The sequence below is a fragment of the Coptis chinensis genome, chromosome 2 (genome assembly GCF_015680905.1).
Source record: "Coptis chinensis isolate HL-2020 chromosome 2, ASM1568090v1, whole genome shotgun sequence".
Lineage (NCBI taxonomy): Eukaryota > Viridiplantae > Streptophyta > Magnoliopsida > Ranunculales > Ranunculaceae > Coptis > Coptis chinensis.
The window spans coordinates 54,048,651-54,119,035 of record NC_141457.1 but is presented as its reverse complement, the minus strand read 5'-3'; the positions used below and the strand labels follow the sequence as shown (position 1 = coordinate 54,119,035).

At 37.9% G+C, this 70,385-nt stretch overlaps 3 protein-coding genes, 1 long non-coding RNA gene, 3 other non-coding genes and 2 pseudogenes across 14 annotated transcripts; all 9 read left to right on the top strand.

Moving 5' to 3' along the window:
• The first annotated feature begins 280 nt into the window (after positions 1-280).
• LOC147516639 (uncharacterized) lies at positions 281-4,046 on the top strand (annotated as a pseudogene).
• A 1,676-nt stretch (positions 4,047-5,722) lies between these two features.
• LOC147516636 (subtilisin-like protease SBT1.5 pseudogene) lies at positions 5,723-10,212 on the top strand (annotated as a pseudogene). The gene has a single exon (XR_015211105.1). The product of XR_015211105.1 is annotated as a subtilisin-like protease SBT1.5 pseudogene (transcript).
• LOC147516638 (small nucleolar RNA snoR69Y) lies at positions 5,926-6,022 on the top strand. The gene has a single exon (XR_015214496.1). It is a non-coding gene; the product is annotated as a small nucleolar RNA snoR69Y (small nucleolar RNA).
• Positions 6,091-6,169, top strand: LOC147516637 (small nucleolar RNA snoR53Y). The gene has a single exon (XR_015214681.1). It is a non-coding gene; the product is annotated as a small nucleolar RNA snoR53Y (small nucleolar RNA).
• Positions 10,213-34,790: 24,578 nt separating the features above from the next.
• LOC147516634 (large ribosomal subunit protein eL19y-like) lies at positions 34,791-37,051 on the top strand. The gene is made up of 5 exons (XM_086589156.1): positions 34,791-34,975; positions 35,044-35,166; positions 36,191-36,504; positions 36,711-36,772; positions 36,864-37,051. The coding sequence occupies exons 1-5, from the start codon at positions 34,864-34,866 to the stop codon at positions 36,886-36,888; spliced, it is 636 nt and encodes a 211-aa protein (XP_086445282.1). The 5' UTR covers positions 34,791-34,863; the 3' UTR covers positions 36,889-37,051.
• Positions 35,433-35,520, top strand: LOC147516635 (small nucleolar RNA Z101). Its single transcript, XR_015214657.1, has one exon. It is a non-coding gene; the product is annotated as a small nucleolar RNA Z101 (small nucleolar RNA).
• A 630-nt stretch (positions 37,052-37,681) lies between the features above and the next one.
• On the top strand, positions 37,682-48,647 carry LOC147516633 (Tetratricopeptide repeat (TPR)-like superfamily protein). 4 transcript variants are annotated; one of them, XM_086589154.1, is made up of 8 exons: positions 37,682-38,119; positions 38,654-38,720; positions 38,807-38,846; positions 38,932-39,064; positions 39,545-39,616; positions 41,854-41,934; positions 48,166-48,227; positions 48,347-48,647. In XM_086589154.1, the coding sequence occupies exons 1-8, from the start codon at positions 37,829-37,831 to the stop codon at positions 48,411-48,413; spliced, it is 813 nt and encodes a 270-aa protein (XP_086445280.1). In that variant the 5' UTR covers positions 37,682-37,828; the 3' UTR covers positions 48,414-48,647. The 4 variants fall into 4 exon arrangements, with proteins under 4 accessions (XP_086445280.1, XP_086445278.1, XP_086445279.1 ...); XM_086589152.1 differs by having other exon boundaries at positions 48,106-48,227; XM_086589153.1 differs by lacking the exons at positions 48,166-48,227; positions 48,347-48,647 and adding an exon at positions 46,959-47,691.
• A 7,480-nt stretch (positions 48,648-56,127) lies between these two features.
• LOC147516632 (uncharacterized) lies at positions 56,128-56,953 on the top strand. Its single transcript, XR_015213707.1, has 3 exons — positions 56,128-56,437; positions 56,529-56,711; positions 56,825-56,953. It is a non-coding gene; the product is annotated as an uncharacterized LOC147516632 (long non-coding RNA).
• Positions 56,954-63,169: 6,216 nt separating this feature from the next.
• On the top strand, positions 63,170-67,849 carry LOC147516631 (ubiquitin-conjugating enzyme E2 19). Of its 4 annotated transcripts, XM_086589151.1 has the most exons (10): positions 63,170-64,152; positions 64,323-64,472; positions 65,048-65,284; positions 65,419-65,500; positions 65,997-66,215; positions 66,508-66,796; positions 66,931-67,158; positions 67,244-67,307; positions 67,401-67,460; positions 67,550-67,849. In XM_086589151.1, exons 7-10 carry the CDS (start codon positions 66,931-66,933, stop codon positions 67,591-67,593), a joined length of 396 nt encoding a protein of 131 aa, XP_086445277.1. In that variant the 5' UTR covers positions 63,170-64,152; positions 64,323-64,472; positions 65,048-65,284; positions 65,419-65,500; positions 65,997-66,215; positions 66,508-66,796; the 3' UTR covers positions 67,594-67,849. The 4 variants fall into 4 exon arrangements, with proteins under 4 accessions (XP_086445277.1, XP_086445274.1, XP_086445275.1 ...); XM_086589148.1 differs by having other exon boundaries at positions 65,997-67,158; XM_086589149.1 differs by lacking the exon at positions 65,419-65,500 and having other exon boundaries at positions 65,997-67,158.
• Positions 67,850-70,385: the final 2,536 nt, after the last annotated feature.

Below are 70,385 nucleotides of genomic sequence, written 5' to 3'. Positions count from 1 at the left end.
TGAGTGGAGGAAGGTAAACCACTTTCCTAGAGAAGGGATGTAGTAGCTGAACTTCGGAATTGGAATGAACAGTAATTAGCCATCCAAAAGAACTACCACAGATTCTACGTCCATATAACTCTGGTATCTCCAATAAATAAGTTGTTTCATCCAAAATACTGAAAAAACCAAGAAGGCCATCACAACAATAGTTGTATTCTGGTCGCCAAGATGCGGGTTTGGGTTTGGGTTTGGGATCATAATCATAGGGAAGTATTAACCACGGTAGATTACCTTCACTATGTCGAAGAAGCGCCATCGGAGAAAGCGATCTCCAAGATTTGCAGACACAGCTAAAGATTACATGTTGTAATAAGATGCCATCAGGAAGTTCTCTCCAGTCAATGTGTTTCTTATCATTATTCCACCTTGCCAATATATTCATCCATTCCTCCGAAGATGGACAGCTGCTAGTATTCCTACTTGCCAAGCTCTCCTTCATGCGTTTGTTTGGGGGTATATAGATATGATCATCGTGAACGCTGTCATCTTCTTCATCTGCTAGTTTGTAGGGATATCATTAGCGCTGAATGAAGAGTTGTTCTCCATGTTTATCGAAAAAAAAGAAGAAGAGTTGTTCTCCATTGATGATACCAAATTACCAATACCATCTCGTTAAACTCATTAGAGAGAAGTACCAAAGCGTTTGTGGCATCAACTGCATAGTTGGGCTAAGTTGGGCTGGGCCGTCCAATTAAATTGGTAAGTAATAAATTGTAAGTAATTAATAGCCCGTTAAAAATGCTGACATTACTGCTTTATTGTAGGGGTGGAACTTGGGTAGGGTTAGCACAAGATTGACTAAAATCCGACTTTTATTGGTCTTGGGCTAACTTGTCAAATCCGTGGTCTGGGCTTGGTTTACTAAAATCATAACCTGACTCGGTTTTGGGTTGGATTCGGGTTAGAATATAAAAAAACCAAAAAACTCGAGCCTGTGTGCATATCTATATCTTAATATTAAAGCTCTCACAAGGGGTATTTTTCGAGTTCTATTAAAATTTCACGTCATCTCCTATTAAAACGAGAATTTCTCTCCTATTTGAAAAATGGAAATTTCTCTTCTATTATAACGAGAATTTTTCTCTTATTAAAACAAATTCTAACACTTTTAATTAAAGTGAGAATCCTTCTCCTATTAAAATGAGAATTCCTCCCCTATTGAAAATTAAGCGAAAATCTAGCATACCCTAATTAAAACAAAAATCATTCTCCTATTAAAATAGAATCTCTCTCCCAATTGAAAAAACGGGTTTTTAAAACTTAATTTAAAACAATTTGTTAGAAAATTAAAATGGATTAGCGACTAAAACGGTAGTCCCAATTTTCTAAAAAAAATATAAATGTTTTCAAAAGAGCATGTGCGTATGCACGGGCCTACAAGCTAGTATGTACGTATATCTTTCAATTATTTTATTCTTATAAAAAATAAGATTGAGAATCTCTATTTTAGATTAGGGGTGTTCATGGGTCGGTTCTTACCGGTTTCAGTTCTAGGTCTATTTTTAGCGGTTCCTATCGGGTTCGGTTCTTTCGGGTTTTTTCCTATATTTTGAAAACCCGGACCCATACCCATTAAATAAATTGGTTCCGGTTCCGGTTTCGGTTCCTTATCGGGTTATACATTTTTATTGCTAAAATTATTTTTTTTAGTTATATAACCGATATAAAAGTTGGTTTACGGGGACTATAACACTTGTCATCGATATTTTTGTCCTCTCATAAGAAGTAATGGTCCTAAATTCAATAATAATATTTGAAAGTTATCTAAAAATTTTAAATACATTCTCATACATTATATGTATGTGTATATTTTAAATCGAACATATATATATTATACTATACATAATGCGTCATCTATAGAATAAATACCACATGTATCACAATTGTTAGTTAGCATTGCACGTATTCGTTATCTAATATATATACATGTAATATATCAAGCACGTACACAATCATGTATTAGTTAATATAGACAGTGCATAAGTTAATTCATAATATACGACTATACGTATAGACGTAGACACGTAAATATTATTATTAATATTTATAATACACATATATAATGTAATATTATAAAATATGCATTTAATAACACACATTCACTATTATGCTAAATGTTATATATATTTAGTATAATTTTACACCTAACAAATATAGACTATATATAATACTATATATAATAATAATGTTTGGGTTTGTTTTTATTTAGTGTAATATAATACTAAATTCTATATATCAAAATCAAACTAATCGGTTCCGGTTTCGGTTCGGGTACCCATCGGTTTTTTACTATTCGGTTCTAATGGGTTCGGTTCTTTATCGGATCGGTTCTTGAAGACCCACTTTAAATGGGTATAACATTTTAGGACCCAGACCCGCTATAAATGGTTCCTGTTCCGGTTCGGGTTTGGGTAATTGGGTACCCATGCACACCCCTATTTTAGATAGAATAATGTAATCAATCATTTTAAAACAATCAAATCTCTTTGATTTCATTAGAAGATTTCAATTTCGGTATTTTTTACCTCCTAATTTAAAAAAAAAAAAAAAAAAAAAAACCCCCGAGAAATTTGACCAACCCGACATAACCCAAATTGGTCGGGCTAGGGCTGAAAATTCAAGGACCGACTAGGGCTCGGGTTGAAACATTTGAAACTCGGGTTGTGCTCGGGTTATGCCTCAACCGGACCCAACACGCCCGAGTTCTACCCCTACTTTATTGCCATGTTTTTTCTTTTGAAATATTTAGAGGGTTAAGGCAAATCCACACCGGTTACATTGAAGGACCCTAGCCCGGAGACTTACATTGCCCGAAAGGCTCATCAACCTCGAAGAGCTTAAATTGCCCGAAGGGCTCATCAACCACGAAGGGAACCTAGCCCGAAGGCTTTTGCCGATGCGCCACTTTAAGTAGACCCAACCGCCTCCACCTTACATTGCCCGAAGGGCTCATCAACCCCAAAGGGAACCTAGCCCAAAGGCTCTCGCCGATGCGCCACTTTGAGTAGACCCAACCGCCTCCACCTTGTCATGAAGACTTGCTTTGAGTAGACCCAGCCAACCGCCTCCACCTTGTCATGAAGACTAGCTTGCTTTCGCTTCTCGACCCACCTATCGTAGCAGCACCAGGTCTTTAACCCAAAGGCTCATCTGACCCAAAGACCCATCACATAATTACACAAGAAAGAAATTCCAACCAACACTTGGTGGATTCGAACTTGCAACCTCTCCCATGAGAAGAGGGGTACACAACCAATTGAGCTAGAAGCTCTTGTGTTTTATTGCCATGTTATTTGGCGCCAAACTATCAACACTTGCCTCTCCCTCCTTCCAGTTTTCAGTTTTGCTCTGAAAAATGGCAACAGGAACAGAAGAAGTATTAGAATTTGAAAGTGAAGAAATAGACCCATCATCTTAATTATACTCAACTGCAAAGAGAATATGAACAAAGGTAACACATATGGCTAAAACATATACGAATTTCTCAAATTTGTCGGAGATATTTGATGATCCAGAAGGACCTAATCCTCCATACCATTACGTTGTGAAGGCTAGCGATGACTCATATTTTTAACTAGATAACTTAATTGCAACCTTAAGGGCATTGGCAAGGGAAGACCTGTACTATGGTTATGTTATTACATGTCCTAGTATGAACCCTTTTGTTATCTACATGTCTGGGATGGGCTATTTTATTTCTTGGGATCTAGTAGAAATAATTTGAACATCAGAAATTCCGAGGAACCATACCGAGGGTCCAGAGGACAAAGTTGTGGGCAAGTGGATTCGTCAAGGTCAACGTGCCAAGAATAGGCATAACGCTAAGTGGAGCATGTATAATTACCCAATTTCTCATACAGGGTGCACACATGAGCTTTCGCCTTTGGCCAGACACTTTTTATGTTCATCTTTGAAAAGTCCAGGAGAAATGGATCAATACTTCGAAGTACTTCAATATAACTAACAATCTTCAACCATCTACACTATATCATATTCCTTGGTAATATAAGCTACGCAGATTTTGTTCACTCTTTTGATTTGAGTTTTTATTCAGTCAATAACAGTGATGTACTTTTACTTTCCTTCATACCCACTTCTTTACATTTTTGTAAGGGGTAATACTGAATCATACTGTAAAATCTCCTTCCTGATGAAGGCATTTGAATTCTTTGTTCCTTCCACACAATTCAATTAGTAGAGTGTTGTGTGATCTAAACTGCAATCTATAATTTCACCAACAATGTCGACAATCTTTGATTCCGAAGACTCCTAAGAGCATGTAAACTGCTATCTATATTTATTAGAGTTTTATTTATTTATTCTCTCTCTCATTCACAAGCTCTGCTCCTCTCACACAGTTAACTTAGAACAATTGCCAATTGGACTTAGTGAGATATATTCCGACTTAGTGAGATGTGTTTCCGACTGGCAATGTGGGAAATTCCGAGTATGTACGTTAAGGCTTTCTTGATGCCTAACAGTGGCTATGTGTTGTTTATTCCTAGTCATTGCATTTTTCAACTTAGCACTCACTTGACGTTGTCGTAGTCTATGGAGACTATGATTTGGAGGCGTCATCCACTTTTTGAGGTTCTACGAGCACTTGCTCACTAGAGGTCCTAAGTCCTAACCTAAAATGTGAATTTTGGATGAGCTCATATTGTCCCTAATCTTTCGGATGCTACCTACAACGCCCATATTAGCTGCCAGCAGATTCTACACGGTCACTAAGCCAATTACTTAACTAGGATCTTAACAATATGCAAATGGCAATTGAGGATATTGCATTCTAGGCATGGTTTGAGCTGTCAGAATTCCTAGATTCTTAACAATTCCAACCTAATTTCAAAAGCAATGCAATTCCGATTGTATACTTATATTTTGATGCAGTTTCGTTTTTCTCAACAAATAAGATGTTTGCCGGAATTTGTACATTCTATTCAAAATTACGAACACTGGTTCTAGCCTTCTAGGGGACCATTGGCCTTGATTTGACTATACAATTTTGCGTCTATAGTGACCAACCAAGTCAGGGAAGCATTGGAGCTGGCCTAACTAACCCACTTAGAACAAGTCCAATGGGGGGCTATATGGGGTGTTAAAGGCAAATATAGCACCCCAATTACAAAAATGTCATTCCAATGGAACTGCTAAAAGGGTCTTAAATTTGGAAGGAGTAAAAAACTCAGCCAAAGTAAGACATTCGCTAGCAGCTGCTATAATAAGTTCGGGAGATGGACGACATAGTTTTCTACCGTCCGTGTGTTAAATTTCAACAGACAGCAGAAACTGTGCCGTTCGTCCAAAAAAAAATTCAACTTAAGTTACAAAATAATAGATGGACGGCAGAAACTATGTCGTTCGTATCATTTAGCACTTCAATATAAAACGCGATTGGATTGGTTTTTTGATTTTGGGGTGCCAAATTTGATTGGGCAAGCTAAAAAGCCTATGTGGCACCTTTTAACAGCCCAATTTAGCAGCTCTCCATGGGACATGCTCTTATGGAATGGGCCAGTGGGTACTGGATTGTATGCAACAACAAAAGAGTGCTTTTGTCTGCAAATAGTAAAAGAAAAAACTTAAAGTGGGTGCAGTAACAAATGTAGTTGGTGCTAATATCATAATTGGAAAACCCTAACCCTAATTCATCAACTTATTAAAACCCATTTTACTCCCCATTTCTGTCTCTCACGCTCTCTCTTCTTCGACTAGGAGTCTCTTGTTTTTGAAAGAATCAATTTTATTTTATTCAAACCTTTGATAACTAGTCCTTCTTCCTCTGCCTCTTGTTTGTCTCTTTTTTTTATTTTTTTTTCAATTTTGATTTACTTATTTTCTTTCTTGTAATTGTGATGTTTGTTGTATTTTAATGGGGGGATGAGATGATGCAATGATGATATTGTTAATACCCAGCTCATTATGAGACCTTAGTGGTTTAAGATAAGACTTTCCTTTAACAAATTATCTGAGCACATCCTTGCTTCTCTAATTAGTTTTTGGTGTCAATTTACTTTTTGCAAAAATTAGTTTGAGTTCAATTATATAGTTCCCGGTGATGTTATAATAAACCATGCTAATACAGAGACTTGGGTCTTTGATGAACGTTTTATTTGCTGAGGGAACGGTTCAATTTTATGTCTAAAAAGTTCTATGGTGCACTATTTGGATAAGCAGGCGAGTGAAGTGAGATGATTCATGCTCATCTTTATTTTTGGCTCATAGTTGATTCTACTAAATTTCCCCATTCGCCTAATTGGAACTTCTGCACAACATCACAACTGTTTTAGTAAATAAAATTTGCATAGTGAAAAACTGAAAATCAGAATCTTGTATTCAAAATACACATTAAGAAAAAAGGAAGGATTGAAGTAGTTTAACTATGCTGTGCTGATACTATTTGGTCTAAAGCCTGATTAAAACAGGGCTTTCTTTTTCAGTAATTAAATATTTGTGCTGATCAAATATTTGTTGTTGGCTAATGCCGACGAACTGTAAATTAAAGCCGATCGTACCAATATAAAGAACCTACACACAAATTAGAACAGTTCAATATATGGTCTCCAATGTACAATTTAACACTGAAAGTGAAGTGAACAGTGCATTATTGTTACAATTGTTAGCTACATTTATTAGGTGCAGCCGTGCAGCTATAACTTATTGTTCTCAAGCTAAAACACCGCTAAAAGGTAAGGAAATGCAGTTGGAACTTGTGGGTGTCGCATTCGGTCTGGTTCTAAGAACACTGCAGGAAAATTAAGATCAATGTTATTTACCCAAGAATTTGTGTTGATAAAATAGTGTTGTCGATTGGAAGGCGTTTATTAGGATTGGCATTTCTTTTGTTAAATGCTACAGGAGAAAATTGATTCTTACACCTGGCATAATATTATACAATGATGGGCTAATGTTTGTGGCCGACCACACCTTAATCTCACCGCTTCCTTTTGTTATTCTGTTTTGAGAGGTGGTAGTGATGAATGATGTAAACATTGGACCAACTGTGTGCCTATGCTAGAAGTAGAATGTTCTGTTTCATCTTAACATGCTAAATAAATAAGAATATTACTAGCTCTACGTGATGCTAAGATAATATTCACCAAAAGAAACGTTATACAGTAACAAAGTATCATTTTTCTTTGTCAAGACAAAGTGAAAGATCACAGTGGCGTGTTCATTGAACAAAAGTCTGTCTGTGTTGTAATGGCTTTCAGTTTGACTCATATACATCATAATAACTGGCATTACCACTAGTGTCCTTTTTTCTTCAACCAATCCCAAAGTTGCAGCCAAATGAACTCATAAAAGACCTCAATTTGGAATGAAATTATATCATTGATTCCATGAACCACTCACTCCTACAAACACAAACCAATTCTTATACAGTAAACGTGCTCATAGACTCATAGATAACATTGAGTGCATGTGTACTACATGTCACGTACTTAGGTAATACGTAGCTCTAACTTAGTACTCATTACTCAAAGTTAAACTACAAACTGAATCTGGAGTTACCAACCAACTATTACCTAACATCTCAGTGACTGTCACTTGTTCGAATTCTACAAATTTTTGCAGCCTTATTATTATTAATGTTTCTGTCACAACAGGAGATTCCACATTTCCACTCAATCCTCTTTTTCTCTATTATTTCAACCCTTTCAGTTTCATAAGTACGGCTTCTGTATAAATACAGACCCGTTGAGACAATATCATACACCATTCACCTTTTACTCACTCATTCTTGTTTCTCTCCAATGTGGTTTATCTGGGTTTTTGTTTTCTGTTCTTTGATTACTTCTTCTTACTCAACTCAGCTAGAAGACAATGCCTCGCAACAGTACATTGTTCGAGTGAGAAATGAGTTTAAGCCTTCCATGTTCTCTGATGTTGAGCATTGGTATCGATCAACTTTACAAAGTATCACCTCGAATCAACTGGACTCTCAAAGCTCGAAAGGAAGTGATCTTCTTCACGTCTATAGAACCGTGTTTCATGGTTTTGCTGCGGAGTTAACACCACAGCAAGCCGAACTGGTTAAATCTCGACCAGAAGTTCTTGCTGTCTTCCCAAACGAAATTCTGCATATTCAAACCACTCGCTCGCCTCAATTCCTTGGCTTGCTCACTAGTAATAATGTCCCAACTCCGCTTGGCTTATTCAAAGATTCAGATTATGGTTCTGAAGTCGTAATAGGAGTTCTAGACACAGGTGTTTGGCCTGAAAGAGAGAGCTTTAGCGACACCGGTCTTGATCCCATACCCTCACACTGGAAAGGTGAGTGCGTTGAAAGCTCAGATTTCAAGAAAAGCAATTGCAACAAAAAACTAGTTGGAGCTAGATTCTTTGCCAGCGGATTTGGAGCTTACAATACACCGCGAGACACTCAAGGACATGGGACACACACTTCTTCCACAGCTGCTGGAAGCAAACTTTTGAACACATCCTTCTTAGGCTTTGCTCCTGGAGATGCCACTGGAATCGCGTCTAAAGCCAGAATTGCTGTTTACAAGGTATGTGGGCATACTGGTTGTACCTCGGTTGATATTGTTGCTGCTTACGATAAGGCCGTTGAAGATGGTGTTGACATAATTTCCTTCTCGATTGGTGGTAATGTACATCCTTATGAACTTGATCCCATTGCTATTGCTCAATTCGGGGCGATGGAGCATAATGTTCTTGTTTCGGCAGCTGCTGGAAACGATGGTCCCACCTTGGGTACTGTAACTAATATACCTCCCTGGATTACAACAGTTGGAGCTGGAACAATTGATAGAAAATTTCCTGCAGATCTTGTCTTAGAAGACGGTAGTGTTTTCACTGGAGTTTCTCTTTACAGTGGTCCAGCATTGCCTAAGAAAAAGTTTTTCCCACTTGTCTATGCTGGAAACTTGTCCAAGAGTGGTAGTGGAATTAATTTTGGTGCACTTTGTTTGCCTGGACATTTAGACCCAAAGCTTGTCAGTGGAAAAATTGTAGTATGTGAAAGAGGGAGTATTCCCCGTGCACTAAAAGGTGAAGTGGTCAAGAATGCAAGTGGGGTCGGCATGGTACTTGCTAATGTTGGTGATTTAGGAGAGAGTTTGATTGCTGATGCTCATGTAATCCCAACTACAGCCATCACTGTATCAGCCGCAAAGAAAATTTATTTATATTTAGCTGAGTCCAAAGATCCACGTGCCACGATCGTCTTTCGTGGGACAGAGCTAAATGTGAATCCTGCTCCAGTTGTTGCTGGATTTTCATCAAGAGGGCCGAATCAGATTTCAGATCATATAATCAAGCCTGATTTGATTGGTCCAGGCGTTCACATTTTAGCCGCTTGGCCAAGTGGAGTCGGTCCTACAACCCTCCCTTCAGACAAGAGGGAGACCAGCGTCAATATACTTTCAGGGACATCGATGTCGACTCCCCATATCTCAGGCGTAGCGGCATTGCTAAAAGCCGCACACCAAGATTGGTCACCAGCGAGAATCAAATCAGCAATGATGACTACCTCTTATGTAGTAGACCACAATGGGAAACAGTTAGTTGATGACAGTACTGGCGACTTAGCTACAATGTGGCATTATGGATCAGGGCACGTCGATCCTGAAAAGGCCGTTGATCCAGGTTTGGTTTATGATCTTGGGGTTGATGACTACATTGATTTTCTTTGTGCATCTGGCTATAGTAAAGATGGCATTGCTACTATAACTAAAAGATCGGTAACCTGTAAGAAGGGATTGAATCCTTCTGATCTAAATTATCCGTCAATTGCTGTTTCATTTAACCAAACTGACGCACCAAGTTATGCAGTCTCGGTTACCAGAACAGCTACACTTGTTAGTGATAGTGCATGCCTCTACACAGTGAAAGTAGAGAATCCAGCTGATGTAATGGTAACAGTGGATCCTCCAAAGATGCAGTTCACTGAGATAGACCAAAAGTTGAGCTACGTGGTTAAGATTTCAGCAAAGAAGTTTGATTTGTCTGGAGTTGAACGGAAGACTGCGTTTGGTAGGCTGACATGGGAATATGAAAAACATGTGGTGAGCATGCCAATTGCTGTTACACAGCGTATTGCTTGATTTTCTCTTATAAGATCAAAGGAAAATGTAATTACATACTAAATAAAATGATGATTGTGATGAACAAGTATGTTCAGAAATGAAATATTGATGTTATATTGTAACTGCTAGTTCTACCAAAAATACAAGTACGTATGTCCAAAGTAGTTGTTCTCTGTGGATGCCTGGATGGAATTGCTATTAGCCCGTATTACGAAAATCTGAAGGCTGAAGCTATCATCAGCTTATCACTGGTACATTATGGATCCCACCCTGTCTTTTTTTACATCAAAATTAAATGGTTTTGGAGATGGTCATTGGTCATATTATTGTTCATTGTATGATGTACATAAACTCAAGCACTTTAGTGATTTTTAAATAATATATTCAATATGGCCATATATTTGATCTTGCCAACTCCTTATTAGGCCTTACACCTGACACACAATTTAACATCTTAAACTCAAAATCACCTCCAATGCTCTATAATTAAGAAACCCGCACAACTAAGCCTGACCCGATGAAGAAAGAAAACTCCAATACTCCATGCCTACACAATAAAATAAACAAGTTTTTTTTTTTTTTTGTTAATCATTCTTATTTATTTATGTCAACAGATCCTTACATTGTCCTGCTCCAGGTTTTGTTTCAGTCATATTGGAGCTATGCTAAACCATACATTAGGTAATAAAGTTAAAGCAAAAGTTGCAATTTTTTGCGCTGCATTGTTTGCACTTCTTGGTGTATGTACAATTAATAGTAGTAGTAGAGAATTCCTTCAATGCTTCAGACGTGTCTTTGAGAATAGCTTTGGATCGGACTAGTGACCACATCCTGGGCATCCATTTCAATCAGTAGTTTAGATGACTGGTGCTGCTTGCACCATAAGATTGCCTTGAGTAAGCCTCTGCATTGTGCTAGCTGATTCAGCATCTGTTGCCCTTCCTCTTTCAATTCCTTCACCAATAAGTTTCCCATCAGTATTTCTTAAAAGAAAAGCATGACCTGCCTTACTAATTTTCTTCTTCCAAATAGTATGCACATTCATTTTGAAGAATCTTGTTTCTGGTTGTTGGCACCTTGCTGTTGGTCGTTCATTGAGAATGTGAAGTGGTACGGTACCTGCAATGAAGTGTTATTTATTCCAAAATGATTTAAAACTAGTAATTGAAGTTTTACTAGTGATGATTTTGTTATGTTATAAAGGATGTTGCATCTTTCGATCCAAAGAGTATAATATATGAATAGGCATGTGTTTGTCCAGATGTTCTTCTCTACTAGCCATTCATCAGGTGGGAAGTACTATTTGTGAATCCATTCCTTTGTGGTGAGGTTACTATAAGTGAGGAGTTTGAAATTCCAATGGCTGTTATACCAGACAGCCCTTGTGAAGCAACAATCAAGAAGAATATGGTGGAGACTCTCTGTTGAGTTTTTACATAGTAAACATGACTTGTCTGAGATATAAAAGAGTGTAGAGAGGTGTTCTCTTGTGGGCATGATATTGTGGTAGCATTTCCAAGCAAGGAGGTTGTGTCTTGGTGGATTGGTGTTACGCCAGGAGGCCAAATTGATATCAGTTTTGAGTTGATGATTTGTGGGTGGGTTGAGGCTACAGTACATAGATTTTACCGTGTGATTATCCTTTTTTGTAAGGTTCCAGTAGATTTTGTCATGTAGTCCTTGGTAAATAAATTGCCTCAATGTGGGTAACAGTGTGGGGATCAAAAATTATGTGAAGAATTTGTGTGTTCCGGCCCAGCTTCTTGTAGCTTGATTGACAAGTTGTGACACAGATAGGAACATGTAATAGTTTGGTATTTTCCCTTCAGGAAGGCTGGGTATCCATGAGTCTTTCCAGATGTTGATATCTATTCCTAGTCCTACTTGCCATGTAGTGTGTGCAATGATGTGTCGTAGAATTTCCATCATACCTTGCCAGAATCATGATGTTCCCGTTTTTTTTTTTCAATTGTGTGAAGAGTGTTGTGTGGAAAATACTTACCTTTGAGTTGAGCTGAGAATAGGGACTCTGGTTGAATCCATATGCTCTAGAAAATTCTTGTCAGGTGAGCCAAGTTGTTTGGGGGTATATTTCTGATGCACAAACCCCCATTTTTCTTTTCTTTACATATGAAGGACCAGTTTTTCAAGTATAGGGGTTTCTTTTTATCATTTTCCTTTCCCCACCAAAAGTCCCTTTGCAAGGCATCAATATTTTATGTTATACTTAGGGGTAGAAGGAAGGTACTCATCTGGTATACAGGTATTGCCGAAGTGACAGACTGAATAAGAGTTGTTCTTGCTGCCTGTGATAAAATTTCACTTTTCCAACTAGTTAACTTCTTGTTGATAGTTTCAGTTAATGTGCTGAAAATCTCAGTTTTGGATTGCCCAAGAAAAAGAGTTGAACCTAAGTATTTTTCTCTAGGGTACTCTTCATCTGAAGAGTTTGCTTCAAAGGATCACACTAATTAAAAGTCATGTGTTTTGCTAAAGTGTACACCTGATTTTGTGTAATTTATTTTTTGTCCAATTATATCACAAAATTCTATAAGAATGTCCAAAACAGTTTCAACTTCATCCATATTTGCCCTACAGAAAATGAAAGCGTCATCTGCAAACAGGAGATGGGTGATATGTTCACTGTCTCTAGATATTTTTATACCATTTATACAATATTTATTAGGGTGAACTAGTATTACACCCCCCCCCCTAGATGAGCCAATTAGGATTCCCCAACTAGATGGGAAATTAGGGTCTCCCCTAAATACACACAAAAATTTCACCAACCCATTTTGACTTTTTTTTTTTTTGTGTATTTAGGGGAGACCCTAATTTCCCATCTAGCTGGGAAATCTAGTTGGCTCATCTAGTGGGGGTAATGCTAGTTAACCCTATTTATTATTGTTAATATTTTTTTCTGTACACTTTTTCTTTATGATTCTTGACAAGACCTCCATACAACATATAAACAAGAGAGGAGACAGAGGGTCTCCTTGTCAAAGTCCTCTAGAAGATTTGAAGACCCATGTGGTGCACCATTTAATTACAAGAATAGAAAAATGGGAGGAGGATAGATATACAAAATTTTACAAGATTGACAAAATGTGTATCAACACCAATGGATGTAAGAATAGTTAGTAAGGACTCCCAATTGACTCTGTCAAAAGCTTTTGACATGTCAATTTTTATTGCCATAAGACCAAATTTTTTTTTTTTTTTTTTTTTTTTTTTTTTCATAGTGTGAAATATTTCATGTGCTAAGATGACATTGTCAGAAATTTGTTTACCAGCATTAACATAAGCACTTTGATAAGGAGAGATGGAAGGAAAGATTTTTTTATTTTAGTCTATTTGAGAGGGTTTTTTTTATAGTATTTTATATACAATATTGCATAAACTAATTGGTATAAAGTCTGTACAGTGTTCAGGGTTAGTTACTTTAGGGATTAAAGCTATGTGTGTGTGATTGATGCTGTCAAGGTTGAAACCGAGAGAGAAGAATGATGTAACCAGCTTAACAACATCAGTGTGAAGTTCCAATAAAAAAAAACATCAGTGTGAAGAATATCCCATGATACTTGATAGAACAGAGCAGGGTAGCCATCAGGTCCTGGTGCTTTTAGAGCACTTATACTGAAAACTACTTCTTTTATTTCTTCCAAAGTAATAGGTCTAAGCATGTTAAGGTTATCTTCATCTAAGATGGTTGGAGGAAAGAGAGAATGAATGGTTGATATATTTAATTGATTTTGTTCATTTAGGAAGGATTTGAAGTGATTGACAAACTCTACTCCAATTAGATTAGGTGATTGTGTCCAAGTACCATCTATTTTTTTTTATCCACTCAATTCTATTAAATTTTCTATGGTTAAGAGTTTTGATATGGAAGTATTTTGTATTTTTATCACCTTCTTTTATGTCTTGAACTCTGGATTTTTTTTTTCCAAAAGGTTTCTTCACTATCTAAAAGATTGTCAAGTCTAAAAATCTAAGAAAAACTTCTTTTTCAAGTGAGAGATTTAACTGTGTTGCAGTCATATTTTGGAGATGTTGAATTGTTATTTGAGGTCATGGATTTGTTCAAAAATATTCCCAAAGGTTGATTTATCCCAGTATTTTAGAGCCTTCTTGGTGGAAATGAGTTGCTTTGAGATTGGTAGAGGATGGTGTGGTTGATGGAGGTATTGATTGGATTGTGGCCATGTAGATTGAATCAGTTGTTGGTAGTCTTTATGTTTTATCCACATTGATTGGAATTTGAATGGCTTGGGGTTTGAGTTTGATGAAGGGTTTGTGTTAAGGAGGATTATTGGACTGTGATCAGAAGAGATACTTGGGCTATGTTTGATAGGAGTTGTGGCAAATGCAAATTTTGTCACCATTTGCCACTAGCAAATTTGCTATGTGACAATTGCAAATAATTTGTGGCAAATTTAAATTTTCCACTGTTCGATGATACTATGGTAAATATCATTTGCCTTAATTTGCAGGCATTTGCTGCTGTTTGATTGTCCAAATTTGCCACGGCAAATATTTCATTTTTTTCATTTTTTGTGCTTTTAAAATATTTAAGATTTAAAAATTATAGCCACTCTCCTAACTTCACCAAATTCAAATCTCATGTGTTGTCAATGAGTTGAACTTTTGAGCTGAGGGTGCTATGGTTACAAGGATGCACGAGAAGAAGTTTTCCTGTTTGAGAAATTATTAATTGAGAGTTTAGAGGAATTTCTGCGTCTTGAAGCAAAACATTTTTTCCTTGAGAACCTTAAGCTTCTTGAAATACAACTGGAGACTGGAGCATCAGGTTTAAAAGATGAGGTACCTTCAATAGTAAAAGAAGAGGAACAACCTGGATAGGTTAAATTAGTGATGGACAATTCCAGAGAACTCCAAATACCTTTAATTTCCAGAAGGAACCTTGTTGGAACAATTATTGAGCAAAGATTGCAAGATCTACCAGCTAGTCCTTTGTATATGGATGAAGATCATGGGCTTGAGTATGAGCTTTCTGCCCTCCGTGAAGCTAATGATGCTGGAGTAGTTACACATTTTTTTCACTCACTCAAATGTGAGGGCTAGAAAAAAATCTTTGTTTTTATGAAGCTGGTCATAAATTACTTTTATGCATTCATGAGAAGGAATTGCAAAGCTGGAGCTGCAAGTCTAAGCAACCCAAATGCCAACATTTTACAGGCTAGCATGACTTATATGGTTTAGAAATGAAGACTTTTCCTTGTACAGAAGGCAACAACCAAAACCTTGAGCAGAGAAATATAGCCTAAAATGAAATATAACCAAAAACTTTTCCTTGTTTCATCTAGTTTTATTCTAGGTCTTCTTTGTGGAGTCATTTAGGATTGAAGGGCACCATGGTTGTGGGGTTTGTATATGTTGATATATATTTCTATAAGATGTATTTGGCAGATTGAACATACGGGATAGCCACATGCACGATATGAGTCATTTTTTTTCTATTTCCTACAGAAAACAATCATGTGTCACTAACTAAAGACCATTGATGTCGTGTGTTGTCAAGGTCTCTGAGGCAGGAGAGAATTTCAATGTTGGGCAACGATAGTTATTAAGTATTTTTCATGCATTGCTTCAGAGATAAAAAATTCTTGTTCTTGATGCAATACTCATAATACCTCCTTATATTTGTTAGCTGAGTTGGGGATCCCATTCCCATCCCACCACTTGCAGGGCAAAATTTGAGAACGTTCATCTTCACTCCAGTGTGTTGCAACAGTTCCAATAATAAGCTTGTCCAAGTCAGAAGTTTTACCAGCTTGAGATCCCCCACTAGATGTGCATCAACAATTATGATCTCCAACATTCCTTGACGATGACAATGGCTTTAGCCAGTGAGACAAGCTCACATCAATAACCTCTTTGCCAAATGTATTTTCTTTGCCTGTGTTGGAGACATATGAACGCGCAGAAGTGGCAGAACTACCATGTTCATTCTGCTCAAGAGATTCACTTTGACTATCAATTACTTCATGTTCATCTTCTTTCAGTGCCATCAACGTAGAGAAATTGTGAACAATATTCAAAGTAGGGTTAACATACTGTGACCTAATCCTACCCTTGTCCCTGTGCCAAAGATTCTCTGCACTTGAGCAAAGAAATATATCCTGAAAGAAGATGAAATGAAGGTACCTTCTTGAAAAAATTCATCCAAGCAATAGGCGCTTGTCCTGATCCATAACATTGAACAACATACAAAATGAGTTAAGAATTCCAAGAGCACTAAAAATACACGAAACAAAGACTCCAAATGATGAACACAGAGTGAGTCTAAAGTACAATATTTTACCATGCACTAGTTTTTTTCTAGCCCATATATGACTAAACAGTTTCAATATGAAAATCATGGAAAAAAAACATGCAACAGTACTAGTACCTCCACTTGTTTGACAACTCCACTATTCAAGTGGCATTGCATTATCTCCATCAGAAAGAAGACTAGAAGAAACACATTGTTTCACTAACTTATCATCCTTATAGAACGCAACAGAACTAAGGATTGATCATTAGGGAACTGGTGTTGTTAGACATTTATAACAAAAGCAAAATATACAATTTATACAGGCATGTCAGACTTTTATAAATCAACCGTAAGTACAAGAACTAGTGCTTTACAAAAAAATCCAAAAGAAATGCCTTAAACCAGTTCTAAGAGCATTCAACAAGCAACATGCAGCCCCCTTCCTGAGTTTGAGAAACTTCTCCAATCCGCTACTCCTATAATTGCTGCTCCTTCATCGATCTGTTTTGCCTGAAGCGTAGTTTTCTATTGAAAATGAACATACAAATCTATTGTAAGGAAGCTAATTAGTGACAAAGTCACATAGAAATAATATTTTGTAGTCCCCTCACACAACCTTTAAGAATATAAACCAAAAAAGACAAATTGAATTTTTTTTTGTAAAGTAACACATTAAAATGGATTGATAAGCTTGGGTGCCTGATTAGCCATAGTAGCAAAAATCCAAAAGAAATGCCTTAAGCCACTGGAAGGTTGTCCAAAAGCCACTCCCTCCTAAGATCTTCATCATCAAAACTCAAAAAGATTTCACCCATGTTTGGGTTATTTCCAAGGAAGGTCATTCCAAGCTTAAAATTTTATTTAGACAACTCAAGACCTTTCAAGGCATCATGAACTTTCTACATCATGCTAGGAGGTTGCTTCAAATTGTCCGCCATTGCCTTAGCAGCTTCTGCAAGATTTTTGAATGTCTTAGCTATCTTCTCGTCGTTCACATCTATATATGCATGGTTTTTTTTTGCTTTTGCCCATTCAAATTTTGACGTAGTGATTCTTCTTCCATATTCACTCCTGAGCCTTGGGTAACATCTCCAGTATTGTCAACATATTCATTTACATTAATTGGGTCATTATCATCAGTTTCATCTATTAAATTAAACACACAACATAGTTATTAGCTTAGTAGTATCTTATCGCATAAAGGAAAATCACAAATAAAAAAAAACATTTCGCTTAACTTACCATCCAATATAGGTATAACATCAGTATCAGGCGCATTAAAGTTTCCACCTCCATTTGTAGAATCTTTTCCATATATGAAGTCAAGCATCTCATAGTGTTGAAGCCACTTGGTTTTATAACTTGTTGCGGCTGGGTGGGCCTACAATGATAATGTGACTCACTGTAAGTCCTCTAGGAAGCTAGCTTCCCTTTAATGACAAATACATTAAATATATTAAAGCAAAATATATACAAAATGGCTAAATCAAGATCATTTACCTTAATATACCTCTCCTATACATCGGCATCAGCCTGAATGTACTTAGTTTGATGGTTAAAGGAGAAGCCACTATGGGCTAGCAACTCTGCAGCAACTGTGTACGCACCCTTTAATGTCCTTAGCCTAGAGTGCACATTCATCCATTCCATATTTTGAGAACCAGAATTGGTTACCACACTTGGAACTTGAACTAGAATATCTTTCTTGAAAATACTATAATTCTGATAACCCTTCCCTAGAACAGTAATGATGTCAACCAAAGTTACGACAAGGACCTTGTCAATTCCATCGTTCCAACATATTTGATGCTTCCCCTGAGGAGCTTCTAGAATTGGCGGACGTGGGGAGGACGTGGTGCTTGGCTTCTAGCATTATTATGTGACATTGTTTTGAATATAATAAACCAAAAGAGATTAATATAATAATCAATGTTTTATATCGACATGAAACCAAAATATAACAGTGAACTTCGTAGTGTAGGACCTGAAACCAAAACAAAGTTAATATATTCATACACAAATCTAATCAAAGAATTACTAATATAAGGAAGGATATAAGGAACCATATTGTCATATAGAATAACAAAAGTCATAAGCCAGAATAATACAAGCATCCCAGAGGTAAAACACATCATTCAACATTGCCAAAACAACAACAACAAAAAACATAAAGTTAAACCACTATTGCTAACAACACACTAGCTATTCTTCTCTATTTCGTTCATCTCGACGCTCCCACATGTTCGCAATCAACCCATCTTTCCATGTTGTCCAACCATCACTCGGAGTCATAGTTATCCCCGCATCATCGCCTACTTCTCCATTTTCTTCCCCTTCAATAGTCGCTCTTTCTTCTTCCCATATATCATCATTATTATCAAGCAAAAAGTTATGCAACCCATAGCATGCACAAATTATCTTTTCTTGTGTCTCAACGTCATGGTGGGGAGCATGCTTAAGATACACAAATCTTTTCTTCAACACACCAATTATCCTTTCAACAACATTCCGCAAAGATGAATGACGGAAGGTATACATTTCTTTTGCATTTCGGGCACCGTTGTATCTAGAGTTATGTTGTTGGTCACTAAGATGATATCTTACAGCACAATATGGTGTAAGGAAGTGTGGAACTAGCGGGAATCCAACATCGGCGAGATAATACTTACCTATATGAAAAAAATTAATTAGAATGATTGCTGATTTTAATAATACTAAAAAACAGTTGGGATTTGAAATGTTTTAAGGATACGTACCATGTGGTACAGTTAGTTTGTGCCCTGGGAGACTCATTGCACATCTCAACAAATGACCATCATGGGCGGAACCCTCCCAACCAGTAAGTACATAGGTGAATTTCATACCAAATATATATGCCACTAAGACATTCTGAGTAACCTGACCCTTTTGATTACGATACCTAACTTGATCTTGAGGTGGTACGTAAGCTTCAAAGTGGGTGCCATCAATTGCACCCATAACATCCTAATTAATATACCATCATCAGTAAAAGAATTACTAATTAATATTATGTGCATTAGATATATAGCTAACAAACCTGGAAAAAATGGTGCCAAGGTTTAGTTGTTCCACCACAGTCGGCTGGAGAGTTTTCCATGGTAGTAGGTCGTACATCATCTCTATGTAGCCTAAGCAGTGCATTTAAGACTCGGTGGAAGTATCAGTTAATTGTTTCAGTTGATTTAAAAAACTGAACTTCCAAATTCCAATTCCTTAAATCGTGCCCAACCGTGTGTAAGAAAATGGCTACTTGTTCTTCAACCTTAACAGACCGACTATCAACTAACCCATATGCCCGCAATCAAGTGCATAGACGTTCAAATGTAAATATTCTCATTCTCAACTGTTCATAGCATATATGGTCACTACACCTGAACGTTCGCGTGAAAACAATGTTTCTCTGAGCATCCCAATTTCTAATGAGGGCCTTAGGAACTATAACCCTTCGTTTATTTCTCTTATACCATTGGTACCATATCATAGTTTGCATGATTGTTAGCATCATAGTAACCGCAGCAAACCTATGCTCTTCGTCAGTCGGCATTCTACCTAATTAAATGGACAATCATGCATGAGACCAAATAAGACAAAGCAAAAACATGGAAAGACCCGATTGATAAAAATTTTAAACCCATCAAGTGTGATTTAATAATATATGCAATGGTTGTTAATCTCAAGAAAGTATAAAATAAACTATATGTTGTGAAGTACTTAATTAAAATCAAGTAGCTTTGTCATGGTACTAAAATAAAATTTAGAGGTTCGTTAGAAGAATATATTAATGAAAAATGGGTGGTTATCTAGCTTCTGGTTATAAAAGGAGCAACTTTGTTTGCGGGTTATGAGATGATTTCATATCAAAGAGATTTGGTACTATTATATTTAATAGGTGTTGTACTATGTTGTGTATTCTTCCTGGCAAAAATTGAGAGAAAGGAAGCTACACAATGTGTGATTCGAATGGTGTGCATAGTAACTACTTTTAAATCATCTACTTTATCTTAGACAATTGTATTCTTAATTTATTGTGTAAAGGAGGCAAATACAACAACTGCAAAAGTAGGACAATCCCAAAAGGTATCCTACATAAAGCTAGAAAGAAAGAGGATACAGTAGAACAAATTTATAAGAATGCAACACAATCATTCTATACAAACTACTTTCTCGATCAGGATTAAGCAAGTCCTTGGAATGAACAAATACTCAACAATCATGCAAATTAACAATCTAATTAAACAAAAAAATAAAATTGAAATCTTTGTATATACTTGAACCCTAGCTAACATAAAAGAAAACGAATGTAAGAGAAAAAGAGGTTAATGGAAAATCATGAGAGATGAAAGAAATTAATGAGAGTAGAAGGAAGGAATGAGAGAAAAGAGAAGAACTCCAACCTGGTTGAGGTGCCTCCAGAAAAGGGTATTCAAGAAGAGAATGAAGGAGGGTGGTTTTTGTTCAGAGAAATGATATCGCGCTTTTTATTTTTTGTGGCAAATCCACTTTCTTTTTGTGCAAAATTTGTGTACAATTTGTCATGACAAAATTTATATACCTCCCCCCAGAGTAAAAATTTCCATCAAAATCATGGCAAATCACAACTTGTGGCAAATCCAAAAAATATTTGCCATGGGTCAAAAAACGCATCAAACAATGGCAAACAAATTAATAGTATCATTTATTTGCATTTGCCACGGCAAATTAGGCTATCAAACACAGCCCTGGTTTGTGGTGGACAATAGAGTCATGGAAAAGAAGTGTCCAATCTATAGTTACAAGAACCCTATCTAGTCTTTTTTGAATATTGTTTGGGAATGCTCTTTTATTGGACCAAGTGAAGGGGTTTCCATTGTATCCTAAGTCTTACAATCCAATGTCATTGGTTATGGTGTGAACTGGTTCCCCATCATTAAAATCATATGGTCTCCCTCCTAGTTGTTCATCAGAAGAAAGAGTTACATTAAGGTCTCCTATGATGATGATTGGATAATTTAAATTTTCTAGAGCCTTCACAGGATTCTAGCTAATATCTCTAGTGGGTCTATATGGGCTTCCATAAAAGTAGCATCCTATCCAAGCATTTGGATGTCCCCTATTTACAAGAGTGGTGATGGAGTTATATGTTGAGTTGGCGATGGATATATTTATACCTGATTTCCATAGTATGCAAAGACCAGCCTCCAGCAAGATTAATGGGTGGGACTATATGATAATTGATGTATTGAAGTTGATGTATAAGTGATGAAATGGTGTGTTGAGAGGCTTTAGTTTCAGATAAGAAGAAAATGTCAGGATTGAAGCTGGTAATCAAATCTTTCAGATGCCAAACTGTAGAGGGATTACTACAACCTCTACAATTCCAAAAGATTGTTCTCATAATAAAACAACTGATGACTGGTCTGGTTTAGTCACTAACCTATATTCAGAGATGTCCGTAGTGCTACTTAATCTAGTTACAGAGGAAAACAAGCACCAAAAATTCATAGTATATACATTGTAAACAATATGCATGTTACAACAATAATCATTCAAATTAAGTAGGAGAAAATGGGTGATGAAAGCAAGCATAATATTTTTGGCAGTGGTAAGTGGGATAGACGAGACAGAGTTGTAGGTTAGATATACATTGTTATAGAAAGATAATAATATAAAAAATGGAGGGTTATGTACCTGAGTGAAATTTGTTATGGTTGAACCATTATCCATCTGAAGTTGACCAAGAGACTCCATGCTAGGCAATATTTGGTTTGCAATCTGGAAATCATTTCGGGTAGCATCGGCTTGAGGAGGTTCACTGTAGGCAGCAAAATTTTGTGTAAATGGGGAATTTTGCTATGGTGGTGTAAGCTGGATTGGAGGTAGTGAAAAGAATCCTATATCCGGTGGAAGCATATTATTTTGGTATCCTGACTCCCAGTTTTGATTGTTCCATATGGGTTGGAGCATGTATCCTTGAGAGTGGAGAAGTCGATTAAAAGATGGGTTGTTAAGCAGATCCCTACCAATTTCTACAGTGAAATCTCAAACTGTGGGGATGTTTTGGATGTTAAAGATTGGTTCGATGTTTGGAATTAATTCATTCTGAAGATAGTCAATGGTACCTTGATTTGTGGTGAGAGCTTGATTTGGTGGTGGCAGTGGTGTGTAGAAGGTTTGTTCTTCAGTATCATTGATTTGGAAGGGATTGGGTTAGGTTGTTGTGAACTTGTGTTGGTAGTGAGATGAGATGATTTTTGTTTTTTTTTGGTAGACACTGATTGGTAACGATGTTTTTGCCTTTGGTTTTTTCTGCTCGTACTTTTGTTTTGTGAAATTGGTTTTGACTCGGCGGTTTCTTTGCTTGGCCCTTTTTGACATTTATATTTGGTTTTGGGCCCCTTAAGACATTGGTTTTGAAATATTTCATTTTTGTTTTCACCATGGGTTTTGTTGTTGGGTCCAAGGGAATCAAGCCCACATTTTTGTCCATTGTAGGATCTTTTGCTGGTTCTGATGAGTTTTGTGAAGTATTTGGATGTTGACAAGTGAATTAGTAACAACCACTGGATTATTTGTGACTTCTTCTCGTATCTGGAATAGGCTATCCCGATTTTCGTTTGCCTCAAACTCCTGATTTTGTGGTGGTGGTGGTTGATGTGGGGCATCAAGGAGCATGAGAGTGGCTATGGTTTGAAGTTGCCTAGGTTGTGGTTGTGGCGCAGTGCATTTGTAGGTGTTGTGACCAAACTGATAACAAGTGTGACAGTAGTTGTAGGGGATTCTTGCGTATTCAAATCCTATCCATATTGGATCAGCGTAGAGATTTTCCACCATTTTTCCCTGTCAGAGCGGTTCAGTGATGTTTACTTCCACCAATGCTCGATATCCAATTGCACTTCTTGGTGAGTTATCAGGTAGATCTATTTCATGAACCTTACCAACTATCGAAGCTATAAGCCTAATAACTTTTGGTAGTTGATGTTCCAGTTTGACACTATTGAAATTTATCCAGAGTGGTGTGGTGGTGATTTGAACTTCTTGAGGTATGAGTTATGGAGAGAAAGGTTGTAAAGCGAAAAGATGGCCCAGGATTTGCCATGGTTGTTTTTTCAAGATTCAAGCTTTATCAATCATTCTCTCAAAACTAAAGATAAACTTGTGGTCATCAGTGGCCCTAATATCCAAAGTTTTCTTTAGTCCCCATTTCTGTCAAATTGCTCCTATGATTTCATCCAATTTAAATTCTTTATCGGAAATTAGTTTTTCGATCATGGAAGTCACCCATCTGTCGCTAGATTGTATCAGAAGGTTTCTCGGTATTTCCATTACAACTTCCTCTTCTTGTGGGTCTAGAATATGGGATTGAGCAAGATTATGAGTAATGTTCTCCATAATTCTGTAATTTGGGGATGGTTGTTTTTTATAGATGAAAAGCAGTTGAAATCTGTAATTTGGTTTAGTAAGTGTGGGGGTTTAGTATCTCGGGGTCTACGACCTGAGGTTAGGATTGATAGGGAGTGGCTGCACTCTTTCTTGGGATAAGAGTTGCCCTACATATCAAGTTTCTCAGGGTAAACTTGAATCAAGCCTTACATAGTTCATCTCTCTCTACTTATATATGTTTGAGCTGACCTTCCTTATTTGCTCCAGGCCGTTGTCAAGGGTTGATCCACATTGTGTGCTATCTTGATGATTTGCCATTACTCCTGGTGTTACAAAGTAAATGTCTCCTTGATTGGTGTATTGACTGAGCTCCAAGATTATGCTAGATCATTTGCTTCCATATATGGCTGTAATTGGTATTTGGGATGACCTGAGTCTGGGTCGTTGTTATGCTTGAGGGCTTGGTACGAGCTGGTGTGTGGACACGTGTGTTGTAGTATAGAACGGAGGGTACTTACATTGCCCCCTTTATTTTATTTATTCTTTGGACAGCTGTGATGTGAAAAGAAAAGATAAAATAAAGCATTAAACACGTGTTCATGCAACTGGCTTTGTTTGGTTTGGAAAAATGTGCAGAAACTGTTAGATCTGATCCATGGGCCCAAAATTGCGGCGGTTTATGGGCGAAGCTATAATTGTGTTGTGTGGGAAATCCAAACGTTTTATCTTTTTCGAGGTTTTGAGAAGCTGAAGGGTTTGACAGTGTTTCATTTCTTCACTCTATCATCTCAACAGACGAAAAAAAGCAGAGAAAAAGAAAGCAAAATCTTTTCGATTTTTCATATTCAGGTGCGTCACTTTTCATCTCAAAATAATTTGATATTTTTTTTCGTTTTTGTGTTTGTAATGTCGATCACTAGTGATAGTTTGAGTGGGGAAGTTGAGTTGGATCGGTGGAGAGAGAGAACTTTGAGTGATGATAATGGTGGTGTTAGGGCACAGAGTGGAGGTGAGGCATCCTCGTCTTCTTCATTGGAGACGATGACTGAGGAGGTGGTGACTAGGTCGGTGTTTGATAACTTTGGGGACTTGAGAAGGGAGTTTGGGATTGATAGCCCTCACCTGATGATATATTATCTGAGAGGTGAGAAAAATGTGTTTGGCTCGGATTATGTATGGCCAACTGAAGGCGGGGTTGAGGTTGTCATTCTCACGTATAACTTTGGACGTTCTGAACTTTTGTGGGAAGGCACCCTTGCAGTTTGTGGGTAATAGTTGGAGGGTATTTTACGTTCTGGATTTGTTGAGACTCATAGGTTATAATATCTGTTTGTTTGACATGTTGGAGCATTTCTCTGTGAAAATATCCGCTGCTTTAAACTTTTGTTTTCAAATGATGAAGGGTAAATCACCGGTGATTGTTGGTGTGAGTAAGGAGAAGTGGTGGCGTAGGCCTTTGTTGATTGTGAGAAATTATTGTCCTCCTGGGTATGTGGTGGAGAATCGTAGTGTGAGGACTGATGGTAGGTCGTTTATTTGATGTAGGTTATTTTTATGTTGTAAGTTGTAGGTTGTAGGTCGTTTGCTTTAGTTATAAGTTTGATATGATGACGTTCTGATATTTGTTTGTTTTGCAGAGGTTGTAATTCGGGATCGCACGTCTATAGGGGCAATTGAAGAGTTTGCTAGGCTGACTTTGGAAAAGAAAACGTCCTTGTTGGGGGAGGTTGCGCACTACTTCAAGAGACGAGGCGGTGCGAAGATTAACAAGAAGAAAGATGAGCGAAAGAAGAGCACTCATAAGCTTGTTCTTGATATCTCTGATTCTAGCTCAGATCCTAAGATGGAGAAGGAGAGCCAAAGGAGGCAACCTGTTTCTGGAGTGAGAATAGCTGGAGGAGCTTCTGATAGCCGTTCTGCTTCTAGACATTCTGAGGGGGGTGATGGTGACCGAGCTGGTCGAGGTGTAGGTGGAAATGCTGGGGGAAGTCGTGATGCTCCTGCTTCCTTCCCAGAGGCCTAAGCTGAAGAGGCGTTTGGAGGTAGCTGAGTCTGAGGGGGTGAAGAGGACCCGAACTGAGTCTGAGGAACAACCTGGTGCGGGGGAAGGTCGTACTTTTTCAGGTCGGGCTCCTTTGAAGAAGATGAATCTGAAGGAGTTGGCTATTGATGTGGGGGTGGCTGATGCCCGGGGCAAGAAAAAGGCTAGTGAGACTGAGCCAGCTGCCCAGAAGTGTAAGGGGTTGGGGAGTGCGGCCCCAGGTGACAAGGCTGTTGAGTCTGACGTCTTGGATAGGGTGGTCAGCTACTACGACCCAGTGAGTGGGTTGACAAAGCTAGTGAAGAACAAGGACTACAGCTTTAAGTCTTCACTAGTTGCTGGAGGGTTGTTGGAGAATATAACCTTGGATGGTGATAGGCACCAGCTGGAGCATGGGAAAGATTCGGAGGTGAATCTGAAAGATATGGATCGCTCCATCTGCTTTGTAAGTGTCCTTCCGATCTGACTTATGTTTCGTGATTTGAGTTGTTGCGGTAGTTTTTGACTTGTTTTGTTGGTTTCTCAGGTTCTAGCCATGTATAGGAAGCTGAAGGAGATAGCAACTATCTCTGATCTATACAAGAAGGAGTTGGATGCTGCCAAGGAGGCCTATGACAAAAGTCACCGTGGTGCAAGAAGTGGAAGCCGGAATTTGAGTTAGGGGCTGAAGGTTCAGGTCTGGGATTTGGCCGGGAATGTGGCCTTGCTGCAACCATCACTTGATGCTTCAAAGGTGGAGGTTCAACACTGGATTACTGAGTGCAAAAATTCACAGGCCGTTGCTGAGCGAGCTCAGAATGAATACAATGAGCTAGTCAATTTGGTAGAGAGTGGTGATGTTTATGTTCTGGTGGATGATTACATGGAGCTAGAACATAAGTACAAAATCCTCAAGAGATTGGTTGAAAGTGGGGCTACAATAGTAACTGTGGAAAGTACTATTGCAGATGCTAGTAGACGATCTGATCTACCAATCGACCTGGGTGTTGCTCCTGGTTCTCATCCCACTATAGATGTTTCCACAGAAGTGTTGAATGCAAGTGGTGATCCAGCTTGTAGCTCTGTTGGGGAAGAGGGCTGCCAACTGGACCCCTTTAATATGGAGAATCTTCCTTGCGTCAACTAATTGTGTTATTTTTGGAGTGTTTGAACAATATTTTCTTTTTGCTGTTGATACTGATATTTTTGTTGGGGATGCTGAGGTCGCTTTCTCATGATAACCTGGGGGCCTCTAGCATTTAACCAAATTTGTAAGAAATAAAAAATATTAAAATCAGTTACTTGTTTTGAATTGGGATTGTTTTTTAGTTTTGCATGTATGTGCTTGCTACCATTGCTTTTTTATTTGTTATTTGATGACCTGTGTTGCATAGTAGTAGGCTTGATGACCTGATAGATGTGTGTAGGTCGTAAGTGTCTGTATACGACCTAATAAAAGCGCATAGTTGGCACCTAGGTTTCCTTGTGTCCTTAGGTATGTGTATTGATTGAGTGGTTCCTTTTGGGGGAACTTCTTATTAATTCTGGACTTTATAATTAGCCTTTGAGTGGTAATTATAGTTGAACCGCACCTAACCCTTTAAAAGGCCTTAAGTTGACTTTGGGTCTTTTTGGCGGTCCCCGGGTTTGTATTTGTCTGATAATTGGCTTTTGCGTGGCAATTACAGTTGAATCATATTTAACCTTGGCGTTGGTGTTAAGTTGATTTACGATCTTTTTGGGGGACCTTGAGTTGGATTTGATTGATAATTAACCACTGTGTGGTAATTATAGTTGAGTCGTGTTTAACACTATCGTTAGTGTACGACCTGATGCTTTGATGTCCTATATCGGGGATCGAGTGCAAAAATACGTGGTACTCATGTAATACAAAGATAAACTTTGTACGCAGAATGCTGATGAAATTTATTAATATTGATTGATACACCTAGAAATAAATTACTAGTAAAAACGCTTGAGGAGAGTTGTATTCCAAGGTCGGAAAAGCATATCACCGAGTTGCGTTTTGATCCAGTATGCTCCATTTCTTAGGATTTTGTGAACTATGTATGGGCCTTCCTAAGTTGGGTCAAGCTTGGCCGGTGCTAAAGTCTTTTTGAGGACTAGGTCGCCAGCTTGAAAAGATCTTGGGACGACCTTTCTGTTGTAAGATCATTAGATTGTTTGGTGGTACCGAGCTAAGGATATTGTAGTTGTTTCTCTTCGCTTTTTTGTGAGGTCGACTTTTTTGGATAAGATGTTATCGCTTTCTCCTGATTCGACGTTTTCAAAATGTGTGGTTGTGATTGTGAGTTATGATGGTATGACTGCCTCTATTTCGAAGCAAAGTGTGAATGGAGACTCATTGGTACTGGCTTTGGATGTTGTTATGTATGCCCATAAAATGTTCTCGAGCTATTTTGGCCATTGGCTTTTCTTGCTCTCCAACTTCTTTTGGAGATTTTCTTTGATGGCTTTGTTTGTAGCCTCTGCTTGGCCATTGCTTTCTGCAGATATAGGCGTAGAAAATCTTTCCGTTGTCCATGACGAGGGTGTGGGGTAGACTAAATCTTGTGATGATATTGGTCCATATGAAGTTGATAACGTGAACTTCTTTGATTTGAGCAAGTGGGATTGCCTCAACCTATTTGGTAAAGTAATCTGTGGTTGCCAGGACGTATTTGAGTCCTGTTTTCTTTTGTGGGATGAATGGTCCCATGATGTCTAGCCCCCACATGTGGAAAGGCCACATGCTGGCTATGTTGATCAATTCCCGTACGTGCTGGACTTCGGTGGTTGTGGCCAAATGTTTGGCATTGGTGGCATTTGAGAACATACTTTTTTGTTTCGATGTGCATGCCTGGCCAATAATACCCTTGGGCGATTACTTTATGAGCCAAAGATCTTGCTTCTGCATGATTACCACATTTGCCTTTGTGAATTTCATCAAAGATGAGTTGCCCTTCGCGTGGAGTTATGCACCTTAGGTGGGGTCCTCCTACAAATTTTTGGAATAATCGTCTGATGATCACAGTGTCTCTGGGAGCTTGAAATTGTATGGCACGAGAATTCTTTGCCTCGGCTGGGCATTCGCCATGTATGATAAATTTCAAGAATGGTCCTATCCAAGATTGAGTGATTTCTTCTTCGGATGAGGGTTGGACGTCTGTGAGGCTATTGACACTTTCTTGCTGGTAGGCGGGCCTCTCCAGGATGTCAATGTAGACTGTGCTGGGACATACCTCTTGGGTTTTCGAGGCTAAAAAAGCTAGGCTGTCTGCATATCTGTTATCTTCTCAGGGAATGTGCTCCAAACCGAATGTTTTGAAAGAGCTGATGATGTTATGGACGACTTGAGCGTACTTGGCGAGGTTTGCTCCATTTGTGACATACTCTTTGGTGATCTGTTTGATGATTAGCTGCGAGTCACTATAAGCTTTGAGCTTTTGGACTTATAGTTGTTGTGCCATGCGGAGGCCTGTGATTAATGCCACATATTCCGCTTCGTTGTTGGATGTTGCAAAGTTGATCTTGATTGACTTTTGTAGCAGTGTTCCCTCTGGTGAAGTTAACATAGCCCCTAGTCCACTACCGCTGTTGTTGCACGCTCCATTTATGTAGAGGTGCCACGTGTCTGGGGTGGTTAGTTGATGGAGTGAAATGATGGGCTCAGGTTCCCAGTTGACATCTTCAATGGGGAAATCAGTAAGGAAATCTGCCACGACCTGGCCTTTGTGAGACGCTCTGGGAACGAATTCGATGTGATGCTCTCCTAGTTCTTCAACCCATTCGGCCATGCAGGCTATTTTGTTGTTGGAACTCAAAACCTGCTTGATCGGTACATCTATTATGATCTTGATGTTGTGAGCCTGAAAGTAAGGTCGGAACTTCCGAGCAGAGTACAACAAAGACAACATTGTTTTCTCTATTGCCGAGTAATGCTTCTCTGCATCTGCCAATGTCTTGCTAGTGAAGTAGACTAACTTTTCGATACCCTCGCTTTCGCAAAAGAGGACCGAGCTGATGGCAAAGTCGGTAGTTGCAAGGTAAAGCCCAAGTGTTTCGCCTTCTTTTGGTTTGGATAGGACGAGCGAAGTTGATAGGTAATCCTTCAGGTCATTGGAGGCTTTGTGGCATTCGTCTGTCCAAGTGAATGTTGCGTCTTTCTTGAGTATTTGTAGGAATGGTCTGCATTTGTCCGATACACATGAGATGAACCTGTTGAGGGCTGAAACCATGCCAAATAGCTTATGGATTTGTTGTTTGGAAGTTGGCTCTGACATTTCTAAGAAAGCTCATATTTGCTCTGGGTTTGTTTCAATGCATCTTTGTAAAATGAGGTATCCTAAGAATTTTCTTGAGGTTACTCCAAATACGCACTTTGCTGGGTTGAGCTTCATCTTGTTTTGGCACAATCTTTCAAATGCTTCTTGGAGGTGAGAAATGTGATTGCCAACTTTTTTTGCTTTTGACTACCATGTTGTCTATGTAGACTTCCATAGTGTCGCCCAGCTAGTCTTTGAATATCTTTGTGACCAGTCTCTGGTAGGTCACACCGGCGTTCTTCAAGTCGAATGGTAGGACGTTGTAGCAGAACGTTCCTTGTTCGGTTATGAAGGATGTCTTTTCCTGGTCTTCTTCTGCAAGTGGTATCTGATTGTACCCACTATATGCGTCCATAAATGATAGAAGTTCATGTCTGCAAGTTTGATCTACCAGAATGTCAATCCTTGGTAGGGGGAAGCTGTCCTTTGGGCAATACTTGTTGACGTTGGTGAAGTCTATGCAGAGTCGTACCTGGCCATTTTTCTTAAGAACGGCTACGATGTTAGCTAGCCAGGTTAGGTACTCGACTTCTCTGATGAAGCCAACATTTTTGAGCTTTTCTATCTCTTCATTGATGGCTTTTTGAAATTTGAGTGCAAGCTTCCTAGGTTATTGTTTGTTAGACTTTACGGTTGGATCTACATTTAATTTGTGGCAAGCGACCTGAGGGTCGATTCCTAGCATATCGATATACGACCAAACAAAAACATCTTTATTGAGAGATAGAAATTTGATAAGTTGCTCCTTGAGCTTGGGGTCTAAATCTGGCCCTACATAAACAAATTTTAGGTCATCATTTGTGCCCAAATTGACTTTTTCTCCAGGTTCGATTTGTACGTGTGTCTCCTTGAGCTTGTCTGTTATGGGTGCTTGTGAGCTAGACGCTTGAGGCTCTTGTAGCTTTGGGACGTCTTTGTCTTGGACGACCTAAGTTTTGGCCTTGGTTGTTGCGCTGACTTGATTGCATCTATAAGCTTCTAGTTGGTTGCTCCTGAGCTCCATGATGCCTCGAGGTCTGGGAAACTGCAGGACTTGGTGTAAGGTGGATGGAACTGCTTGGATCTTGTGAATTCACCTACGTCCTAAGATGGCAGTGTAGGACGACTTGACATTAATAACGCTGAAATGTGTTAAGGCTTGACCATGTCCTCTTTTTCTCCAATGGAGACTGGTAAGATGACGTCTCTAATGGCATATATGCGCTCTCCGTTAAACCCATAGAGTGGTGCATTTGATTCTATCATCACCGAGTCTGGCAGGTGCATGTCTTTGTATGTTTGATAGAAGAGGATGTCGCAGGAGCTGCCTGGGTCGATAAAGACCATTTTGACTGTCAATCCGTTGATTTTGATGTGCACTTACAAGGCATCATTGTGGGGTAGGCACACCTTGTCAAGGTCTTCATTGGTAAATTATATGGAGGTCGTAGATTGAGAATTGGTAGGAATGATCACCTCAGCTTTATGGGAGAGGTGGTAGATTTCTTGCAGCGCTCCTACACGCCTACATTTTTCACGACCTGAGGTCTCGTTGTTGGAGGTGTCTGTAATCATGTTGATTACCTTTTCCTCATCGTGGTCGTAGGAGTGTTGTCTCTTGTTGTGCCTTGACCGACCTGGAGATTTAGATCATTAGGCTATTCTGCTTCTGCTTCTCCTGCGAGTAAGTCGTTCATGGCTCTTGCTTCTACTTCTGTTGCGATTGGCATTTAGCTTATGCCTGAGGTCGCTTTTTGGCAGGAACTCTTTCAGTTTTCCCTCTTCGACTAAGTCTTGGAGGTAGTGTTTGAGGCTCCAACACTCATCCGTGTCATGGTGGTGGAGTTTGTGGAAATGGTAGTATGGACGACCTTGGATTGCTATGACTTTGTTGATGTTGGGCTTGAAGTATGATGTTGTATATATCTTCTTTAGGATATGGTTTTGCGTCCTAGAAAAGTTGGAGAATTCCATTTTGGTGTATGAGGGCTTGTGGGAGCTGGAGCCCTTGTTGTTGTTGTTGTTGTTGTTGCTTGAGTACTGATTGTTTTCTTTGGGTCCTCGCTTGCACTTACTGCGATGACTTCTTTGCCTTTGCACTGGGCCATCCATTCTTCGTACTTGATGTACTTGTTGATTATGTGATACAGGTGGTCTAAGCATTCTGGTTTGTTGCGCATTAGAGACCCTGCTAGGTCGGAGTCGGCTAGGAGGGCGTTGGTGAATGCAGAAGTTGCAAAGCTGTCCTTAAGGCCTGGCTCCATTGATAGGAGTTCCTTCTTGAAACGTCTTAGGAAAGTGCTGATTGTCTTGCTGTGTGCTTGCTTAAGCTGAAACAAGGAGTCCAAGTCGGCTTGTTTCTTCCTGTTGTGGACGAACTCTGCTGCGAACGTCTCAGCCAGCTTGTCAAAGTTGTTGATTGAATCAGGGGTGAGCGTGTAGAGCCAGTCTAGTGCTCCGTCTTTCAAGCTGGCTGGAAAGAGTTTGCACTTCAGGTAGTCATAGCCTGGAGCGCTATAGAGTGCGAGGATCTGGCTGAAACGAGTTACGTGCTGGCCTGGACATGAGTTGCCGTCATACAATGGGAACTTTGGTTGGATGAATTTTGAAGGAGTCTGCTTGTCCCAGATTTTAGTGGTGAATGGTGATGCCTTATATGACTAGAGCATCTTTTGAGCGATCTGGACTGCGCTAGCTTTGTCATCCGACTTCTCCAACCTCTGGGCAAAGTTTTCTAGTCGCTGATTGGTGGTAGTGGTGAGGGCTGTGACTGCGTTGTTCTCCACTGCGTCTGGAGTGCCGTTGTTGGTGTTGGAGGTGGCTTGGTTGCGCATAGTTTGGTTTTATTGTTGAAGGGTTACAAAAGAATCTTGGAGCATCTTCATTTGATTTGCCCATGGTGGTTTTTCTAACCAGCTTCGTGGGCTTGAGAAAATAGTTTGTGTGTGTTTTTTCAAGAGAAAGAACGGGCAAATGGTGCCAATGGGGAGGTTTAGTTTCTCGGGGTCTACGACTTGAGGTTAGGATTGATAGGGAGTGATTGCACTCTTTATTGGGATAAGAGTTGCCTACGTATCAAGTTTCTCGGGGTAAACTTGAATCAAGCCTTACGTAGTTCATCTCTCTCTACTTATAAATGTTTGAGCTAACCTTCCTTATTTACTTCAGGGTGTTGTCAAGGGTAGATCCACATTGTGTGCTATCTTGATGATTCGTCATTACTCCTGGTGTTACAAAGTAAATGTCTCTTTGATTGGTGCGTTGACTGAGCTCCAGGATTGTGTTAGATTATTTGCTTCCATATATGGCTGTAACTGGTATTTGGGACGACCTGAGTCTGGGTTGTTGTTACGTCTTGATGGCTAGGTACAAGTTGGTGAAGTACGACTTGGTGTGTGGACACGTGTGTTGTAGTGTAGAATGAATAGTACTTACAGTAGGTGTAATGATATTTTTATGGGTGGTTTTGTAAGTTGATTTGGGATATCTAGTGGTTTGATTGGTGGTGGTAGTGGTTTTGTATGTAATGATAGTTTTTCTGGCAGTTGATGGGATTGTTGGGAGTTCAGAAATAATATCTGGCTAGTCATGCTAATCTGTCTATGGATGGTTGCCTAGATTTGGTTAGATTTGTTGCTTTACTAGTGTTGAGACGTTCTACTACAAATGTTGATTTCCAGAGTTTGTGTAACCAAATATTGTCTTTAGGAGTCTTGTTGTCAACTGTAGATGACAAATTTTGCAAAATCAAAGAAAATATGTGTAGAGAAGAGATATTATTTGTTAAATATGGGTAAAAGTAAGAATTAGAAATAGATTTATAAGAGTTATATGAAGTCTGGTTGTTGAATTTCGTTCTGTGACATTGTTTGAAAAGTCCAACGATGAGGATGATGGTGGATCTTAAGCTATTGTAGTCCATAAAGTTGTTTGAAATGAATGATATTGCTGCAAAAAAAATAGTGAAAACAAGGACATATATTATCCTATTATAATCTAACACACTACTGCACAAAACTGATTATAACTATGGAAAGAAATCTCTGTTTCTCTGAAACAAGAGCCTGTTGTTCTTTTAATTTCTTTTTTCTCTTCCCTTTTACAGCCGCTCCCTCACTCTCTATATGTACAACATGTGATTGACTCTAACATCCAGGAAACTTCCTCAAAAGACCAGTTGTCCTACTTTTAATCTAATATGAGATTAAGCTAATATAGACTAAACACAAAGTTCTAATAATAAGAGACACTTGTCATACCCATGGGATATGACATATCCACGATGAGAGTTTCAAGAACTTCCCTTGTTGATTTAGAAATAAATCCTAGTTCAACAGAAGTATTGATTCCGCCGTCATATGAATGGTTGTTGCTGAATATGTTCCTAATTTCCTTCATATCTTGTAGGTGATCAGTCGGTTCAAGCTTCTCTATAAACTAATTTTCCGATCAGATTCAGACCGCAAGTGAGTTGAGTGACCCTCTTTAAAATAAACAAGTTTAGCAATTAAACAAAGCGGATTTTGACCAAGTTGATATTGTCATATTGTACAAGAAGGAAAACTTGTAAACTCATGGAATTGTTGAAATCTCAGGAAACCAGATCCAATTTACAATCCAGTGTAAACAGGCCCCTGGGCTCAACCCACTTAAAAAGCCCAACAACAAAAAAACCCTAATCCAGTAGTCTCAACAGCCCTAGGATATAAGCTCTATCTCTTTTATTAACCGAAGTCTCTTTTTCAGTGAAGAGAGAAAGGGGAGGCGGAGAAGAAGAAAAACAAGAAGATGGTGTCTCTGAAGCTTCAGAAGCGGCTGGCGGCTAGTGTGCTCAAGTGTGGTAGGGGAAAAGTCTGGCTTGATCCAAATGAAGTGAATGAAATCTCCATGGCCAATTCCAGTACGTCTCATTTCTTTGTTTCTTTTTCTATTTTTTTTTTTATTCATTTAGTGCGTTTGGATTTGAAGGGCAAAATATTAGGAAGCTGGTGAAGGATGGTTTTGTTATTAGGAAACCAACTAAGATTCATTCGAGGTCACGTGCTCGTCGTATGAAGGAAGCTAAGAGGAAGGGTCGTCACTCTGGATATGGTAAAAATGTTTTCTTTTTTTATTAAAATGATTAGATTATGCATTTGATGTATTGTTATAATAAAACATTTAGAACAATGATAGTGTTCAATGATACTAAGATGCCTTTGTGTTAGACGACTGAATATGTACTGTTGATAAGCATTACTAGTTGGGTTTGGGTTTTCATAATCTGAATAATAACTTATTGGGTTTGGGTAAAGGCGGCCTTAATGATGATAATATTGATGACGAGTCTGAGAAAGAAATCGTTTGCTTCTCTTTGGTTGTGGCAAATGAGGAACCTCATTTTTTAATGGGTAATTTGCATCTGAATGTCTGTGATGCTATCACCTTGGAGATCTGATGCCTTTTTTAAAGATACATATGTTATGTTTGTTTATTTATTTATGTATAAAGCCCTAATAATCGTCTGCCTTTTTCTCTTATTTTAAGGCCATAAAGTAGAAAAATATTTAGCATGCTGTTGACTAGATTCGTAATTCAGATTTTTAATTGTCATGAAATCGTATTGATAATTTCTTATTAGAGAAATAATTCAGAATGACATTCTTAGTTGAAGGACCTATGGAGGAAGTGCTTTAAAAAAGTGTGCTTTCGGCCAAGTTTGCCTTCGAAAATCATATTTGTGAATGTTGATCATTGGATCGATTGTTTTCCAGATTCAAAGTTGTTATAGATCACCTTTTCATACATATATGATATTATCCATTTTCTACATGTTGGATTGAAGGAATTCATGCAAGTCATTTGCTTTTAACTTAAAATCAATCATAACAGATAGAATGTGATAAGAACAGAAACATTTTCTCTTAAATATTCTGTTAATGTAAGACCTAAATCAGCCTTTGTATGTAGCACCTAGAGAATCTACATATTCTCTTTTGGAACATATATTTGAGAGTTGTGTTGGGTATTTCTGCTCTTATGACAAGACATGAACTAGGCTTTTTAGTTAAACACCAATGGCTCGATTAATCAGTTGCCTGAATGTTTTGTGTTCATTGTTGTGAAATGCTTGTAGGTAAACGCAAGGGTACGCGAGAGGCTAGGCTTCCTACAAAGGTTCTCTGGATGAGGAGGATGCGTGTGCTCAGGCGGTTGCTCCGCAAGTACCGGGAATCAAAAAAGATTGACAAGCACATGTACCATGATATGTACATGAAAGTTAAGGGTAACGTGTTTAAGAACAAGCGTGTCCTGATGGAAAGTATCCACAAGTCCAAGGCCGAGAAGGCAAGAGAGAAGACCTTGTCTGACCAGTTTGAGGCTAAACGTGCTAAGAACAAGGCCAGCAGGGAGAGGAAGCATGCCAGGAGAGAAGAGCGTTTGGCTCAGGTAAGATTGTGAATAATTACCTAGGATGGGTTTCAGTTCTGGAACTATTTTGATTGAAAATGCATTTTCTTACAGAGCCATTGATTATCAATTTTATCATTGTCTTGTTTTTACTTTGCTTATTCTTCAAAGAAGCATTTGATCAGGATTTAGTTTTAGGTTGTGAAGCAATTCTAATTTGTTGTCATTGACTTAAACTGCAATAGGGACCTCCTGGAGAACGTGCACCAGCTGCTGCTGCACCCCCAGCAGAACCTCAACGTGCAACGTAAGGAATTCCGTCATTGAGTTTACTCTTCTGCTTCATTTTATAAAAGTTGCAATCTTTCTGATATTTTGTTTATGTTTTTGTGGTGCAGTGGAGGTAAGAAAGCAAAGAAATGAGATGTTTGAGTTGCAGAGGTTTAAGAGTGTTTTGTTAGGCATGTAGAAGTGTTCTTTTTAGAAGCTGGAGTAGTTCTCGGACATCGTACTCCAGTTTCCGTTGTTCCTATATACCTTGAATGGAGACTTTTATTTTTGGAAATCTTAACTTCGTTCGAGATAATTTTTTGTTTTCATTATTATGTTTTGTCCTGATGCAGTTGTTATGATTATGATGTCGAGCTTAATCGTATTTGATTGTGACATAAAAGCATGTAAAATATATTAGGTGGTTGTTGATTCCGAAATGAGCCTATTTCAGAGTATATTGCTATCAGTCGTGCAATTGGGTGTTGGTGAGGAGGGATTATGATCACCCCCTACAGAGCTGGCCACTTGCCCTTAATTGCGTTTTCTTGTTTCAGAACAATGATTGATCAACCACTTGCCTATTGGAAAATTAATTTTTTTTGGTAACTATTTACGAAGTCCAAAGTTAATATGCTTGGTTAATAGGAAGTGGTGCCTTGTGATGGAAAATCTCAACTGGGTTTGGCTTTGGTTCATATGCACGAGGTTGCTAAGTAGTATTGGTATGTGGTTTTTAATCCCTTAACCAAATGTGGAGTAAAGTAGCATGCTAATGTTCTCCATGACCTTTAGTTGGACGATTCACAATGATTTTGACAAATTTATACGGTACCAAACGCATTAGATAGTTTGTCCCATGGGTAAAAAACAAGCTGACCACACGCTAATCGCTTTTTATTTTGTTCATTTTTAGTATTTTACTATGGTGGTTATTGGGTGTTAACTTTGGCGCCCTTCCCAGTTATGCTTCCATCAATCCATCCTTACAAACCTTATCCCCATTTCTCCTTCTTCCTCTCTGCATCTCCAGTTAATTAGCAATTACACCGCTTCATTTTACTTATCCATTAATTCAGTTTTGCTAACTGACATGGGTTTTGCTTCCACACTGTACTCGCACTTCAACCTTCCAACTTCATATTCACATTTTCTTCCTTCCAAATCTAAATTTGGTCTCAAAACTCCCAATGCATTACTTTCTTACGCCTCTTCTCCTTCGAAGAAAATGCCGTATCATAAAAATGTACCTCCATTTTCATCTAGTAAAAGATTCTTGGTCCTTCCTTCAGTATCAGGTATTTGGAATACAATTATAGGTGCTGGTGGTTCCTCTCAAGAAGCCTTGCTTGCTATCCGACGTGGAATGTTGCTCTTCCGACAGGTACCCTTTATTTTCTTCCTCATATTTGTACACATGCTCAAGTATGTACTTAAGTTGTATGTTAGTGATAATACAAGTGCATTTTCTCAACATTTCACATGTTAATTGGTGTGGATGTGTTGGAAATTGGAATGCACAAGGGATTAATTATTTACTTGGGGAAGTTGGGAATCCCACTTTGTATTGCAAATATTTATGAGATAGGAAATATATATAGGGACATCTAGAGAAACTTTGAACATCCTCTAGAATTTTACAGGAAGATTTACACTGCGAGAGCGTGGAAGAATTTCGGGCGTGACTTCTCTTTGAATTGCTTCCTATGTTTTTAGTATTAACAGTAACACGTCAGATTTTCTTGTAAAAGTTCCCTTGGGCATTTGGACACACTCTTTATATCCACACCTGCATCAAATTCCCAAAATCTGTTGCTAATGAATACATTGATCCCTTTGCCAATTATTATCAAATCCATGCATCATTATTGAGTACTACAGTGTAATACTTCTCATCATTTTTCATTTGGCTCCCAAGGGTGATGTTCCAGGGTCATTAGTGGAGTTTGACAGAGCTATTGAATTAGATCCTCGACAGAAGGCATGTAGGTCACTTGTTTTCTGATAATTCAACATATCAATATTTCTCAATCGTATTTGATTGATATTAGCTTTTTGTGGCCCTTTTCAGATCTTTGGCAGAGGGGGCTAACATTGTATTATCTGGATAGGTACTTTTAGACTGAATGCTTATTTCTTACCATAGGTTGCTTAATTGAAATTTTTTATTGAGATACAAGGTCGGTATCTTTGTAGGTTCGAAGAGGGGGCTGAGCAATTCCGGATAGATGTTGCACAAAATCCTAATGATACAGAGGAGTCGATATGGTGTTTCCTTTGTGAAGCTCAACTGTATGGAGTGGATGAAGCAAGGAGAAGATTCTTGGAGGCAAGTCAGTGTTTGTTGGGTACTGTTATTTCTTTCCTCTCACTCTTAAATCTTGCGTCTCATTTTTATTATTAATAGGTGTTTATACACCTGTAATTACCTTAGGAATCCAATTGTTTGTAGGAATGAGGCATCACAGTCGTTCTGTAAAATTTTAGAATCCTCTAATAGTTGTTCCACAGAATATTTAAGATACAACAGATTCACCTCTATATGGTAGTTGTTTGCCTCCTCTATTGGATGCATCTATCAATTGTCTTTTGTTAGTGTTTCCACCATTTGATGGTTTGAAATCTTTGAATGGATTTTCTGCAAAAGCCAAATGCTCTGGTGATATACTTTAGTTGCTATAAAAAAGAAGTGTATCAATAACATTTGTGCTTAAGAAATCAAGATGGAGCTTCAGTTATGGTTACAGAATTGTTTTTCCCTAGTATGTTGACTATAGTGCTGATTTAACTGCTTATGACTGAAATGTAGGTTGGTCGTGATCCACGACCTGTCATGCGGGAATCTTATGATATGTTTAAAGATGGCGGTGATCCAGAGAAGGTGTGTATTTATGTTTTTTGTTTCATCTATAGCAAAGTATAGGTTGAACCATTGTTTGTTATGTGTTTTGTTGTGCCTCAAATATTTGATCAAATAAGAGCTTGGTGAGTGTGAAATTCCATAAACACGGTTTTGCCATTACAAAGCTGCAATGTTTTGAATGGATTAGTACAAACATTTTGTTGTGCAAAGTGCAAACATTTCACAGCACCAAATCAGCTTTTATTTCGTTGCTTGCCAGTACTATATTCTTCACACTTGTTCACATGATTCTGTCTGTTTCCATAGATGAGTGAGATTTTAGCTCAATAGTGGTCTTTTCCTGTCTCTATCATGTTTTGTGCTATTTTCTTACTCTAGTTCAGGTCTGGTAGAACTTGGTGTTTGTCTAGGTGCTTAAGCTTCAATTTTAGCAGAATTGAAGGCAAGCTGAGGTTAGGCAGGACCCCTACCGGTTTTATTAATGTTTCACAAAATTATATTGTGGTGTACAAGATTCTGTCGCCATCCTCTCGGATAATGGTATACAGTTCCCTTGGAAGAGGGTTACATGTGAAGCTAAATGGGTCAGTAGCTATGTTACATGGACACACCATATTTTAAAAATAATCCGTGTCAGATACGTGGCTGCGTATTTTTGGTATTGTGTGTAATTAGCTCAGTTTTTGGTATTTCTCTGTGTAGGATACGGACACACATGTATGTGTCAATGTAACTTAGATCAGTAGGCTTGCCAATCTTTGTCAATCAATTTGTTGCTCAATTGCATGTATATCAGTATATGCTTGATCTGAAAGGTCTCTAGTCACTGTAGTCCATAGTCCCAAAACCTATGGTTCATTACTAGGAGGTGGTCTCCATTGCTGTCCCTCGATCACCTCATTCAAAGTACTTATATCCTTTAGGCCTGTGAGATATTTGGTAGTGCTCGAGACTTTCTCTTCAAGAATCCCACATGCAGCCATGTCATGCCAGAAATTTGTGCCGATTCATGAATGTTCCCCCATTAGCTATAAAATGCTGAGTGGAGTCTTTAGCGTTCTCTTGTGTTAAGAATCTAACACCATGTCCAAGAACAATCAGTCCAGGTCTGCATAGGCCAGAAGAATTTTCGCTGAATCAAGTGCTTGTAGACCCAATCCACCCATAGAGATTTGTGTTTGCTGGCAATTTGGATTACATGTTTGGCAATGGTGGCCGGTTTGTTCCAAGTATCAAGGTTGACAACTCCTAATTTCCCGTCACTTTGAGGCCTGCATATAGTTTTCCATGCTACCTGGGCAGTCTTTTTCTTCAGATCTGCACCAGTTCAAAGGAATTTGCTGCATATTGTGTTGATTTCTTTGACAATATCGGGAGAAGGAAAAATCTTCTCCAGTAGATCTGCATGCAATTCAACATTGAGTTTATAAGTTGGACCCTCCCAGCATATGTTAAGAAGTTGAAGGTCCAAGTGTGGACTCGAGCTAGGGTACTATCAAGTAGAGGCTGACAGTTAGCTACTGAGAGTCTAGTGGCTAATAGAGGTAGCCCAAGTAAGTGATAGGAGGCTTCACAATGGACATACCCAGGATAGTAGTCTATTTCTCTCTTTTTCAACTCAGAACCCCCTCCAAAAAGTATTGTACTCTTAGATGGGTCAGCTTTCAGTCCAGTAAACAAATGGAAGACATCAAGTGCTTCTTTAAAAGCATATGCAGTGTTTAAGTCGGCTGTACTGAAAACCATAAGCCATCTGTGAAACAGAGATGGGTAAGTAATGACCCCTCTTGCTGTTTTATGAAGAATAAGACTGCCGAACATTTCCACCAGCTTGACAAAAAACAGGGTTGATAAGGGACAAGTTTAAAAGCACTAGAGAGACTCAAGGAGAAACAATGTTTGTAGCACTAAGATGAAATCCATATTTTTTTTTAGTTTTTCTCTTTGAGTTTGTTAATCCATCGCCATACTTGATTTGAACTTTTGCTTGTTTAAGTTGTGCTGATATCTTCTATTAAGACTGCAGCTCACACTCTCCTAAGTAACAGAAATCCAACAATGTGATAAAAAAAAGCCTATACCCTTAAGAGAGTTGAACAGCAATTTGACTTTGAGCTATTCCAATGCAGTCATAGTGGACTAATCTCATACTGAAATTTGAACAATTTACCTGTTCAAAATGACAAAAAGTTGTGCAGGCCACATTACTTGGACTGTTTCCTTATTCTTCTACTCATTGTGGTTTGTTCTTACAGCTGGTTTCTGCATTTTTGCTTGGAAAGGAACACGAATTTTTCTATGCTTCTTTGTATGCTGGGCTGTATTATGAATCTCAGGTCTATTCTTGTAATCCTTCCCTGCTGAAATTTATGTAGATTTAGTTCCCTTTAAATTTTATGCTAGTGATATCTCAATCTCATTCAGAAAGTTTGTCCAAACTGAATGAGTTGCTATTGGTACTGAACAAATGACGAACACCAGATCTTTGGAAAATATAGAAATACATACCCTCTTCTTATTGGGTCAAATAAGTGGTAGCTTCATGAAAGGCATCGATGTTGATGCATACTAACGTAATATTCCAATTATTCTTGAGAATTTATTTGGAACATACCAAATAGGCTTTGTGTGGAGCATGAGAATTTATGAAGACTTGAGTAAGTCTGTAGGTTTGAAGATAGAAGGCTTCAAGATTCAAGAATGAGTTTTGGTTCCCACTTGAGCTTATGTAGCACACTCCTTTTACAAAGTTCATTAAAAAAACACGTCCACTAGTTATATATAAAAACTACCACGATCAGTATTTACAGTTCTTGAAGGATTATGAAACCACTGAAAGTCAGCAATAATCTCAAAAACGTTTTTTTTATCGGTAGCAATAATTCAAAACTCCATTCCAAAATCTTACGACCAATAAATACAATAGATGCTTTGGAGCTAAACAGAAAACAGATTTAATTATAATACTTATTTGTAGAACAGAACACCCAGGCAGTGACATTGAAGATGATAGGAGTACTGTATTGGATATTGGATCCTTCCATATAGCCAGCCATCTCTTTGTCATCAGGCCCTGGAAACTATTTGTAGAATTGGAGACAAGAGAGCTTAAGACAATTCCTATTTGGGTTATTATGAAGAATTTTCCAATGGAGAGATGTGGACAAAAGAAGGATTTAGCCAAGTTGCTAGTGCTGTTGGTAACCTATTGTTTACGGATAGACCAACGGAGAACATGTCAAGAACTGCTTATGCCAGAGTTTGTGTTGAGATTAAAACAGATTGCAAGTATCCGGAGAGTGTACCTGTGGTACTTGATCAAAGGAGAGCATTTGAAGTCAAATTTGAGTACAATTGGATACCTGCTAAGTGTTCACATTGCCAAGTTTTTGGGCATACAAATGCTACATGCTCTTACAATGTAAGAAAGGAACATGATCCGAAACAAGGGGTATGGGTACAGAAGAAACAAGATGGCACTGATGAGATGAAGGCACATGAAGAGGAGAAGCAAAATGAACCTAAACAAACAACACTCCTAATAGAGGGGCCTAATAAGAAACCTGATGAGATTCATGAAGTGCTAACAGTACAAGATGAAAAGGAAGAAGGGTGGGAAACACCATCAAGGAGGCATAGTGTTAGAGTTAGGGAATAACATAACATGCAATCAGGGGTTACAAAGGAACAAACAAGTGATGTAAGAATGAGTCAAGGAGGGAAAGAGGGTAGTCCAAATGCAAAAAGGAATAAGCCTAATCCTATTAAAACACATGCAATTGCAAGTGGTTCGGGGACTACAAACAAAACCAAGAAGTTGGGTGAACAAGTTACAGTGGTGAGAAAAGAGAGTAGAAGCAAAGATTTGACCAAGATGGGTCAATCTATACATCCCCACTTGTTTAAATGATACAAATTAGATGTTGGAACATGAGGGGGCTGAATGCGGGATTCAAACAAGTGGAAGTCAGAGAGATGATCAAGAAACACAAAATTAGCCTCATGGGGTTGGTAGAGACAAAAGTGCAGCAACAGAACATGGATAAAACTGTTCGAAGGTGCTGCGAAGGATGGAGTGTGGAACATAATTATATTTCTAGTGACCAGGGTAAGATTTGGATATGTTGGGATACAAATATGTGCAAAGTTAGAGTGATAGAGAGGGAACTGCAGCACATAACAGTGGAGGTTACTCTACCAAGTAGCAAGGTTTTCATGGCTACGTTTGCATATGCTAGTACTGATTTGGTTACTCGGAGAGAGCTCTGGCATAGGTTGGTTAACTATTCATATGTGTATCATGGGCCATGGGTGGTATTAGGGGACTTTAACTCAGTCCTGAGCTCAGAAGAGAGAGAGGGAGACCTACACATCCGATCCATTATACTGATTTTTTGTAATGTGTCACAATGGCGGGACTCACGGATATGAAATACAAGGGGAATTTCTTAACATGGAATAACAGGAGAGGTGTTAGAATATGGCGAAAGCTAGATAGAGTTCTAGTAAATTCATAATGGCAAGATGAGTTTGATGAAGAAGAAGCTGAGTTCTTGAACCCAGACACTATATCAGACCACTCCTCTATAATAACTTACTCTTTGAAACAAAAGGGTCAGAATAAAAAGCCATTTCGGTTTTTTAACTTTTGGACTCGAGAGGAGGGATTCTTGGAGACCGTCCAGCAGGCTTGGGCAAATGAAGTAGTAGGAAACCCTATGTATGTATTCATGAGAAAGATTAAGCTTGTAAAAGGAGCATTGATGGAATGGAATAGAGAGAGGATTGGGAATGTCAAGACAAGAGCTCAAACAAACAATGAAGAGATGGATGTCATTCAAACAAAGATGCAAACAGAGCCTTTGAATAGGGATTGGATTGAGGAAGAGAAAACATGTATTAGAGAGTATGTCAGAGCTGCAAAATCAGAGCAGTGTGTGAGATAGAAATCAAGAGATCAGGTGATCAACTTGGGGGACAACAATACAGGGTACTTCTACAAATCTGTCAGAGCAAGGAGGTTAGTGAATAAAATAATATGTTTGAGGGATGATGAAGAGGATATGGATGATATAGGAGCTGAATGTGTGCAGTTCTACAAGGAGCTCTATGCACCAGATGGGTTGCAGGAACTAGAATTTACTTGTTTTGATACAAGTCCCTAAAAAAATTATTAGTAATGAAACAAGTGAACGGTTAGTGGCAGATATCACTAGGGATGAAATAATTGAGGCTTTGGTATGCATAGACAGTGATAAGTCCCCAGAGAATGATGGGTTCTCCTTTTTGTTTTTCAAAGCTTCCTGGAGAATTGTGGGTGATAAGTTTGTGAGGGCAGTACATAATTACTTCAGGTCTAGCAGGATGCTTCGAGAAGTAAATGCTATTTGTATCTCTCTAGTTCCAAAGACACAGACTCCTACAAGTTTGAATGACTATAGACCTATTGCTTGTTGCAATGTGATATACAAGTGTATAACTAAGGTTATGACACTGAGAATGAAACCTATCATGCATGATGTGGTGTCACTCAAACAATCAACTTTCATACCAAGAGGGAGCATATAGGATAATATTCTTTTGTCCCAGGAATTGCTCCACAATTATCACAGAGATGCTTACCCCCCAAGATGTGCGGCTAAGATTGATCTTAAGAAGGCATATGACTCAGTGAGATGGGAGGTTGTTATTTTTACACTCAGAAGGATTGGAATACCGGAAAATTCATAGGCTGGGTGAGAGAGTGTATGGGAACTGCTTCTTTTTCTATCATGGTGAATGACACTCCATATGTGTATTTTATGGGGAAGAGGGGAATAAGGCAAGGGGATCTAATATCACCATACCTATTTGTTTTGGTTATGGAATTGTTCTCTGACCTCATGACACAGGCAACCACAAGGGGAGAATTTAAATTGCATTATAAATGTAAGGAACCTGTTATTACTCATCTTTCATTTGCAGATGATCTAATTGCGTTTATGAATGGGGATGTTGCTACAGTTAGAAGCCTAGTAAACACTCTCGGGAAATTCAAGAATTGCTCTGGACTTGAAGTGAATGTGGGCAAGAGTCAGGTGATCTTTGCAGGAATGAGTGAAGATATGTGTGAAGAAGCCAATGGAGTTTTACAGTTTTCAGTTGGTACTTAGCTAGTTAAGTATCTTGGGTTACCTCTTATCACAACTAAACTCTCATATACAGATTGTTTACCTTTGGTTACTAAAGTGGCAAAGAGGATTCAGAGTTGGAAAGGGAAAAGTCTGTCATATGTAGGAAGGACACAGTTAATCAAGGTTATGCTAAGCAACTTAAACATTTATCGGATCTCTTCATTTATTTTACCAAAAGGAATAGTGGAGGAGATTCATAAATTGTTTTGAAATTTCCTATGGAAAGGACCAGATTGTACTACAGCACATGTTCTCATTGGTTGGAAAGATATCTGCTATCCATATGAAGCGGGGGCCTGGGCATAAGAAACTTGGAGGTAATGAACAGGGCAGCTAACATGAAACATATATGGAACATTGTCAGTAAGAAAGAAACATTATGGGCTCAGTGGGTGTGGAAGAATTTAATCAAGGGGAAGGTTTTTTAGGACATGAAAATCCCAAATGATTGCTCATGGAGCTGGAGGAGTATTTTGCAAGGTCGATATGATGCCAAGAATATAGCATACTATCAAGTTGGGACTGGAAATGATATAAGTCTGTGGATGGACCCCTGGCATCCAATGGGCATTTTGAAAGGTTACTTTTCTCCAGCGTTAACTTATGACTCAAATGCAAGCCTTAATGCAAAGGTATCAAATCTGATTCATAATGGTGAGTGGCAAGTGCCGCGAACACTCAGAATACACATGCCAGAGATAATACAACAAGCTGAAGATGAGGTGGAAATTTTTGGTGGTTTAGATAAAGTTATTTGGTCTGCATCATTGCATGGGGAGTTTCAGCTCAAGGAAATGTATCATAATCTAAAGAGAAAGAGACAGTCAGTTACATGGTGGAGTCTGGTATGGTTTGCGAACAAAATTCCGGGGCATTCTTTTACTTCGTGGATGTTATTTCAAGATGGTATTAAAACGTTGACTAAATTAAAGGAGCAGAAGGTTGTGGAGTCGGATTTATGTGTTATATGCGGACAGAAGGCAGAAACAGAACGTCACCTTTTCTATGAATGTGGTTTTACACAGTACGTGTGAAACAATATGCTCATGAGAGCTGGATATCAGAGAAACATAGAGGCAGACTGGGAAGATGAACTTGAGTTGATTAGTGGAGTGTGCAAAGGCAAAGGATGCAAAAAGGATGCAATTCGGTTATGTGTTAATGTATTTTTCTATTGGGTATGGCAGGAACGAAATGCAAGGATATTCGAGAATAAGTACCGCATTGCGCAACAGGTGGTGGAACTGATCATTAAAGATGTGAAAATAAAACTGCACAGTATGGAGCTGAAGATGGTGGAAGAGCCCGATAGAATGAGATTCATGCAACTCTGGAATCTGGACGTAAGTTATCACTAAGGAACCGATTCTATGCAAATGGGAAAGAGTAGAAGATGGCATCACAATACTGAACACTGATGGCACGCTACAGGGCATCATCGGAGGGTGGGCAGCAGCTATACGAGACAATGAAGAGCATGTAAAGGCAGCAGCTAAAGGAAGATCCAGGTTTATCTCTATTGCACTTATAGAACTGGAGGGACTATACAAAGGCTTAAAGCTAGCACAGCAGCATCACATCAGCAGGGTCGAAGCTAGGACTGATTCGACCAATGTTATTTCATTTGTAAGTAAAAAGAGTGAAGTGTCATGGGCAGCAAGGAAGATTCTAACAGATATGTTGGAAATTATAGACCAAATGGAAATGTTTTCTATTAAGCATATTTATAGGGAATGTAATAAGTTAGCTGATGCTTTAGCTTGTAATATTCCATCTGTTAGATTCATTGAAGTTGTCCCTAGCTCATTTTCTGAGGATATAAAGAAAATTGTATATGATGATGCTATGGGACAAACTTATATCCGATTGTAACTCACTCTATTCTTATTAATGAAAAGGGGTAGGGGACCCCGTTAACAATCTCGCTTGCCGATCCAAAAAAAACAAAACATTGAAGAAATATCCAGCTCAGCTTCCACTGACAACATGGATGAGTTTTGTCAGTGGAGCACAATCAGCAGTCTTCACTGAATTCATACAACACAAACCAAGTGCATGGAAGCTTGCTTGGATTTAAATATCAACTTTTGGTCTATAATTTATGGCGTAAGTAGCAAGTTTAGAGCGTTCATACACTTGAGTAAGTTGCCTGCAATCTGCTAATACGATGGACCATCAATGAGTTTTCTAATATAAGGAAAATATTGAAGTTGCAAACTAATATATAAACAAATACTCTGAGTTAGATTTTGATTTATTTTCTTTTTAATTGCTGCGGTTCTTGTTGTTTAAGTCATATATGAGCAGTTAGAAATGAGTTTTTAGTTTTTACAGTCATCTAGCATGTATTTGGCATTGAATCTTCCACAACCAACACAAGTTATCTCTGTACAGAACGATAAAGAAGCTGCGAATCGTCACATAATTGCTGCATGTCAGTCTCCATATTGCTCAAGGTTTGCATACAGAAACTTGAATATTGTTGTGCAAACTATGTTGTGAATTTCAGCATTTTTATATGCGCCAAGTTCTGTGACATACAAATATTTATTTCCCTTTTCATTCTTCATCACAGGTCTGATGATTATATGGCCGCGCTTGCTAGGGTTCACTGTCTTTGTCGTAATTGGAGCATAAATTAACCCGTCATTTAAGCTCCAGAGCTGTGTAGACGTGGTATTGCATGTTTCCAGTTGGAACACGAGTTAATTTCTATTGGGAAGGCTCTGTGCATGTCAAAAACCTGTATATTATTGTGGTTGTATTGGAAAAGATAAAGCTGTGTATCTTGAATTCCTGGATTAATCATGTCTACATTTTTTGGTAAACCTCTACGGCTCTACTAATCATTAGATATTGAAAGGCTGTTTTGTTTAGTTTAGGCGTTTAGCCATTCCTTTGAAGTAATGCAACATCTGAATAAGTAGTCAAACAAATGGGATAATGGGCCTAATAGTAGTGGAAGTATTTACTACTTGTATCAGATTGTTGGCTTGCTAGCCTGTGGCACAATTAGGAGTTTTCTGCTTCTCTTGAACCTGTAACTGATACTCACAATCCCTGTAAGCGCGAAAAAAATTGAGCGGCGGTTAAGGGATTTTGTGTGGGGTTCTACAGAAGAAAATAGAAAATACCATCTCCGTGCTTGGGAGAAAGAGGATGGTGCACTATGGAAGAATGTAATTGTAGCCAAGTATGGAGCCAACAACGACGGTGGATGGCCTAATAAAGTGTCGCACTCTCATCGAGGTAGCTTATGGAAAGGGATCCTCACGGTGATGCCTATTTTCTGTGATGGTGTTAGTCATATCTTGGGCAGTGGGAATCGTATACGCTTCTGGTTGGATGTATGGGTTGGGAACAGTCCGTACGCGTTAGCAGATCAGTTTCCTCTTGTCTATCAAGTCTCCAATAGGAAGTTGGGGGTGGTACAGGATTATAGTAGCATGGATCCCAATGGTGTCAGTTGGAACCTTCACCTTCGAAGGGCGTGTAATGATTGGGAGACGGTGCAATACGTTAGTATTTTTGCTCTATTGGAAAATATTGTCTTTGCAGAACAAAGTGACTCTTGGAGTTGGAGGTGGACCAAAGAAGGAATTTTCTCTGTTAGTTCTTTCTATGAAGCCTTGCAAGCCCGTGATAGTCCTTACCAAGTGACCATACAAAAAAAAAACACAGGTTAACCGTGTTTTTTTTGTGTACTTTGGGGAGATCCTAATTTCCCCATCTAGTGGGTAACACTATCTAGCCCTAGATTTTTTTACTGGTCTGCGTTACAAGGCCGCACACTAACGGCTGACTCACTGATTCGTAGAGGTTTCCCCCACTTGTTCTATGTGTAGCAGTTTCAATGAATCCATCATGCATCTGTTTTTAGTATGCCCTTTTGCTTTGCAGTGCTGGACAGTTTTTATGCAACCGAATGGGGCCACTTTCCCAAGAATTGCATAGATTGATAATGTGGAGGAATGTTTAGTTGCATGGCAAAGGCTGAGAAGTAGGGTGTTTGGAGCGAAGATATGGAGATTGGTGCCCTATATCTGCTGTGATTTGGGCTATATGGAAGGCTAGAAACAATCACATCTTCAAGAGGAGACCACCAAACGTAGCGCGTACTTGTATCAAAGTTGAGGCATTTTTGTGGTATTGGATTTCCGGCTTAATGGAAAGAGCAAACTATGACGTCAGGGACATTGTTATGCATTGACATGATATCATCGCTGAGGCGAGGAGCTCAAGGGATTAGTACTTTTGGGGAGTAGGTTGTGGTGTCCTTGTTTCTACCTATATGGGTTTTTGTTTCTGTCAGTACTTGTAGGTCTTGAAAGTGAGGTCCTCTCTCACTGATCTGCCTGTTTGGCTGGCATTATTGTATACTAGCTTTCGAACCCGTCCTACGAACGGGTACCGTTATATTAAATTATTCTAAAAAATATTTGAACTTTGTAGATAGATCCACTTATGAGATATGAATATTACATTGGTCACTTATCCAAATTTCTTACAACATGAAAATCACACTCCAGAAAATAATGATAATAATAACGCACTTTTATAAAAACCCTTCGAGTTCTTTTTGTTGTTTAATAATAAAAATTTGATAAAAATTTTGTGAGAATGCCCAATGAGGCGAAATTCATATTGAATATACTTGAATAGGAAGTCATTCCCAATCATATACTTGTTGAGACATTTCCACTACACATAAAACAACAATGTTTTGAGGTTAGTTCAATGCATTAGCATTTAATTTTTTATTTTCCGTTAAATATTTTTTGAGATCAGTTCATTGCATTTGTATACAGTTTTTGATTTTCTGTTAATTCACCTTTGAGGTTAGTTCAATGCAATTACATTCAGTTTCTGATTTCCCATTTTTCAATTTTTGTTAATTATTCTTTGAGGTTAGTTCCATAAATTTGCACTTAGTTTTGGATTGCGTGTTAATAACTCTATGAGGTTAGATCAATGCATTTGCATCTAGTTTCTTATTTCAAGTTAATTATCATTTGAGTTTAATTAGTTCAATGCATTTGCATCCAGTTTTCGATTTTCCGTTAATTATTTTTTAGGTTAATTTAATGCATTTGCATCTAGTTTTCGATTTCCAATTAATTATTATTTGATGTTAGTTTGATGTATTCACATCCAGTTTTCGATTACACCTGAATGATTCTTTGAGATTAGTTTCATGCATTGACATCTTGTTTCTGATTTGTCGTTAATTATTCATTGATGTTAGTTCCATTCATTTGCATCTAGTTTCTGATTTCCTGTTAATTATTCTTTAAAGTTACTTCCTTGTAGTTGCATCCAATTTTCAATTTTCCGTTAATTATTCTTTGAGGTTAGTTTGATGCAATTGCATCTACTTTCCGATTTTTTGTTAATTTTTCTTTGGGGTTAGTTTGATGCAATTTCAAGTTGTTTCTGATTGCCCGTTAATTATTCTTTGAGGTTAGTTTGATGCATTTGTATCCAGTTTTCAAGTTCCCGTTAATTATTCTTTGAGGTTTATTGAATGCATTTGTATCTAGTTTCCGATTGTCTGTCAATTATTCTTTGAGGTTAATTAGTTCAATGCACTTGTATCCAGTTCCTGGTTTTCCGTTAATTATTCTTTGAGGTTAGTTCATTGTAGTGTTATATCCAGTTTTCGTTTTCTCGTTAATTATTCTATGAAGTTAGTTCATTGCAGTGTTGGATCTACTTTCCGATTTACCGTTAATTATTCTTTGAGGTTAGTTCATTACATTTGCATCCAGTTTTCAATTTTCATCCCACTAATTATTTTTTTGAGATTAGCTCAATGCATTTGTATTAAGTTTCTTATTTTTCGTTAATTATTCTTTGAGATTAGTCGATGCATTTGCATCGGTTTGATTTCCCATTAATTATTCTTTGAGGTTAGTTAGCTTGGATTTGCATCCAGTTTTCGATGTCATGTTAATTATTCTTTGGCTCGGTCACGATTTGCATCCGAATTTCTAATTTCATGTTAATTATTCTTTGAGGTTAGTTAAATTCATTTGGATCCAGTTTCCAATTTCACGTCAATTATTCTTTGAGGATAGTTTGATGCATTTGCATCCAATTTTTTATTTTTCGTTAATTATTTCTTTGAGGTTAGTTTATGCAGTTGCATCTAATTTTTGATTTTTCGTTAATTATTCTTTGAGGTTAGTTCAATGCATTTTTATCCAGTTTTTTATTTCTCGTTAACTTTTCTTTGGCGTTAGTTCAATACAGTTACATCCAATTTCCAATTTTCCACTAATTATTCTTTGAGGTTAGTTCGATGCATTTGCATCAAATTTCCGATTTCTCGTTAATTATTCTTTTAGGTTAGTTCAATGCAATGTTACATCCAATTTCCGATTTCCCGTTAACTATTCTTTGAGGTTTCTTCAATGCATTTGCATTAAGTTTCTAATTTCCCATTAATATTCTTTGACGTTGGTGGTTCAATGCATTTGCATTCAATTTTCCAATTTTGCATTAATAACTCTTTGAGATTAGTTCGATGCATTTACATCCAGTCTCCTATATCCAGTTACCCTTTAATTATTCTTTGAGGTTAGTTCATTGCAGTGTTGCATCCAGTCTCCGATTTCCCATTAATTATTCTTTAAGGTTAGTTCGATGCACTCACATCCATTTTCCGGTTACCCATTAATTTTTCTTTGAGGTTTGTTCAATGCAGTGTTACATCCATTTTCCTATTTCCCATTAATTATTCTGAGTTAGTTCAATGCAGTGTTACATCCATTTTTCGATTTCTCTTTAATTATTCTTTGAGGTTAGTTCAATGTTGTTGCATCCAACTTGCGATTTCTCATTATTATCCTATTTCCCATTAATTATTCTTTAGGGTTCAATGCATTTGTGTCCAGTTTTTTATTTCCTGATAATTATCAAAGTTGGTGTGTAATACCAACTTCTATTTATCGTTATGTACAATCCTCAAAGCAGATAATAAGAATGTTCATCATTTGCTAATTCATGTTAGCACGTAAAGAGCATGAGCACTGATATGTTTATTGATTCAATGACCCTTTTTCTAAAAAAACTCAGGTACTCCTTTTCATGGTTTAATATTTAAAAACTATAAGAGACAAATGTGGAATGTGGTCCGTGATAGAAGGCAAATAAATACTTAATTTACTAATAGTGCAATTACAAAAAAAATCACTCTTAAAAACATGAAAATTTCAAAACAAACTTGTGATAAAAATTTCAATTTTGTTCTACGAAAGATATCTATTAATTAGAACCCCATCACAAATTAAAGTGAAGTAAAGCATAAGAAAGAGTCGAATTAACACTGAATCACAACATCACTCTATATTAGAAATGAATTCAGACTGCAACACTAACAAAAACAAAAAGTTGGATAAGTTGCCTTTAAATATATATCAGTTGCTCTGTAGAGTCCATCATCAATAACTCGGGCATAGTCAAACAAGATTTCAATGATATCAATGAATTTCCATAGACCTAGATATGGATCAAGCGCAATTTCTGCTAGATAAGCATCAATGAGTCGTCCAACCTTCAGGACTGAGCCATGACTTGGAGAACCAAAACCTTCAAATTCATACCCAAAATGTGATGTTTTTTAAGATTCTTCGTCTTCGATTTGTTGCAAAAGAAACCAAATGCTAAGAAATCATTCATTTTGTAATTGTAAGTGGGACGAAAGTACCAATGAAGTAGCGTAAGGCTAACAAAAATATAGTAAAGCAACGCATGTGAAAAAAAATCAGCATTATATTAGATTAATAGCACACCTGAATCTAAGAACATACAAAACAATCAGGTTAGAAAATCAATCAAACGTACCCAACTGGGTCGAAAAACGCAGTACCGATTGCTTTAACTTTAAGATACATTAAACATTAACTTGTGAATCGAAAAATCAGGAAAAGCGACTCCCACAAAATTTAAGAAGTATCAAATATATATGAATTATGTTGTGTGCCTGAACTTCAATTTTAAGAAAATAAATCCATATGAGCATATTACTCAACTATTATGGTACATGATCATGGAACCTTTTAGTTTCCTTCACGTATCTATATTATCATGTAGATTTACATCATTTTACTTGAGAAGTATGCATTTGAAGAATGGTAGTCTGAACGACACAAATGTTTCAACATAGACATATGTACACAATAAAATTAATGCGACCAAAAAATTTAGAAGTACAGATTCAAGTTTTGAATATATAGTCCAACAACTTCACAAAACACAACCTAACTCGGTTATATCGTATTAGATTTGCAAGGTTTACTTATTATTATTATTATTATTATATATATATATATATATAGAAAACCTCATTTAGTCTACTAACTCACCTTCTGTTGAAGAATCTCCTATTTGTGTTTTCATGTAAGAATCTCCTATTTCTGGCAGCGCTACTGACACTCCTTGAGAAATTTATCTACTCCAAAATACCATCGGGATGCAAACTACTAACACACAAACCTTAAACATGTACAAAGTAAATTCATTTCAACTTGAGTACACTACTAACACCAAGAACCCCATTCAAAATTTAAACAACGATCATGAACTTATCAGATTATGCCAATATAACCAAATAACAACCATGAAAGTAAGTTTGGATTACTCCAACTTTTAAAGATATTATGGATAGAATCATTTATGTCTACCCATGCACGAATTGGTCTAGAAATTAATTGGTCTTAGGAAATTAAGAGTGAAGAATAAAAAATAACTAACAACCACATATTGAAACAAATAAAAACAATATAGAATATAGGGGGGAGGAATACTTGGTTATCAGATCTATCAATAAGATTTACATCTTTATGATGCACTTAAATTTTATTATTATGTCAAAAGAAGTTTATCCGTTAGCATGGATGGGGCATGCTAATAACTACAGAAAAAGGAAATATAAGTCTTAAACACATTATATAAAATACAGCTAGTAGATGAGGATTAGGTGAGTGAAAATAGTTACTTGAAAAATTTTATTGATCAAGAATTGCTCATATGAAAGAGAAGTTCAAAGCTCCAAAACTATACATGTAAAGTTTAAAGCTTTAGATCCACTTACTAACGTTTTTATAGAACATACTAAAATATATGGATAGTATATAGATAGTGACGACTAAAATAAATAACTTAACCTTTTCCCTAGATGAGGAAGTAGATTGAGTTGATAAACAATTAGGGTTGGTATATATACGTAAAGTGTATGGTTTGTCAATCTCGGAAGTCACAATCAAATGTACTAATGTTAGACCTGTATTACCTTCTCCCTTAACACTCCAAACTTTATGGTAAACACAAATCAAAAGAAAGAAGACTTTTGAAATCAACACATACTAGGGAGGTAGAGAAAGAAGACTTTTGAAATCAGCACAATAGTTGTAAATTGAAAAACTCGAGAATATGGGATACTTAGAAGTTCAAGAATTAGGACTTTTAGTTCCTATTTAGTTTTTTTTTTCTTGCAGCTTGTTTCTCTAGCTTTTTTATCAGCAATTTTTTTCTCCTGATTTAAATAGAGTCTCTCCTGTAATCTTTATTATTCTTTGTTTGGATGTGTATAGATTAGGAACATGAAACATAATTAATTAGGACTCTTGAAGAAGAGAGTCTCTCCTATAATCCTTATTATTTTTTGTTTGGATGTGTATAGATTAGGAAATAGAAAACATAATCCGTGAGCGGAGCGAACATTTTGGGAGAAGGGGGGGTTATGCGGACAAAAACCAACTTGGTTGGTTTCTGTCTGTCTGTCCTCATCTCTTCCCTTCTGTTTTTTCTCTTCGTCTCTCTCACTCTCCCTTTTCCTCTCCCTCTCCAGACACTCTAAATCTCCACTCCTCCTTCTCCATCTCCACTCCTCCATCTTCCTCTCCCACTCCGCTCACCCCCACTGCTTAGCAGTATACTAGTTAGTTAGGACTCTTGAAAAGAGATTTAGTATATAAAGGAAACATAATTAATTGGGACTCTTACTTACTATTTATCCTACCTACATTAATATTCATTCTCCCAAGACGCTCATAGAGAGCCATGTCAGCATATTTTTAAAAAAAACCCGTCCACATCAGCACAATTTTTAAGTGGATACACAAAATTAATTATAAGTCAGGACAGTATGTTGATTATTTGCGAGTCAGTCCTTACTACAAATTACATCATACGTTGGATTTGGTTGAGATACATATAATAAGAACAATACAATTACACGCCTAATCTTTAAACCAATTCGCGATAACTACGAATCATTCAAACACAAATTTTGAATAAAAAAAAAAAAAAAAACCTTCAGTTTCAACTTTCAACTAGGAATCCTAAAAACCCAAAAATCCGACTACTATTAAGGAAAAACACCATTTGACTTCAAACTACCAAACCTAAAAATCCAAAAAGCCTTCCACAAGTTCCATATATTAAACTCTTCATAATTAAACTCCTGCAAAACCTTAAACAAGTCTTCATCTACTATCTTCTCTCTATCTCAATCAACACCCAATCTTATTTTTCCCTATTCTTTCAAGAAATTGAGATCTACAAGAAATCTAAAGGGACTCTCCGTGTTCTAGATGCAATGTGTGGCTGTGGAGTTCGGTCTCTTCGATATTTAGTACAAGCTGAAGCTTTGATTTTAGTGTTGGTCGGATATGGGTTTCACACCTCTAAACTTAAATGTTCAATTTGAAATTTGGCGATTTTTCTTTATTTAATTCTGCTTTTATGTATTGAAGGAGAGAAGTAATTCTATTGGACGAGAAATGACTTGGGGCAGACAACAAACTTTCAACACGACCATCAATATTGTGCAAGGAGTATGTCTATGGTTTTTGCCTGGAGTTCTAGAGATTCCTATTATGTTAACACCAGAGCCAGGTGAAAGTCGTTTTGGAATGGATATCAAACGAACCGAAGAGGTGATTTCCCTCATAGGGAACATACAATATGTTCATAACTACATATAAATAGCTTTCTGGAACCTAGCTTACTAGGAAAATATTATGGACCTGACTGAATTTTATTTATGTAGTAGGGTTTCATCTGCATTCACACTGTGGCAAAAGGGTCTGCAGCTGATCGTGCTGGATTGAGGCAGTTACAAAGGGCAAGCAAGTGAGACATGACACTTCGTCATGATATCCAGACTAGAGCACCATCATTTTTTATATGTTAAGGTTCCAATTTCGTTGTTGCATAAAATTCCTCTCTTTATATGCTGCTTATATTTGTATGAAGCATATTCATTGCATCCCTTCACGCTTCTCCAGGATTCAGTCAAGTATTTCATTGACACCCATTTTCAGGTTTGTTTCAGTGTTTTTGGTACTTTTAGTTTTTGGCTTCCGTGTAGTTTTAGTTTAGATTTGTTAGAAACAACTTGATATATGCTTCCAGTTTAGATCTAATTTTATAAACGGAAAGGTACAACCAAATCAAAATTAATTATTAAGTGACACTTGAAGAAAATCAAATTGCATATGAACAAAAGTTTTGCTTTTGATACGTTGGTGTTGGTTATGAGCATAATTACTTTTGGTCATATGAACAATAATTTTAGATCTATATTTATTTATTTTGCTGATCAAGACTTTATTATAGGTTGCTTTATATTTTATTGCAAACTTATATTTTCTTTTCACGGAGTTCCAGTGGAACATCTAGCGTAAGAGTTGCCTGACCTCAATTTGGAGAGAAACTGGATAGTAACAGTTTGAGTAGGTGCAAGGGATTAAGTTGGTTAGACTAGGTTGCTTAACAACATAGGTCTCAAGGGGATTGTTTGTTAGAGTAGCTGCCTTGACAACATAAGTTATTGTAGAGAAAATTTCTGTTTCTCACGGTCAGAGCGCGCCCGCGCTCAGAGTGGGCGCGACTCGCGCTCACTACTCCAGTGATTTAAGCTAGCCATGGCTTTGGCTTTAACACGAGCAGCCAGCCAGAGTAGAAGGCCCACCTTCAGTCTTTTGCGGGCCTCGCTACAGTAACCGCGATTTTTGGTTTTTTGGTATAAAAACAAAATCAGTTTTTTGGAAAACCTAACTTTTCCAAAACCAAGAAAGAGAGTGATTACAAGAGAACAATTCTTTGTGAGTTGAGTGTTCATTCTTTGTGAGTGAATTGAGAGAGACTTGTAATCAGTTACTCGGACATCTAGTAAAGCTTGGAACTCGCAGTGTGGAAGTAGGCAAATTGCCGAACCACGATATATCTCGTCTTGTGGTTTGTTCTTCTTTTACATTGATTGTTTTATTTCATATGCTTGTTATTTGATATTGAGAAGTGTTGGGATATTGCTTGGAGGGTGTTGAAGTCTTGTCTATTGAGAAAGATCAATCTTTGTGTAGGATTGATCCGTTTGGTGTGGGTAACGTTGTTTCCGCAGTTAATTATTCACAACAATTGGTATCAGAGCGTAGGTATACGACCTAGGATTTTGAGTTTAGTACTAAAAATTTGTGTAGACAAGGTGTTCGATTAAATTCCGAGGTGAAACTGTTTCTTTTGGGTTATTGTGTGTAACTTGAAAGATGGCTCCCAAGATGTCAAACGCAAGGTTTGAAGTAGAGAAGTTTAATGGGAAGAATAACTTTGGGATTTGGCAAGTCCAAGTAAAGGACATCCTCATCCAACAAGGTTTGCACAAGGCTTTGAAGGGGATTAAATCTAAGGCGGCGAGTATGAGTAATGATGATTGGGAAGAGTTCGATCTTCAGGCTTGTTCATCAATCCGGTTATGTCTTGCTAATGAGGTCATGTATAGTGTGATGGGAGAAAATACCGCTGCCGGTATTTGGCTCAAACTAGAGTCTATGTATATGACCAAGAGCATGACGAACAAGATGTACCTTAAGAAGCGTCTTTATCGGTACATGATGGTCGATGGTTCAACGATGCAAGAGCACGTAAGTGAGTTCCGTCGACGTCTAGCGGATTATTTGAATGTTGGTATGAAGATGGATGATGAGGATCAAGCGGCATGTTTAATATTCTCCTTGCCAGAAAGCTATGAGCATCTAATGACTACATTCATGAACAGAGAAGTCGTCGATCTTGACGAAGTTCAGAGTGCTCTTCTTTCTTATGAGTTAATGAAGAAGACACGTGTAGAGAATAGCATTGATGCAAGTCAGGGGCTAGTGGCAAGAGGAAATTCGTCTGAACAGAATTATTCAAGTAATGATAATTCTAGGTCCAAGTCAAAGAAGCCTTTAAAACATGTACGTGCTACAATTGCAATGAAAAAGGACATTACGCAAAGTAATTGTCCCCACCCGAAGAAAGAGAACAAGAGAGATGGTCAGAAGAAAGGTAAGGCAAAATTTGAGGCAAATTATGCTTCAGGCTCTGAAGAGGATGAGTTCAGTCTTTGTGTGTCCACACAAGACTATATGACCGAGAGGTGGATTCTTGATTCCGGATGTTCCTATCATATGTGCCCGAATAGAAAGTGGTTTACTTCTTATGAGAGCATTGATGGTGGTTCTGTTTTAATGGGTAATGACGTTGCTTGTAAGACGGTAGGAATTGGAACTATACGGGTCAAGATGTATGATGGTGTAGTGAGGACTCTAACCGATGTGAGACATGTTCCTGAGCTAAAGAAAAGTCTTATTTCTCTTGGTACCTTGGATTCCAAAGGCCACAAGTTTGTGGGCGAAGGTGGAGTCCTAAATATTGTTAATGGCTCTTTAATTGTTATGAAGGGTAAAAAATATGGAACCTTGTATACTCTGATTGGTAGTACGGTGATAGGCGATGTAGCAGTGGGTGCATGTAGTAATGATTCTGAGTGCACTAAGATGTGGCATATGCGTTTAGGGCATATGAGTGAAAAGGGTTTGTCTGAGTTGTGCAAGCGAGGGTTCTTGAAGAACTTGAAGAAGCCAAGTATGGGGTTCTGTGAGCATTGCGTCTATGGGAAGCAGTGCAGAGTCAAGTTCAAGTCAAGCAAGCACACGACAACAGGCATCCTTGATTATGTGCATACGGATGTTTGGGGACCCTCCAGGGTGGCTTCCAAGGGAGGTAACCGCTATTATGTCTCATTCATTGATGATCATACTCGCTATGTGTGGGTGTATATGATGAAATCGAAAGATGAAGTGTTTGAGACATTTAAGAAGTGGAAGGCAAGGGTTGAGAATCGCACAGATAGGAAGGTAAAGACATTACGGTCTGACAATGGTACTGAGTATACCTATGGACCTTTCCAAGAGTTAAATGCTAATGAGGGCCGCATTAATCGACGGACAAAGGGCACGGGGGCCGCGCCAATGAGAATGGAATGGCGAGAGGATGAATAGAACTTTGCTTGAAAGAGCAAGATGTTTATTGTCTAATGCCGTCTAGGCAAAGAGTATTGGGCGGATCACGGTGTCCATGGCGTGTTACATGTCAATAGGTCACCAAAGATTACCAGCTATAGATTGTAGGACACCTTATGAGGTGTGGTCGTAACCCGGACTGATTATAGTATCTTGCGAGTGTTTGGATCGACACTTACTACCATGTGAGGGACAATGACAAAGCTAGATCCTAGAGCTAAGAAGGCCATATTCTTAGGCTTCGCAAAATGGGTAAAGGGATACAGATTGTGGTGTCTAGAAGCCCACAAGTTCCCCGGTCGTGAGATGTTACTTTTGATGAGACTTCCGTGTTATCTTTGAAGCCGGAAGTAGCCGGGCGTAATGGTGAGTCTATAGAAGTTCAAGCTCTTGAGCTTGAGTTGTGCGATCTGGCAGATGATCTGGTTAGATCATGATGAGGTACCAAATCATGGAACCACACAACGGGAAGAAGAGCAAGAGCATCCGCGAACTTGTAGTGGCGACCCTAGGCCACGAGAGACAAGTTAAAGAAGTGCACAAGTATGGGCACGAAGCCCGTGAAACATTATGGTCGTGGATTTAGTGGCATATGCAATGAATATCGAAGATGATGAGCGGATAGCTTCAAGGAAGCTGTTAGAGATGCTCATTCTGAGAGATTGGTTGGTAGCTATGCAAGCGAGATGGAATCTCTTGATAAAAATCACACATGGGACCTAGTTTTATTGCCAAAGGGCAAAAGGACTATCGGCAAGAAAATGGGTGTTCGAAAGAAAGAGGTCCTTCCCCGAGTCCGACAAAGATCGGGTACAAGGCAAGAGTGGTAGCAAAGGGTTTTCACGAAGGAAGGAGTTGACTACAATGAGGTATTTTCCCGGTGGTCAAACATACGTCCATTAGGTGTGTTATTAAGTTTAGTTGCTCACTTAACCGGGAGTTAGAGCAACTTGATGTGAAAACCGCTTTCTTGCATGGGGACTTGGAAGAAGAGATCTATATGAGACAACCTTGAAGGGTTTGTCGTTCTTGAAAAAGATTATGTATGCAAATTGAATCGGTCACTGTACGGGTTAAAGCAATCGCCCAGGCAATGGTACAAGCGCTTTGACACATTCATGATGCAACATGAGTACACCCGAAGTAAGTATGACTGCTGTGTCTACTTTAGAAGGCTTCGTGGTAATGACTTCATCTATCTCCTGCTTTATGTGGATGACATGCTTATTGCTTCCAAAAGCATGGTGGAGATAGACAAGTTGAAATCTCAACTTAGCTCTGAGTTTGAGATGAAAGACTTAGGTGGAGCCAAGAAGATACTGGGCATGGAGATTGACAGAGATAGGAAGAAGCGACGGATAGTTGTATCTCAGAAGAAATACATTCAGAAAGTAATTTCTCGATTTGGTATGGAGAATGCAAAGTCGGTTTCTACTCCTTTAGCTGGGCATTTTAGGCTTTCAGCTAAGTTCTCTCCTAGTTCGGTGGAGGAACAAAAGCATATGGCTAATGTTCCTTATGCAAGTGCCGTGGGTAGTTTGATGTATGCTATGGTGTGCTGCGCCCGGACATTTCCGCGAGGCGATTAGTGTTGTGGCGGTATATGGCAAATCCTGGGAAGCAGCATTGGGAGGCAGTGAAATGGGTACTAAGGTACTTGAAGGGTACTTTGGATGTGGGATTAGCTTATGGTGGAGGCACTTGTTATGTCAGTGGGTTTGTGGATTCTGATTATGCAGGTGATCTAGATAGACGACGATCGACTCACTTGGTTATGTGTTTATGATGCATGGTGCACCGGTTAGTTGGAGGTCTATGCTACGTGCTACTGATTGCTCTATCTACTACCGAGGCGAGTATATATGGCGTGCGCGCGAGGCAAAGAAAAGAGGCACTATGGCTTCGAGGTCTTCTAGATGATTTGGGTATTGGCGAACGGTGTTGTTTGTGTATTGTGTGATAGTCGAGTGCTATTCATTTGGCGAAAGAACCAAGTCCATCATGGTCGGACCAAGCATATTGATGTCCGATATCACTTTATCTGGGATGTCGTTGAGGATGGTGATGTAGCACTTGAGAAAGTAGACACCCATGACAACCCTGGCCGATATCTCAATGTAAAAGTTGTCACGGAGTTAAGTTCCAACACCGTTTGGACTTGCTCCAAATCCTACATGTTTGAAAGAGCCCCGCGTGTGGGCATAGCCCTTCGGGCGATTGATCATGAAGTCTTCCTTTGGCCGGAGGTGTTCCCTCTTGGATGTGATCTTCTTTGGATGTGTTCGGCTTGGTTTTATGTGTTAAAACCTCACCGAGGTGGAGAATGTAGAGAAAATTTCTGTTTCTCACGGGTCGAAGCGCCAGCCTTTCGAGTGAGAGCGGCGACTTCGCTCACTACTCCAGATGATTTAAGCGCCCAGCTCAAAGAAGCGCCAGCGCCATGGCTTTAACACAATACCAGCGCTCAGGAGAGGCGCCAGCGCCAGCCGAGTCTTTTTATGGCCTCGCTTCAAGAAACGCGATTTTTGGTTTTTTGGTATAAAAACAAAATCAGTTTTTTGGAAAACCTAACTTTTCCAAAACCAAGAAAGAGAGTGATTACAAGAGAACAATTCTTTGTGAGTTGAGTGTTCATTCTTTGTGAGTGAATTGAGAGAGACTTGTAATCAGTTACTCCGGACATCTAGTAAAGCTTGGAACTTGCAGTGTGGAAGTAGGCAAATTGCCGAACCACGATATATCTCGTCTTATGGTTTGTTCTTCTTTTACATTGATTGTTTTATTTCATATGCTTGTTATTTGATATTGAGAAGTGTTGGGATATTGCTTGGAGGGTGTTGAAGTCTTGTCTATTGAGAAAGATCAATCTTTGTGTAGGATTGATCCGTTTGGTGTGGGTAACATTGTTTCCGCAGTTAATTATTCACAACAGTTATCATAGCATGTGTGAAGGCAATGGGCCATACGGGACAAAGGGTCAAGATGAGTAAAGGGCGAGTTTAACAGTGCAATGAGAGAAGAACCAAAAATGAATTACTCATTGACAATTGAGAATATTGTTTAATGAATGTTTAAGTTGTGTTATAAATTTATAATGTAGATCACTTAAGAGGATAAGGATTGAAACTAAATCACACCGCTTAATGAGCATAGTGTATCTCTTATTTATATAATGCGATAAGATTTTGTAGAAGTTCAAATTAGGCAACTACCTTTCATGATCACTAATCGAGCAGCACTCAACTGAAGACCAACTCATAATAGAAAGAAAGAAAACACGGTAAAAAACAAACTTGAATTTTATAATATTCATGCATCAATTTTCTTCTGAATGGTTCTAATATTTTTTTTTCCTAATATACATCTATACAACTATATCAAATTCGTATACCGATATCCTTGCACTGTTGTATTTGTCAATGGAATTTTAGTTGTGGAATGTTTGTTTAGTGTTCTTCACGATATTACGGGCTCACATGTCTTAACCGACCCATGGATACAATTACACTCAATTTATTATTGATAATTGGCAACCATGGATCGTCATGGAAAAACTACTGGGGTTCGTCCATCAGTCCATTTCCTTGAAGCAATGTGTAGCACAAACTTATTTATATAGTTCATCCATGTTGGCCCTAACATGTATAGTAATAGTCCATCATACTAATTCAAAAGTTGAAAACCGCTTTCAAATCTGTAACGGATTTGTTGTATATTTGTGTTTAAAAGTTTTTCGTTATAGTTTCATGTGTTTCAAACTACAATGTCAACCTTGGATAGTTGTTCTTGAGTAGGCGGTGTTCCATGCAAATTTATTCTTGGCTTAAATATAACTTTCCTAAGCAAATGCTATAGATACATTTCCCTTGCCAATGGACATTTCTTTATTTCTAATTATATAAACGTAAACAGGAGCTGATGTCGACTTGAAAAATGATGGTGGTCGCTCTGCTCTTCACTATGCTGCCAGCAAGGGTTGAAGATAGTTGAGATCCTGATTTCCCATTATGCAAAGCTCAATCAGAAGGACAATGTAATTATCCTTTTCCCCAAATAATCATTGTTGTATATGGTGGTAAAGTGTGTCCTATTTTATCTTTTGTATCCAATACTTTTTCTCATGTCCATTTAAATTTCTATGAAATGTTCTATGTGGATGCTTTCTGTCTCCGTCATTGGTATTTTTGGAGTGCATTTCTGCAGGTTGGCTGCACACCATTGCATCAGGCAACAAGCACTGGGAACTCAAGTTTTGTTTGAACTTCTAATCAAGGAAGGAGCACAGGTTGATGCTGTATTGATAGAGCAGGTCAAACGCCATTCATGAGTGCAATGATATGTGAGAACAAAGAGGTAAAGCGTGTTCGTTTTTTTTTTAAAAATATATATTTTTTTTAATGGTGAAGTGGCTTTTCGTTCACGTCTTCTGGATTGATTTTGTTTAACATATAATGTCTTCTTCATTTCTAATTAAGAACAACCAAGGAAGTTATTTTGCTATTCTGAAATATGATCATATGTTCAATAGATTATGTTTCTTGACGTTAGATCCAAAATTATCATATGACCAGTCAATTTTGTATGAAAGTACTCCTAAAAGAAATCTGAGAATGATTTTTTAAACGGCAGTAACCCTATCAATGCAAGCTAGCTGTTTGAATGGAGGAACTTGGTGGAGGAGGTCTCAAATGAATGGTTGTGGGGTGCATAGTAGTGGTTTAAGTTTTGATTGATCACTTGGGATTACAAAAAAGCGTACCGTTCGTGAGCTTATCTATTATCCAATATATATTTAGCACTATCATTTGTGCCAGTTGACTCTCATGATGTAGGACACGTGCAATTTCCCTTCAATGTGAAAGAGACTTCCTTACCCTTCTACAACTTTCGATGTTGACTCATTGCTCTTGGTGTCTCATGTCATGCAGACTCGGCAATTTATCATCGAACTGAAAACACTATTGGCATAATCTCAAATATTGAACAGCTTGACAGAAACATAGCAGAATCATACAGTACACTCAATACACAGGCACAGGAGTTGGGTGCCAAAGTGACGGGTTTATGTGTAAAACTTGAGGTTTTAGATGTTGAACTTGAAGGAGTAAAATCGAACCAACCGGATGCTTATGCACATTCAAGGATCTCGAATAACAGTTACAAAGGTCAAACTAATTCCTAAGGATAATATTCATCTATAACATTTCCCTGATTTCTGTTTTGTTCTTAGTTTTGTCTTTGACTTCCAATTTGAAATGCTTAATCCTGAAGGAGTGAAAACTTCTTTGTGTGTGCATAGATTTATAACAATAGCACAAAGAGGACCTCTTCCAGTCAAATCTTTATTTACTTGAGATATACAGAATTACGTAGTCGTGCAAGTAAGTGAATTTAGCTAGCTCTATAGTCTTTCTGATTATTTTTCTGCACTAGAGCGATGAATCGTAAAACTGTAGGAGGATACAATTTAAACTTAGTCAGGGTAATAACCAAAGACTTTCCTATTCTTGGAGCTCAATCACTATGGCAGGCTGCTTACGAAGTCTTTCCATTTCCCTACTAGGCTGAATAGGGTGGGTTATCATAGTCTCCATTTCGAAATGGTGGATCAGGCTAAGAGGATATACTTCCGACTTTAGTCATTTCCAATAGTATTAAATCAACTGACTCAAAGTGTATTGTGTCGAACATAGCATGAAATCTTTAGACATCTTTTTAGTGAAAAATATATGTAATGGGTACAAGAACTCCATGTTGTTCTTTGATATCTTGCAACATTTCTTTTGGCCTGGACATTAGGATAAAAACTTCAATTTTCTCTGTTATGTTGTCTTCAGTTGTTTTGTTGCTCAAGGATCTCAAAAGTTTTTCTTACAGGTAGAACTACTTGAACTATAGAAGGGGTGATGAAGATCTGTCTTAGCAAGGGATATGAAATCAGACTCTTTACAGAGCCATCTAGGTTATAAAGAAGGAAGAAGTTGGTCCTAGCTGGAGCCACAACAATCTATCAGAACTTATATGGAACACGTATAATACCTCAATGAGGTTTATAAGGAGTTGATACAAGAGTTATCAGAGATACAAAATGAACTGGTGGGCTTCATTCATATTCATGTTGTGAATATTCTATTCCACCACTTGATATAAGGTTCTTTATTCAGAGGAAGATAAAGAAATTGTAATCTAGCATACTATATATGTTAGACATGGGGATTTAACCCATTATATTGGGAAGAACTAAAGGCTTAAGGCGTGCATAGTAGTCATTTTCTTATTTGAGTAAATGAATCACTGCAATCTTAATTGTGCACATATTTTGGATTGTTTATATCTTAGTACGTATCGATGTTCACTAAAAAATTTATAGGTTGTGCCATATGTACAGTGTTAAGGTAAGGGATGGGTGAACCTGGCGCTTATTGAGTATAGCGGCACCACGCGAACAAGTTAAACAAGGCGAATGGAGAGTGGCATATCAGACTGAAACAATTGGTCACCCATATAAGTACCTTTCCCTTTTGAGGAAGAGCAATTCAAGGACATTGACCAGGTGTATTGTAGACTTCTTACATTTTAAGGACAGGTACCGGGGAGGGGTAATCCTCACTCACCGCAGCCCCTCAAACTCCGATATGGCTACCCAACATGAAACCCTTATTATATTTACTTTGTAGGTAATTAGCTACTATTTTACTCGGCATTTTGTATTCTTTGAAAAAAAATTATTTATCACATCAAGGAGATGGTATCCAGTTTGTACAACCTTTTAATGATCTTTATTGTATACCATTTTCTTGATTTATTGCAGATGAGCAGCGATCCTGGCATATCAGCTTTTCCAGAAGAGGACAACATATTTTGCTGGAAAGGAACAATCACTGGTAGCAAAGAAACCGTGTTCAAAGGAACTGAGTACAAGCTCTCGCTAACCTTTCCAACAGATTATCCATTCAAGTCTCCGAAAGTTAAATTTGACACTACCTGTTTTCATCCGAATGTCGATGTCTATGGAAACATCTGCTTAGACATTCTTCAGGTAAATGAGATAATCTATTATAGCTTAGACGTTAGTTCTGATAGCCCCTTATGGTGAATCTGATGTTTAACTGAATTTCTTGTAGGATAAATGGTCATCTGCTTATGATGTCAGAACTATATTGCTCTCTATACAAAGTCTGCTTGGAGGTAATTGCACAATTTATTCCCTAGCCTTTACTGAGATTTGCGAAATAACAGTTAGAGTAATTAACATTTTCTGTCTAATATGATGGGTTTCAGAACCAAACACAAGCTCACCTCTCAATAACCAAGCAGCAGCACTTTGGAGCAATCAAGAAGGTATGTGTAAATTGCAATGAACATGTGATTTTTCACTTCATTAATTTGATTATTTGGTTTCCTGACTTTCTCTCTTTTTGGTTTATCAGAATACAGGAAGATGGTGCAGAAATTGTACAAACCTGATACTTAGTTTGCCCCCCTTCTGTCTCTCATCATACATGAGTGGGAACTTCTGGATTTGTGGAGTTCATTGTCATATGTCCTTTGTCTGGTCATATAAATACCAGCTCATTTGTATGGAACTCAATATCTCATAAACCTGTTATGTGGAAGTTTGAAAGATTTTATGAAATTTGTCTTCCCCTCTTCTGTTTGTGTGATCGTTCATGTAAGCAATACATTTTTCTTGATAAGGGAGCCACCTCATAAGTAACTAATTGTTATGTATGAAAGTTTGAAAGTTTTAATGAAATTTGTCTTTCCCACTCTCTGTTTGTGTGTGATCTCTGTTCATGAAAGCAATACATTTTCTTGCTAAGGGGCTATCTTATCTAATCACCAACGGAAATCCTAAACTAAATATTGTTTGATAAAAAAAAATGACAGCAACATAATACTTGGATTTACTTCAGAGAAAACACAAGACAAACAAACGAGCTAAAACTCAGAAGCAGTATATGCAAAGTTCAGAAGAATTCCATCTCACAGCCATAAATCACAAAGTTGGCAGTAACCTCTGAATCCAATCACCGTAGCATGCCGTCCTCTTCTGATAAATAGAAATGTTCAGTTCGAAATTTTTCATTGTAGTTTGGTTCAGAAACTCACAAGTTCATTCCTATTTGGGAAATACAGGAAGTAGGGAATGTTATGTTAATAGGAGTATCTCTCTGATGGTGCACCTGTAAACATACAGCCTAGAGTAAACCATCTTCAGTGGGCAGTGGTGCATTGTTACATATGGTTTCCGTATCTGCCATCAAATATGCCCTCCTAGCTGATGATTTGTGTAGCCCATATCTGATTGAATAAATAATATTGAGAAGTTGATATTGTTTAAAATTTCAAGAATGGCATGTTGAGTAGACAATAAGAAAAGGCATGTTGCCATTTCGAAATAAATGTTCGTACTGCTCAGAATAGATCCATCAGATGGGTTTAATAAAATACATCATTCGATGGGATTTAAATGCCATTAGAAAGAACTACATGACAAGTATTTTAGTTACAGTAGCCTGAAATGTATTGCAACCACAACAGTAGAACACATTTTTTTAATCAAACAGCAAGAACAAATTGTTCTCATGGGAGTTCTCTGTGCAGAAGCACAACTCTTTTAATCACTCTTTTAATCATTAGAAAGCTTACAGTATCCTATTTGACTGATTTTATGTATATAAACTAGTTTAAATGATTATAAATATCATCTCAACCTGATTTAGATCTGAATTATTCAATTTAATATGATGTATTAGCAGACTTCATTTAAGTCTAGCAAGGTTAGTTTTCATATAGACTTATAGCAAGTAGAGAATGTCTGTCATCCAATTTACCCCTTGAATAGTCGAGATCAATGAATACATTGGATAATGATGTTGCATTCTCAAGGTAGTAATTCATTCCAAGATACCCACTGTACTCGAAGTATACAAGCTTTGGTGCATTTACCGAAACCTTGCAGTGACACACTGACACATACCAAATCAAGTCAACCAAGCTTGGTGAACGATACCATGTAGGTGTTGTACAATTGATGATTGATAACTTCCTGTTTGAACATAAGGAAATGTTGCCAATTCTGTCAGCAAAAAAAAAAAAAAAATCCCACGCCCTTTTCAATTGTTCCCCATAAATAATAACATACACTATCCCATCTCAACTCAACTCACCCAACTTTTATATAAATAAATTCTATCCACGTCCTCAAAACCCGATTCCAACAAAAATCTCCTTCCGCTCAATCCAAACCGATTTACTCCCTTCACCAGTCACCCAAACCGCATCCATAATGGAAAATGTGTACAACACAAAAATAGAGAACGGACGATTCATTAGCAATGTAACAGTACATGTACCAAAAGACATATTCTTTAACAATGAAGACGTCATAGTTAAAGAATTCTCTGGAAGCCCTGCATATTCTTTAGAAAATGCACAAGATTCGGCTGCTTTTAATGCAATAAAATTTATAAAAGATGAACGTGAAATAGAAATTGAAGACTTTAATTTCAAAGAACTATTGAAAAAAAAAAAGTTGAAGAAAAACAAATTCAGTTTGACACCCTCAAAAACGTTATGCTAGATTGTATGATTCAAGACAAAGAAAACAAAGACAAGATCTTTGTGCTGAAGGAAACAATTAAAGAGATGAAAGAAAAGGAGAAAAGCAATTGGAAAGATATGATATTAATAGCAAAGAAGAGAAGAAAGCTTTGACAATAAAGAAAAGGAAATCATCACAATTATTACCAAAGTTCAATGCTTTTTATTTATGAAAGTTTGTCACTATTACAACGACTATATTCAGTGATAATATTTTCTGGCAAATTTATATGCATTAATTTGGATATATCAATGACATGGATACATCCTTTATCTACTGGGGATATTTGGATTTTCAGTGCACTACTATTATTGTTCAAATAGTGATTAGTATTCCTCATGCTGCATATGATTCACACATATTGAATATTTGAACGGTAATATGTCTATCCTTGTTGTTCGTGCAGATCACGATAGCAGTTGACCAAATGGAAATGACTCTGATAAGTGTGTTTACCCCCTTCCACTTGATCAACATTAGTCGTTCTCATAGAGTAGTGCACACAGTCAAACAAATAGAATAAAAAATGTGAAACCAAAAGCCCAATATAAACAGATCAAACCAATAACGGAACTTGAATGGAAATGCACAACAAACACATATTATTCAGTTAAATTACCAGGCCATAAAGTATGTAACTTATAGGACCCAAGGCTTCC

Excerpts from the sequence above, each read along its gene's own strand:
- LOC147516631 (XM_086589150.1), top strand. The coding sequence starts at position 66,865 with ATGGTATCCAGTTTGTACAACCTTTTAATGATCTTTATTGTATACCAT. Across the intron at positions 67,308-67,400 it reads TATACAAAGTCTGCTTGGAG|AACCAAACACAAGCTCACCT; the intron begins GTAATTGCACAA and ends GATGGGTTTCAG. Across the intron at positions 67,461-67,549 it reads ACTTTGGAGCAATCAAGAAG|AATACAGGAAGATGGTGCAG; the intron begins GTATGTGTAAAT and ends TTGGTTTATCAG.
- LOC147516633 (XM_086589152.1), top strand. The coding sequence starts at position 37,829 with ATGGGTTTTGCTTCCACACTGTACTCGCACTTCAACCTTCCAACTTCA. Across the intron at positions 39,065-39,544 it reads CAAGGAGAAGATTCTTGGAG|GTTGGTCGTGATCCACGACC; the intron begins GCAAGTCAGTGT and ends ACTGAAATGTAG. Across the intron at positions 39,617-41,853 it reads ATGGCGGTGATCCAGAGAAG|CTGGTTTCTGCATTTTTGCT; the intron begins GTGTGTATTTAT and ends TTGTTCTTACAG.
- LOC147516634 (XM_086589156.1), top strand. The coding sequence starts at position 34,864 with ATGGTGTCTCTGAAGCTTCAGAAGCGGCTGGCGGCTAGTGTGCTCAAG. Across the intron at positions 34,976-35,043 it reads AATCTCCATGGCCAATTCCA|GGCAAAATATTAGGAAGCTG; the intron begins GTACGTCTCATT and ends TTGGATTTGAAG. Across the intron at positions 36,773-36,863 it reads GCAGAACCTCAACGTGCAAC|TGGAGGTAAGAAAGCAAAGA; the intron begins GTAAGGAATTCC and ends TTTGTGGTGCAG.